Consider the following 72,089-nt stretch of genomic DNA (forward strand, 5'->3'; position numbering starts at 1 on the left):
GAGTAAAGGCGAATATCATTGTATCCTCTGACCTGAGATACATAGTCGGTTCGAATATTTACCAAGTATTGTACCTTGATTCTTTCCTTCGCTATTCTGAAATATGGTAGTTCATAAGGAAGAGCTCAGGTATAATGCAAGGTATATATTTAGGACGTATGTTGTCAAGATGGAATTTGTCCCTCTTATTCGTTGAGAGTCAGATGTCTAAGGCCTGATAAAGTTAAATCTAGAAGAGAGTGATCACTCTATGTCTCTTGGATTTAACATGACATCTAGGATGAAAGGATATAATGAAATATTCACCTATTCATATTCGAGATGGGAACTCGAAAAGGATGATGTTATTGAATGGCATAATGTCATAACATATTGGGGGTGATGGACGGTAGTTAGGTGGTATCAATCACTTGCATTAATTTCTTATGTTTCTCGTGCAAGTGGGAGATTGAAGGTATTTCATATGCCCGAGAGACATATTAAATTAATGTGGCTAACATGTTATGATCCAAGTCGGGTCATACGCAATAACAAGCTTACCGACACCTTATATGTGTTTATCTTATCGATTGATTCGTTAAATAAATACGCGACACTTGGATTTTAGAAAAATTGGTTTTCTAAAATATAATCACTTGTGATAAATTATTTGGATAATTTATATATGATAAGGATTTAATTATTTATAGGTTTAAGTAATTATGTTGTGTTATGTTTTAAAAAAATGGTTTATAAAATGTTAAAAGCTTAACAAGTGCATGGTAATTAATAACAATTTTTATAAATACAAACTTTGTTATTATATTAAGGTGGTGGTGGACGGTTTTATTGACCCAAGAAACACCCCATGCTTCATTATTCTTGTTACTTTTAATGTCACAACTTCACATGTGCATGCAAGCTTCATTAACCAAGGTTTTGACTAAGTATGCACTTATAAGTTAAAGATAATTCTTTCTTCCTTTTGGGGTAGTTGCTGGCCGAAATACTTAGGGTGTTTCTGCCCAATCTGGTCGAACTAATTCAGTAACAAAAGAGAGAGTTTCTTACTTGTGATCATAGTGATTAAGTGTCAAAAATCCTAACCAAACAAGGGTGGTGTTGGTGCATCAATAGCTTGGGGTATTACACACTTGAGGTTTCATAGTTTTGAAGCTTTATTCATCTTTATTCCTTGGAGAGCTGCTGTCCGAATTATTTTGGGTACAAAGGAGAGGTTTCAAGCTTGGTTAACTAGTTCATTAAGCTTTCCAAAACAGCCCTCAAAATCTTTGAGGAGGTATTGGCACTCTTATCCTTTCTTGTTATTTGTAAGTATATATTCACAACTTGATCCTATTGGGATTTAGCTTTAATTGGCTTAAAGTTTAACAAGTAAAATTTGATAATTACACGCTTCCATTTATTAAGATTCTTAAAAGGTTTTAAGACTTCTCAAACTTGTTAAATCTCAACAGTGAGATTTCATAATAAAGGGAATATGTGACGTTGATTAAATGTTAAGTATGGTTATCAAGTGCTCAACCACTTAGAATATTTTTATTAAAACGTTTATGTATATTAAATCTTGTGGTCTATATTTATAATGCTGCTAGCGTTAAACCTATATCTCACCAACTTTATGTTGCCGTTTTAAGCATGTTTATTCTCAGGTGATAATTAAAAGCTTCCGCTGCATTATGCCGAATTTAAGCAAGATTTGGAGTATGCATATTTGTGTCAAAAATAAAACTGCATATCGGAAGATTTGTAATGTGAAATATGTTGGAAATCGTATTGTTATTATCAAATGTAAAGTTTGTAAGACTAAGATTATCGCTAAACGATAATCATTATTATGTTGTTTAAGCCTTTGGTTTTAATAAAGATTATGGTTTGTATCATAAAAACGTACGCATATTTTTAAAAATGTCACATATAAAGGTCAATACCTCGCAATGACACCAATGAGTACGTGACGTTTATATTCGATATGAACGGGACGCTTCATTAGCGGAGCTAATCGCAGAGGCATATGAGCAAAGCAAGTTAGAACATTTAATTGCGCAAGGTGCTGTAACCACCGCAAATGTGATTATCTTGCCTGCAGAATCTAATGCTCCGCAAGTGCCAAACGCTGTTGATCGAAAAGCTCCCGCAGTGAAGAATCTTGGGGTAAAAATGGTCAATAAGAAAGAAAATCAACTCGGAATTCAGGTCATTAATGTGATAGAAGTGCAAGGCGAAATTTCAGTATTTCAAATATTTGAACAAATTACAAGCTGGCAATGTCCTGCTATTACTTTCACTCCTGCAAACTTGAGTGCGGATTTGGATAAACCAGTGGTGGTTTCATGCCGCATTGCGAATACTGGTATTGTGATTATGAAAGTGCACGTTGACACTGGTAGTAGTGTAGACATAATGTATGAGCAATGTTTCAGCAAGTTACCTGCAAACATTAAAGCATTGATGAAACCTACTGCGGTTTCGCTCGCTAGATTTTTAGGAGAATCAACTTGGCCTATTGGTCAGTTAGAATTACATATTGAGATAGTTGATGATCGCGATGAAACGCTAAGACGCCAAACTTTATTGAATCTTTATATAATGTGAAATCAGTCACGATTCAATATGATTCTTGGACGCATTGCTTTGAGCATGTTTGGCGCAATCCCTTCTACAATACATGGCATGGTTAAATTCTCTGCTAATAAGGGAATAGGCACGCTAACTTCTGTGGAAGTAGAGCCATTTTTGTGCCATGAATACGGCGACCGAAAGTAGGGGAGTTGAGGGGCATTCAGTCAACTCTGAATAATGAAAATATCTATAATAGAAAGCTTGTGGCAGAATGCTTAGTAAAATTTAATCAATGATTGATATGCTATTTTTATTTTTCTGCAATTTGTATCGCGAGAAAATAATGAATAAAGCAAAGTTAGTTTTAGTGTTTGTGATTGTTTCTATATAAAGCAAAAACACTGCGTGTGGCCACACGTAGTGCTTATTTTGCAGAACACGATTTCTTGTTTTTCTTAACACTGAAATAATGTTTGTGTAAGCGTGTTTAAAACTCCGCGGATATTTTTAACAAATGACATGGTTTTCGCTAAACAAGGCCTGTTTAAAATTATGGTAATGCGAACATATATTGTGAAATAATGCGTTAAACACCAAGTGATGAAATTGCCCACTTGTGTTAAACAGTGAATGTTGCGAAAGGATAAAATTTCCTAAGTATTTGATCTTGCTAGTACTTAGATTCTTCGCAACGCGAAAATTGCCTAAGGATCGATTTGTCGAACTTAGAAGATTCATAATGAATAAAAGATTATTTCGCATAAGTATGCGTTTGTTATGTGCACAATAGCGAATGTGGAAATTGTAATGGGCAAGTCTGAATTATGGATACATAATAAAGTAAAGCGCTATATAAATACGATAAGTTGCAACTGCGAAACGAAAATATGTTAATAATAATAAGCGCTGAAAGAGCGCGAAGAGTTTCAAAAGCGCAATTTATGATTGCAAAGTAAATATTTACAATCTAACTAAGATAATTTAAAGCTCCAATGCTTTAATATCTGCAAAAGTAACGCCCTCGCATTGATTTAGCTCTTCCAATGCTTGTATGGTGATTTTCTCAGCCTCCTTCTTTGCTCTAGCTAACGCCTCTCGAGCATCGTCCGTGGCACATATTTCATCCGCCATGTCTGAGGGAAGCGGTTTAGAAATATCACCAAGCTCGCACAGCAGATCATACCATTCGCAGCGAGTAGTGAGTTTAGCTACCTGGACATATGTCCCAAACTTCTCAGTAACTGGTTTAGAATCCATCACTTCGTCATCGAATTCCGGCAAATACTTAACAAGCTGAGCAAATTCATTCTCACCATTTTCTGCTCTCTTTTTGAGCTTCGCTTTTTCCTCTGTAGCTTTTTTAAGTTGGGCCTCAAGTTTCTGCACTTTCCTTTGTTGCGCATTGGCGATTTTAACCTGCTTTTCATATTCATTGGATACTTCGTTGAAGCGCTCAACGTTGTAAATGGCTAGGCAAATCGCGTTATAGCAATTGTGGATTCGATGTCGCTCGGCTTGAGGAAAAGTCAATTTGCGATATTCATCTTGTGTGTTTTCGGGGATGAATTTGCAGAGTTTGCGGTATAATCGATTGGCTTGTTCTACTTCTGCGGCTTCATCAGCATCTTCTTCTTCCTCTTCCTCTTGATGGGATGTTTCGGCTTAAGAAGGAAGGCTTAAATCTTCGTTACTAGGCTCTTCAAGAATAACCTCAGGGATATTCTCAGTAATGTTGTATAGCAGTCTGGGCTCACCGGGGGAGTCTGAAAGCACAACTAAAAAGCGATAAGCGAATATAATAAATCAGTGCGAAAATGGTAAAAGCACAATATAAAAATAATGCGAATTGAAAAATCACTTACTCGTTTCTTGTTCAGATATAGTGTGCATACGTCTTTTGCGAGGGGTGGAGGCACTCTCTGATGCTTTTCGGTTACCGCGGTCTTCACCACCAGAAATGGTAAGCGTATTGATGATTGGCTCATTAATAGGAATAATCTCGCTGTCACCATTTTTTAAGCAACGAGCAGGTCTAATCCTGCTAATATTCGCTGACCTCATAACTAGGTCAAGATCAATCACTGCAAAAGCAAAATGCATAAGGTTATAAAAAAAAGGGAAACGTATGTTGCATATTAATTTAATGCGAAAAGTTTAAACGATATACCGTTATTCACTTGGTCAATCAAGAGAGCATTGTAGTCGCTCCAAGGCCACTGGATTGAAACCCTACCAATGTACAGCGGTACATTTGAGTATGCACGTAGGATTAACCCTGCACCCTTGATCCTTTTTAGGATGTCTCATTCAAGGTTGTCTGGAGTGATCTTGTCATTTAGGGTCGCATCGAAATTTGTACACCACTTTCTTTGTATGTCGTTATCAACATGTGCGGTGTAGTTGATAAAAAAGAATGAACTGCGCCAATTGCCAATGGAGTCCTTGGGTGACGTCATCACGCCAAGTTTGCTACGGAATGAGAACCATCCCGCATCGTGTGGCACAAGGCTATTGCCAGAGCGAAACGCATTAAGCAGTGGTTGCGTGTCGATAGAATTGCAGTACATCTCAAACAACATGATCTTATTAACCGCATTGGGATGAAGCTAAGCAATAGCGATCTTTTAATATTCACAGACGCTGCAAAAAAATTTAGTAAGTGGAAGGCATAGATTGCCTTGGGAAATGGCAGACTCATAAATGGTGATCATTCCCTTAGGGGGAACGTTAGCTCTGTCCTCCACTGATGGTGCGATAGGAACAAATTGAGCAAGTGGAGCATACCATTGCTGTAGCCTTGTGGTCATAACGGTTACTTTCCACAAGACCAAGGATGGGAAGTCGTCTTAGTAAAGCCTGAATGCATGACTTGTTTATGGACTACGTGACTTTATTTCATTTGCTGAACAACTTGCGTATTAACTAGAATTGCCTTTATAACTGCTGAATAGTAAAGATATTATGTGCTATATTTCATCCTATATGTATAATAGTGGTATTGTAAGTTTGTAAAATATTGTATAAAAGTTTGAACGCGAAATATTATTATAATAAGTTTTTCATATAGAAGCGTAGTAGTTGAGTTGTATAGTAGCTAGTAAGTATGAACTTAACGGGTAGGTACTACCCGAATTAAAACTATAAAATGCTAATATGAAGAAAAAGCTTTTATAAATAAGTTCATATAATGCTACGAGATACTATTGACTACTCTTAAATTCTATATGATTAACTCAATTCTTTTGGCTATTTTTGAAGGAAATGGCACCGGCGACTCGTCAGAATTTGAACATGAGCGAGGAAGACTTCCGTGTTTTCCTTGCAGCAAACATAGCTGCAGTACAGGCTGCGATGCATAATAACAATAACTCTGGATCTAGCAGTGGAACTAATTCCACAAGAAATTGTGTAGAATGCTCCTACAAAGAATTCACTGCCTGCAAGCCTTTGGAATTTGATGGAACTGAAGGACCAATTAGATTGAAACGGTGGACCGAGAAAGTCGAATCGGTGTTTGCCATAAGTAAGTGTACTAAAGAGGATAAAGTTAAGTACGCTACGCATACCTTCACAGGTACTCCGCTAACGTAGTGGAACACCTATCTTGAACAGGTAGGATAAAATGCTGCTTACGCACTACTGTGGTCGGCATTAAAGCAATTGATGAACGAGCAGTACCGTCCTAGAAACGAAGTCAATAAGCTCAAGGTAGAGCTTAGAGAGTTACGAACACAAGGGTTCGAAATTACCACATATGAACGACGATTCACAGAGTTGTACCTATTATGTCCAGGAACGTTCAAAGATGAAGAAGAGAAGATCGACGCGTTTATCAAAGGGTTACCAGTAAGGATTCAAGAAGATGTGAGTTCACACGAGCCCGCTTCCATACAAAAGGCAAGTCGAATGGCTCATAAACTCATAAATCAGATTGAGGGAAGAATTAAAGAGCAGGCGGCCAAAGAAGCCAACACAAAACAACTCAGAGAAAGTGGGAAGAAACCAGTGACAAGGGTCACAAATACAACAACAACAACAACAATTACAACCACAATCACAACAACTATCCCAACAACCGCAACAACAATCGCAATAATAATCGCAAACCTAACAATAACTACAACAAACGTCTCAACAACAACAACAACTACAACAACCGTTCCAACAACAATAACAATCCCAACAACAACCTCAATAACAACAATGGCAACAAAAACCAAAAATGCCAAAGGTGTGTAGAGTACCACCAGAATGGGTTCTGTACGACATTTTGCACCAAGTGTAAAAGAACTGGCCATGGTGCGAAAAAGTGTGAGGTCTACGGACCAAAGTTTAACAGAACTAAAGGAACAAATAGTGGCGAAACAAGTAATGTCGCCTTTGTTTGTTATGGATGTGGAAAATTGGGCCACATTAGAATTAATTGCCCGAATCAGGGGAATACTAATGGGCAGGGCCGCGGAAGAGTTTTCATTATTAATACGGCAGAAGCGCAGGAAGACTCGGAGCTTGTTACGGGTACGTTTCTTATTGACGATAAATCTGCTTATGTTTTATTTGATTCGGGTGCAGATAGAAGCTATATGAAATGTCCCATTCATATCGATTATAAACGTTCCATATTAATTGATTTCGTTGCGAAGTTTTGACATCTATATGAGACGTTTTTCAAAGACTGCATTCATTTTTAAAACAAACCATAACCTTTATTTTATCGACAAGGTTAAAAAGACACCACCTAGATTATCCAGAAATGATAATCTAAAAATGTCACACTTACACACTACCAATACATATTGGTTTACAATATTAATATGTTACAACAAAATAAATCTCGAATGCAGTTTTAAACAATATTATACAAGCATGCTGACACCAAATCTTGTCCATATATTAGCATGCAATAGCGGAAGCTCTTAATAATCACCTGAGAATAAACATGCTTTAAATGTCAACAAAAAATGTTGGTGAGTTATAGGTTTAACCTATATATTTATCAAATTGTAATAATAGACCACAAGATTTCATATTTCAATATATATCCCATACATAGAGATAAAAATCATTCATATGGTGAACACATGGTAACCAACATTAACAAGATGGATATAAGAATATCCCCTATCATTCCGGGAAATCCATCGGACATGATAAAACAACATCGAAGTACTAAAGCATTCGCAACCATGGATGGGGTTCGTTAGGCCCAATAGATCTATCTTTAGGATTCACATCAATTAGTAGATCGGTTTACTAATTCTTAGGTTACCAAGCAAAAAGGGGCATATTCAGCTTCGATCATTCACCCATATAATGTAGTTTTATTTACTTGTATCTATTTCGTAAAACATTTATAAAACTGCATGTATTCTCATCCCAAAATTTTAGATTTTAAAAGTGGGACTATAACTCACTTTTACAGATTTTTACTTCGTCGGGAAGTAAGACTTGGCCACTGGTCGATTCACGAACCTATAACAAATATGTACATATATATAAAAGTATGTTCAAAATATATTTACAACATTTTTAATACATTTTACTATTTTAAGTTTATTAAGTCAGCTGTCCTCGTTAGTAACCTACAACTAGTTGTCCACAGTTAGATGTACAGAAATAAATCGATATATATTATCTTGAATCAATCCACGACCCAGTGTATACACGTCTCAGGCTAGATCACAACTTAAAGTATATATATTTTTGGAATCAACCTCAACCTTGTATAGCTACCTCCAACATTACTGCATATAGAGTGTCTATGGTTGTTCCAAATAATATATATACATGGGTCGATATGATATGTCAAAACATTTGCATACGTGTCTATGGTATCCCAAGATTACATAATATATTATAATACATGTATAATACAATATAAGTTAGCTAGGATATGATTTGTATAGAATTGTTACAATATTTCCCGTAGCTACAACAATCAAAAAATATCCAATCTTGTTTTATCCATAACTTCTTCGTTTTAAATCCGATTTGAGTGAATCAAATTACTATGGTTTCATATTGATATCTATTTTATGAATCTAAACATATAAAGTATAGGTTTATAGTCGGAAATATAAGTTACAAGTCATTTTTGTAAAGGTAGTCATTTCAGTTGAACGACGTCTAGATGACAATTTTGGAAAACATACTTCCACTTTGAGTTTAACCATGATTTTTGGATATAGTTTCATGTTCATAAGAAAAATCATTTTCCCAGAAGAACAACTTTTAAATCAAAGTTTATCACAGTTTTTAATTAACTAACCCAAAATAGCCCGCGGTGTTACTACGACGGCGTATATCCGGTTTTACGGTGTTTTTCATGTTTTCTGGTTTTAAATCATTAAGTTAGCATATCATATAGATATAGAACATGTGTTTAGTTGATTTTAAAAGTCAAGTTAGAAGGAGTAACTTTTTTTTGCAAACAAGTTTAGAATTAACTAAACTATGTTCTAGTGATTACATGCTCAAATCTTCGAATAAGATAGTTTTATATGTATGAATCGAATGATGTTACGAACATCATTACTACCTCAAGTTTAGTAGGTAAACCTACTGGAAGTGAAAAGAAATGATCTAGCTTCAAAGGATCTTGTATGGCTTGAAAGTTCTTGAAGTAGAATCATGACACGAAAACAAGTTCAAGTAAGATTATCACTCGAATTAAGATAGTTATAGTTATAGGTATTGAATCAAAGTTTGTATATGAGTATTACCTTGATTTAGAATTATATCTTACTGTAAAAAACAAGGATTTCTTGAGGTTGGATGATCACTTTACAAGATTGGAAGTGAGCTAGTAAACTTGGAAGTATTCTTGATTTTATGAAACTAGAACTTGTAGAATTTATGAAGAACACTTAGAACTTGAAGATGGAACTTGAAAGAGATTAATTAGATGAAGAAATTTGAAGAATGAAAGTGTTTGCAGGTGTTTTTGGTCGTTGGTATATGGATTAGATATAAAGGATATGTAATTTTGTTTTCATGTAAATAAGTCATGAATGATTACTAATATTTTTGTAATTTTATGAGTTATTTCATGCTAGTTGCCAAATGATGGTTCCCACATGTGTTAGGTGACTCATATGGGCTGCTAAGAGCTGATCATTGGAGTGTATATACCAATAGTACATACATTTAGAAGCCGTGTATTGTACGAGTACGAATACGGGATGCATACGAGTAGAATTGTTGATGAAACTGAATGAGGATGTAATTGTAAGCATTTTTGTTAAGTAGAAGTATTTTGATAAGTGTCTTGAAGTCTTTGAAAAGTGTATGAATATATATTAAAATACTACATGTATATACATTTTAACTGAGTCGTTAAGTCATCGTTAGTCGTTACATGTAAATGTTGTTTTGAAACCTTTAGGTTAACGATCTTGTTAAATGTTATTAACCCATTGTTTATTATATCTAAAGAGAGGTTAAATTATTACATTATCATGATATTATGATATATTAATATATCTTAGTATGATATATATACAATTAAATGTTGTTACACCGATAATCGTTACATATATGTCTCGTTTCGAAATTCTTAAGTTAGTAGTCTTGTTTTACATATGTAGTTCATTGTTAACACACTTAATGATATTCTTAATTATCATTTTATCATGTTAAACATAGTGTATCAATATCTTAATATGATTCATATGTATTTAGTAAGACGTTGTTATAACGATAATCGTTATATATATCGTTTCGAGTTTCTTAATTCAATAAACTCAATTTTATGTATATAACTCATTGTTAAAATACCTAATGAGATACTTACATATCATAATATCATGTTCACTGTATATATAATCATATATATATCATCATATAGTTTTTACAAGTTTTAACGTTCTTGAATCACTGGTCAACTTGGGTGGTCAATTGTCTATATGAAACCTATTTCAATTAATCAAGCCTTAACAAGTTTGATTGCTTAACATGTTGGAAACATTTAATCATGATAATATAGTTTTCAATTAATATATAATCATGGAAAATTTCGGGTCACTACAGTACCTACCCGTTAAATAAATTTTGTCCCAAAATTTTAAGCTGTTGAAGGTGTTGACGCATCTTCTGGAAATAGGTGAGGGTATTTCAGCTTAATCTAATCTTCACGCTCCCAGGTGAATTCGGGTCCTCTAAAAGCATTCCATCGAACCTTAACAATTGGTATCTTGTTTTTCTTAAGTCTTTTAACCTAACGATCCATTATTTCGACGGGTTCTTCAATGAATTGTAGTTTTTCATTAATTGTAATCTCGTCTAATGGAATGGTAAGATCTTCTTTAGCAAAACATTTCTTCAAATTCGAGACATGAAAAGTATTATGTACCCCGGCGAGTTGTTGCGGTAAGTCAAGTCGGTAAGCTACTGGTCCGACACGATCTATAATCTTGAATGGTCCAATGTACCTTGGATTTAGTTTCCCCCTTTTACCAAATCGAACAACGCCTTTCCAAGCTAAAACCTTAAGCATGACCATCTCTCCAATCTCAAATTCTATATCTTTTCTTTTAATGTCCGCATAGCTCTTTTTTCGACTTTGGGCAGTTTTCAATCGTTGTTGAATTTTGATGATCTTCTTGGTAGTTTCTTGAATTATCATTGGACCCGTAATCTGTCTATCCCCCACTTCACTCCAAAAAATTGAAGACCTGCACTTTCTACCATAAAGTGCTTCAAACGGCGCCATCTCAATGTTTGGATGGTAGCTGTTGTTGTAGAAAAATTCTGCTAACGGTAGATGTCGATCCCAACTGTTTCCAAAATCAATAACACATGCTTGTATCATGTCTTCAAGCGTTTGTATTGTCCTTTCGCTCTGCCCATCAGTTTGTGGATGATAGGCAGTACCCATGTCTAGACGAGTTCCTAATGCTTGCTGTAATGTCTGCCAGAATCTTGAAATAAATCTGCCATCCCTATCAGAGATAATAGAGATTGGTATTTCATGTCTGGAGATGACTTCTTTCAAATATAATCGCGCCAAATTCTCCATTTTATCATCTTCTCTCATTGGCAGAAAGTGTGCTGACTTGGTAAGACGATCGACTATTACCCAAATTGTATCATAACCACTTGCAGTCCCTGACAATTTAGTAATGAAATCTATGGTAATGTTTTCCCATTTCCATTCTGGGATTTCAGGTTTTTGAAGTAGACCTGATGGTTTCTGATGTTCAGCTTTGACCTTAGAACACATCAAACATTCTCCTACGTATTTAGCAATATCAGCTCTCATACCCGGCCACCAAAAGTGTTTCTTGAGATCTTTGTACATCTTCCCCGCTCCGGGATGTATTGGATATCTGGTTTTATGTGCTTCCTTAAGTACCTTTTCTCTCACATCTCTAAACTTTAGTACCCAAATTATTTCAGCCCTATATCGGGTTCTGTCTTCCCGAATAATAAGATGTTTCTCCGATCCTTTGGGTATTTCATTCTTCAACTTTCCTTCTTTTACAACTCCCTGCCGCGCCTCCTTTATTTGAGTAGTAAGGTTAGTACGAATAATTATATTCATAGCTTTTACCCGTATAGGTTCTCTGTCCTTTCTACTCAAAGCGTCGGCTACCACATTCGCCTTCCCCGGGTGGTAACGAATCTCAAAGTCGTAATCATTCAACAATTCAATCTACATATGCTGCCTCATGTTCAGTTGTTTCTGATTAAATATGTGTTGGAGACTTTTGTGATCGGTATATATAATACTTTTGACCCCATATAAGTAGTGCCTCCAAGTTTTTAATGCAAAAACAACGGCGCCCAATTCCAAATTGTGAGTCGTATAATTTTGCTCGTGAATCTTCAATTGTCTGGACGCTTAAGCAATTACCTTCATTCGTTGCATTAATACACAACCGAGGCCTTGCTTTGAGGCATCACAATATATCACAAAATCATCATTCCCTTCAGGCGATGACAATATAGGTGTCGTAGTTAACTTTTTCTTCAACAATTGAAACGCTTTCTCCTGCTCATCCTTCCATTCAAATTTCTTCCCTTTATGCGTTAATGCAGTCAAGGGTTTTGCTATTTTGGAAAAATCTTGGATGAACCTTCTGTAGTAGCCAGCCAGTCCTAAAAATTAGCATATATGCTTCGGAGTTTTTGGGGTTTCCCACTTTTCAACGGTTTCAATCTTTTCCGGATCCACTTGAATACCTTCTTTGTTCACTATGTGATCGAGGAATTGAACTTCTTCCAACCAAAATGCACACTTTGAAAACTTAGCGTACAGTTTTTCTTTCCTCAACAACTCTAGCACTTTTCTCAAATGTTCTTCGTGCTCTTGATCATTCTTTGAGTAAATAAGTATGTCATCGATGAAAACAATGACAAACTTGTCAAGTTATGGTCCACACACTCAGTTCATGAGGTCCATGAACACAGCTGGTGTGTTAGTCAACCCAAATGGCATAACCATAAACTCGTAATGACTTTAACGCGTCCTGAAAGCAGTCTTCGGAATATCATCCTCCTTCACCTGCATTTGATGATACCCGGAACGTAAATCGATCTTCGAATAAACTGACAAGCCTTGTAGTTGATCAAATAAGTCGTCGATTCTCGGTAGTGGGTAACGATTCTTGATGGTAAGTTTGTTCAACTCTCGGTAGTCGATACACAACCTGAATGTACCATCCTTCTTTTTGACAAACAAAACAGGAGCTCCCCATGGTGATGTACTTGGTCGTATAAAACTACGCTCTAAAAGTTCTAGTAATTAGCTTTGGAGTTCCATCATTTCGCTGAGTGCAAGTCTGTATGGAGCACGAGCTATTGGTGCAGCTCCTGGTACAAGATCTATTTGAAATTCAACAGATCGGTGTGGAGGCAGTCCCGGTAATTCTTTTGGAAATGCATCGGGAAATTCTTTTGCGATGGGAACATCATTGATGTTCTTTTCTTCGGTTTGTACTTTCTCGACATGTGCTAGAACAGCATAGCAACCTTTTCTTATTAGTTTTTGAGCCTTTAAATTACTAATAAGATTTAGCTTCGCATTGCTCTTCTCTCCGTACACCATTAAGGGATTTCTTTTTTCTCGTACAATGCGAATTGCATTTTTGTAACATACGATTTCTGCTCACTTGTTTTTCAACCAATCCATGCCGATTATCACATCAAAACTCCCTAACTCTACTGGTATCAAATAAATTTTTAAATGTTTCACTAACCAAATTAATTTCTCGATTCCGATATATATTATCTACTGTAATTAATTTACCTTTTGTTAATTCGAGTAAAAATTTGTTATCCAAAGGCGTCAGTGGACAACTTAGTTTAGCACAAAAATCTCTACTCATATAGCTTCTATCCGCACCCGAATCAAATAAAACATAAGTAGATTTATTGTCAATAAGAAACGTACCCGTAACAAGCTCCGGGTCTTCCTGCGCTTCTGCCGTATTAATATTGAAAACTCTTCCGCGGCCCTGCCCACTAGTATTCCCCTGATTCGGGCAATTTCTGCTAATGTGGACCAGTTTTCCACATGCAAAGCAAACTATGGCGTCATTATCTATTCCGACATTATTTGTTCTTTTAATTCTGTTAAACTTTGGTTCGTAGGCCTCACATTTTGCCGCACTATGACCATTTCTTCTACACCTAGTGCAAAATGTCGTGCAGAACCCCTGGTGATTCTCTTCACACCTTTGGCATGACTGTTTTTGGTTTTTGTTGCCATTGTTGTTATTGAGTTTGTTGTTGGGATTGTTATCGTTGTTATTTTTGTTGTTGTTATTGTTGTTGGGACGGTTATTGTATTTGTTGTTAGGAAGTTTGTTGAAGTTGTTGTTGCGATTGATGTTGCGGTTCTTGGGATAGTTATTGTGATTGTGGTTGTGATTGTTGTTGTTGTATTGGTGACTCTTATCATTGGTTTCTTCCCACTTTCTCTTGACTTGTTTCATGTTAGCCTCTTCAGTTGTCTGCTCTTTAATCCTTCTTTCGATTTGGTTCACTAATTTGTGAGCCATTCGACTTGCCTTTTGTATGGAGGTGGGCTTGTGTGAACTCACATCTTCTTGAATCCTTTCTGGTAACCCTTTTACAAATGCGTCGATCTTCTCTTCTTCGTCTTCGAACATTCTTGGGCACAATAGGCACAATTTGGTGAATCGTCGTTCGTACGTGGTGATATCTAAACCTTGCATTTGTAATCCTCTAAGCTCTACCTTGAGCTTGTTGACCTCGTTTCTGGGACGATTCTGCTCGTTCATCAATTGCTTGAATGCTGACCACGGCAGTGCGTAAGCAGCATCTTGTCCTACCTGCTCGAGATAGGTATTCCACCATGTTAGCGCCGTACCTGTAATGGTATGCGTAGCGTACTTTACTTTTTGTTCTTCAGTACATTTACTTATGGCAAACACCAATTCAACCTTCTCGGTCCACCGTTTCAATCCAATTGGACCCTCAGTTCCATCAAATTCCAAAGGTTTGCAGGCAGTGAATTCTTTGTAGGAGTATCCTACACGATTTCTTGTGAAATTAGTTCCACTGCTAGATTCAGAGTTATTGTTATTTTGCATCGCAGCATGTACTGCGGCTATGTTTGCTGCAAGGAAAACACGGAAGTCTTCCTCACTCATGTTCAAATTCTGACGAGTTGCCGATGCCATTTCCTTCAAAAATAGCCCAAAAGAATTAAGTTAATCATATAGAATTTTAAGAGTAGTTAATAGTATTTCGTAGCATAGTATGAACTCATTTATAAAAGCTTTTTCTTCATATTAGCGTTTTATAGTTTTAATTCGGGTAGTACCTACCCGTTAAGTTCATACTTAGTAGCTAATACACAATTCAACTACTATAATTCTATATGAAAAATTGATTATAATAATCTTTCGCTTTCAAATATTATACAATATATACAAACTTACAATAACGCTATTATACATATAGGATGAAATATAGCACATAATAACTTTGCTACTCGCCAGCTATAAAGGCAATTCTAGTTAATACGCAAGTCGTTCAGCAAAAGAAATAAAGACACGTAATTCATAAGTCCAGAAACAAGTCATGCATTCTGGTTTTACTAAGACGACTTCCTATCCTTGGTCTTGTGGAAAGTAACCATTATGACCATTGGCTAGGCAGCATGTGGTAATGTCATCAAAAGGACAAGGGTTTCGTAATGTCCAACAACCCCGTAATAATCTAAAAACCTTGTTTCTCACCCCAACTATTAAATCCGTCACTTGTGGGAAAGTTTTATTTAAAAGTTGTAATCCGCTGTTCTTTTTCTCACTTTGGTAAGAAGCGAACATCACTAACCCTTAAGTATACCATGCTTCTTTATGTTGCATGTTAGAAGCTCTTTCTAACTCACGAAATCCTATGTTGATATATGTTGAGTCAAAATAGGTTCTTAACCCGTAGCGTAAAATTGCATTTGGGTTCCCCGCATTTAAAGCTTTAAAGAAAACACGGCGTAACTTATGGTCTCCCCAATGTGATATACCCCACCTATCAAAGGAAAGCCTTTTATAAACTAAGGCATTTCTGGAAAGTCTTTCAAATGGTTGACAAGTTAATTTTGCCATAACTAAATGTGCTGATGAATTCTGACTGACTCTAGACAAGATTTCCTCAATCAAATCCTCTGGTAGGTCTTCTAAAATATTCGGTTGTCTACCCTTAACGTCCATTTTGTTTTTATACTGTAAAATAGACAAGGATTAGATTCATAAAAGATAATTAACAAACAATACAAGCAGTTTTTTTTTTTTAAATAGAACATAAAAGTACAAGTACACTACAATACATATAATACACAACATGATTACAACTCCCTAATCTGAATCACTGATTTCTTCTTCTTTGGACTTGGTTCCTTTTCCTAATTTTCTAGGAATATATGGTGTTCCTCTAATACGAGCCGTCATTTTCCACAATGGTTTAGAAAAACCTGATGGTTTAGAGGTTCCCGCATCATTGTTACATTTTAGGAAATACGAATGTTGCCGATACATATAAAGTTCATCGGGGTTGGAATCGGGTTTCTCTATTTTTATACCTTTTCCCTTATTATTTTCTTTCGCTTTATTAAATTGGGTCGAGGTAATTTCTATAACATCACTGGAATCCTCATTGGGATCCGATTCATCAGAAAATTGGTAATCTTCCCAATATTTTGCTTCCTCGGCAGAAACACCATTGACCATTATTAACTTTGGTCCGTTGGTTGAGGATTTTCTTTTATTTAATCGAATTATTGTAGATATCAATATTTCTTCCTCCGGAACCTCTTCTTCTTCCGGTTCCTCCTCTTCCAGTTCCTCCTCTTCCGGTTCCTCTTCTTCCGGTTCCGCCTCTTCCGGTTCCTCCTCTTCCGGTTCTTCTTCGGGAATTTGTGAATCTTCCCAAAATATATTCGACTCTTCATTATTATTAGGTGAATCGATGGGATTTTTACTAGTAGTAGACATCTATCACACAATATCAAACACATTAAGAGGTTAATATATCACATAATATTTACATGTTAATAATATATAGTTTCCAACAAAAGTGTTAAGCAATCGTTTTTAAAGAAAACACGGTCGAAGTCCAGACTCACTAATGTATCCTAGCAAACTCGATAAGACACACTAACACAAATTTCTGGTTCTCTAAGACCAATGCTCTGATACCAACTGAAATGTCCCGTTCATATCGATTATAAACGTTCCATATTAATTGATTTCGTTGCGAGGTTTTGACCTCTATATGAGACGTTTTTCAAAGACTACATTCGTTTTTAAAACAAACCATAACCTTTATTTTATCGACAAGTTTAAAAAGACACCACCTAGATTATCCAAAAATGATAATATAAAAATATCACACTTACACACTACTAATACATATTGGTTTACAATATTAATATGTAACAACTAATTAAATCTCGAATGCAGTTTTAAACAATATTATACAAGCATGCTGACACTAAATCTTGTCCATATATTAGCATGCAATAGCGGAAGCTCTTAATAATCACCTGAGAATAAACATGCTTTAAACGTCAACAAAAAATGTTGGTGAGTTATAGGTTTAACCTATATATTTATCAAATTGTAATAATAGACCACAAGATTTTATATTTCAATATATATCCCATACATAGAGATAAAAATCATTCATATGGTGAACACCTGGCAACCAACATTAACAAGATGCATATAAGAATATCCTCTATCATTCCGGGAAATCAATCGGACATGATAAAACAACATCGAAGTACTAAAGCATCCGCAACCATGGATGGGGTTCGTTAGGCCCAATAGATCTATCTTTAGGATTCGCGTCAATTAGTAGATCGGTTTACTAATTCTTAGGTTACCAAGCAAAAATGGGCATATTCGGCTTCGATCATTTACCCATATAATGTAGTTTCATTTACTTGTGTCTATTTCGTAAAACATTTATAAAACTGCATGTATTCTCATCCCAAAATATTAGATTTTAAAAGTGGGACTATAACTCATTTTCACATATTTTTACTTCATCAGGAAGTAAGACTTGGCCACTGGTCGATTCACGAACCTATAACAAATATGTACATATATATCAAAGTATGTTCAAAATATATTTACAACATTTTTAATACGTTTTACTGTTTTAAGTTTATTAAGTCAGCTGTCCTCGTTAGTATCCTACAACTAGTTGTCCACAGTTAGATGTACAGAAATAAATCGATATATATATTATCTTGAATCAATCCACGACCCAGTGTATACACGTCTCAGGCTAGATCACAACTCAAAGTATATATATATTTGGAATCAATCTCAACCCTGTATAGCTAACTCCAACATTACTGCATATAGAGTGTCTATGGTTGTTCCAAATAATATATATACATGAGTCGATATGATATGTCAAAACATATGCATACTTGTCTATAGTATCCCAAGATTACATAATATATTAGAATACATGTATAATACAATATAAGTTAGCTAGGATATGATTTGTATAGAATTGTTACAATATTTCCCGTACCTACAACAATCAAAAAATATCCAATCTTGTTTTACCCATAACTTCTTCGTTTTAAATCCGATTTGAGTGAATCAAATTTCTATGGTTTCATATTGAACTCTATTTTATGAATCTAAACATAAAAAGTATAGGTTTATAGTCATAAATATAAGTTACAAGTCATTTTTGTAAAGGTAGTCATTTCAGTCGAAAGAACGACGTCTAGATGACCGTTTTGGAAAACATACTTCCACTTTGAGTTTAACCATGATTATTGGATATAGTTTCATGTTCATAAGAAAAATCATTTTCCTAGAAGAACAACTTTTAAATCAAAGTTTATCACAGTTTTTAATTAACTAACCCAAAACAGCCTGCGGTGTTACTACGACGGCGTATATCCGGTTTTACGGTGTTTTCGTGTTTTCCTGTTTTAAATCATTTATTTAGCATATCATATAGATATAGAACATGTGTTTAGTTGATTTTAAAAGTCAATTTAGAAGGATTAACTTTTATTTGCGAACAAGTTTAGAATTAACTAAACTATGTTCTAGTGATTACATGCTCAAATCTTCGAATAAGATAGTTTTATATGTATCAATCGAATGATGTTATGAACATCATTACTACCTCAGGTTTTGTGGATAAACCTACTGGAAATGAGAAAAATAGATCTAGCTTCAAAGGATCCTTGGATGGCTTGAAAGTTCTTGAAACAAAATTTATGACACAAAAACAAGTTCAAGTAAGATTTTCACTCGAAATAAGATTGTTAAAGTTATACAAATTGAATCAAAGTTTGAATATGAGTATTATCTTGTATTAGAAAGATATCTTACTGTAAATAAGAAAGATTTCTTGAGGTTGGATGATCACTTTACAAGATTGGAAGTAAGCTAGCAAACTTGGAAGTATTCTTGATTTTATGAAACTAGAACTTATAGAATTTATGAAGAACACTTAGAACTTGAAGATAGAACTTGAGAGAGATCAATTAGATGAAGAAAATTGAAGAATGAAAGTGTTTGTAGGTATTTTTGGTCGTTCGTATATGGATTAGATATAAAGGATATGTAATTTTGTTTTCATGTAAATAAGTCATGAATGATTACTAATATTTTTGTAATTTTATGAGATATTTCATGCTAGTTGCCAAATGATGGTTCCCACATGTGTTAGGTGACTCACATGGGCTGTTAAGAGCTGATCATTGGAGTGTATATACCAATAGTACATACATTTAGAAGTTGTGTATTGTACGAGTACGAATACGGGTGCATATGAGTAGAATTGTTGATGAAACTGAACGAGGATGTAATTGTAAGCATTTTTGTTAAGTAGAAGTATTTTGATAAGTGTCTTGAAGTCTTTCAAAAGTGTATGAATACATATTAAAACACTACATGTATATACATTTTACCTGAGTCATTAAGTCATCGTTAGTCGTTAAATGTAAATGTTGTTTTGAAACCTTTAGGTTAACGATCTTGTTAAATGTTGTTAACCCATTGTTTATTATATCTAAAGAGATGTTAAATTATTACATTATCATGATATTATGATATACTAATATATCTTAGTATGATATATATACAGTTAAATGTTGTTACAACGATAATCGTTACATATATGTCTCGTTTCAAAATTCTTAAGTTAGTAGTCTTGTTTTACATATGTAGTTCATTGTTAACCCACTTAATGGAAAGTAGCAAGTAATACTCACCGCGGGCTGTTTTGGGTTTGATAATTAAAAACTATCATAAACTTTGATTTAAAAGTTGTTCTTCTGGGAAAATGATTTTTCTTATGAACATGAAACTATATCCAAAAATCATGGTTAAACTCAAAGTGGAAGTATTTTTTTCAAAATGGTCATCAAGACGTCGTTCTTTCGACTGAAATGACAACCTCTTACAAAAATGACTTGTAACTTATATTTCCGACTATAAACCTATACTTTTTCTGTTTAGATTCATAAAATATAGTTCAATATGAAACCATAGCAATTTGATTCACTCAAAACGGATTTAAAACGAAGAAGTTATGGGTAAAACAAGATTGGATATTTTTTTATTGTTGTAGCTACGGGAAATATTGTAACAATTCTATACAAATTATATCCTAGCTAACTTATATTGTATTATACATGTATTCTAATATATTATGTAATTTTGGGATACCATAGACACGTATGCAAATGTTTTGACATATCATATCGACCCATCTATATATATTATTTGGAACAACCATAGACACTCTATATGCAGTAATGTTGGAGTTAGCTATACAGGGTTGAGGTTGATTCTAAAAATATATATACTTTGAGTTGTGATCTAGCCTGAGACATGTATACACTGGGTCGTGGATTGATTCAAGATAATATATATATATATATATTTATTTCTGTACATCTAACTACGGACAACTAGTTGTAGGTTACTAACGAGGACAGCTGACCTAATAAACTTAAAACAGTAAAACGTATTAAAAATATAGTAAATATATTTTGAACATACTTTGATATATATGTACATATTTGTTATAGGTTCGTTAATCGACCAGTGGCCAAGTCTTACTTCCCGACGAAGTAAAAATCTGTGAAAGTGAGTTATAGTCCCACTTTTAAAATCTAATTTTTTTGGGATGAGAATACATGCAGCTTTATAAATGTTTTACAAAATAGACACAAGTACATGAAACTACTTTCTATGGTTGAACGATCGAAGCCGAATATGCCCCTTTTACTTGGTAACCTAAGAATTAGTAAACCAGTCTACTAATTGACGCGAATCCTAAAGATAGATCTATTGGGCCCAACAAACCCCATCCGTTGTAGTGGATGCTTTAGTACTTCGAGTTTTTTATATCATGTCCGATGGATGTCCCAGAATGATGGGGATATTCTTATATGCATCTTGTTAATGTTGGTTACCAGGTGTTCACCGTATGAATGATTTTTATCTCTATGTATGGGATGTATTGAAATATGAAATCTTGTGGTCTATTATTATGATTTGATAATATATAGGTTAAACCTATAACTCACCAACATTTTTGTTGACGTTTTAAGCATGTTTATTCTCAGTTGATTATTAAGAGCTTCTGCTGTTGCATACTAAAATAAGGACAAGATTTGGAGTCCATGCTTGTATGATATTATGTAAAACTGCATTCAAGAAACTTATTTTTGATGTAATATATTCATATTGTAAACCATTATGTAATGGTAGTGTGTAAACGGTATATTTTAGATTATTATTATTTGATAATCTACGTAATGCTTTTTAAACCTTTATCGATAAAATAAAGGTTATGGTTGTTTTAAAAATGAATACAGTCTTTGAAAAACGTCTCATATAGTGGTTAAAACCTCGCAACGAAATCAATTAATATGGAACGTTTATAATCAATATGAACGGGACATTTCACCTTTTACTCTTTACATTTTTGGGATTGAGAATACATGCGCTGTTTTTATAACTGTTTTATTAAATGCTTTTGAAATATATTTTTGAACTGAGAATACATGAACTGCTTTTATAAATGTTTGACGAAATAGACATAAGTATTCAAAACTACATTCTATGATAGAATTATTTGGATTCAGAGGTTCGATTTGAACTAGCTACTATCGGTGAGAAATTTTTGCATTGCATGATGCATTAGCTACCGTTTAGCTACCCTCGATGAAATTTTTTTGCATTGCATGATGCATTAGCTACCGTTGTAAGATTGTTTACGGTGAGAATTTTTTGCATAGCACGATGCATTAGCTACCGTTTTTGAAATTATTTACGGTGAGAAATTTTTGCATTGCACGATCCATTAGCTACCGTTGTTGAGATTATTTACGGTGAGAAATATTTGCATTGCACGATGCATTAGCTACCGTTGGTGAAATAGTATTGTATTAACTACCACGGTGAGAAATTTTTGCATTGCACGACGCATTAGCTACCTTTGGTGAGTTTGTTTTGAAAGGTTCCGGTGTTCTTCATATGAATGATTTTTACAGCAGTGAGCAGACCTGCACAGATTGTTTTCGAAATATGAGTATCTTGTATTCTATTATATTATTGGAAATGATTGTTTACGATAAACTAATGAACTCACCAACCTTTTGGTTGATACTTTAAAGCATGTTTATTCTCAGGTATTAAAGAAATCTTCCGCTGTGCATTTGCTCATTTTAAAGATATTACTTGGAGTCATTCATGGCATATTTCAAATGACGTTGCATTTGAGTCATTGAGTTCATCAAGAATATTATTAAGTCATTTATAGATCGGATATATTATGAAATGGTATGCATGCCTGTCAACTTCCGATGTGATGAAAGTTTGTCTTTTAAAAACGAATGCAATGTTTGTAAAATGTATCATATAGAGGTCAGAAACTCGCGATGTAATCAACTATTGTGAATCGTTTATAATCGATATGAATGGGTCCTTTCAAAATCCACCCTAGGTGTACAACGTAGACCACAACGATGGACAACTCCATTTCGTGCACTAACAATAAACCCTAAATTTTTCAATTTCATTTATTTTTACTATTTTAATTCATATAATGATGTTATAGTGCTTGAATGTGATTGTGGTATTGATTGTTAAATTAAAAATGCGTTAAATCACTTGTTTTCGGCTTGTTCCTGGGCGGGCAGCCGTTTGATTGTTAATTTTATTGGTTGAATGTTGGTCAATGCACTAAACGATAAACTTAAGTATGATTAACCAAAGAATATATTTTGATGATGACACATACATGTGCATAAGTAATGACTGACATCTTAACATAAAACACGCAAGGTCACTAATCCATACTTTATCTTGCAAATGACCAAGTCAAATATAGGTTAAAGAATGAAATTAAAAGTTTAGCTAAACACACGATCGAGGTACGGTCGACCGCATAGTCAACCGTGAAACCCTAAACTGAATTGCAACGCACTTTTGTGAAAACAAGTTGTACGGTCACCACCACGGTCAACCGCAGTGCGATCGCAGTTTTCTCTGTTACCATTTTTGACCAAATAAAGTTTGACTAGTTCCCGACATCTATAATTCATGAAACCTTTCTCAACATGCTTAGAATAGATGCCTTCTCCATACTCAATTGAGTTTTGGTCATAAAAACACTAATTGGGATTAATTACGCCTAATGACACTTTAATGACAAATTAACCAAGATTAGGCATAACACATAAGTGTTAATCAACAACTTGTGATCTTAATTCTTATCTATATATTCTTAGTATGATCATCAAGTACCAACACACTTAAGCCAATTTCACTAGAACAATAATTGCTATTAGAAATGACTTAGTGATTAATTAAGGCTAAATGAGGAACAATGCTCTCAAGGTTAACTAGTAATGACTTGTAATCCTAAAACACACTTAGATATATTTAGGATGGTCACCAAGTCCCAACTAGAGATTGCTCTTTCCTTGTGCATGTGTTGGACATTAATGTGCGCTTACACATTAATCAAGCAATATGTTATATTGCACTTAAACTTGTTAAAGCTTGAATTATAATTTGTGCAAGTATCAATATGATTGATCCTAGAATAACTATCTCTTACTATGTGAGTATTACTTGCTACTTTCCAATATGATTAATACTCATAAACTTGTCAACTTGATTAATATGTTTGCTATGTACTCACTAGTTAGGATTCAAGTAACTAACCTACTCTAATAGATTAAGTGTAAAATGGTTCACAATGAAAGTAGAGTCAATTGTCTATTTGGTCTAGTCTAAGTAACTAAGGAAGATTGCTTATGACTTAATCTTGATGTCTCTACATACTTCATGATTATCTTATAGAGACATTATTCAATTAATCTCTAACCAAACTCAAAAAGAACATGACTTGTGATTAATTGAAACTAGGAAATTAATGACATAATGACTAGTCTTTAGAATTAAACCAAGGGCATTGAAGTGACTAACTAAGTCTTGACCAAACTAAGATTTCTCAAAATATCAATTAAGACACTTCTCCAAGAATTTTGGGTTTGCCACTTTTGGAATGATTAGTCACTTTCATGCATTAAGACCAAATCTCACACACTTAATGCATATAGTACTTGTATAGGATGTTTGGTTTCTTTTGCAGGTGCTAGAAGGAGTAAAGGTGCCAAAAAGTGGTGTTCAAATTTGAGTCAAACGGCTATACAACAGATACCAAATTTAGACTAGAGCACGCACGGTCGTACCACGGTCAACCGTAATGACAACCGTGTATCAACGGCTACTTTTTGAATCCCACTATAAAAGACAAGCATTTAAGAGCATTTGAAGCTGACCCTCTTGCATATTTCAAAGGTTTATTTCCAGTGATCACAAGTGCCTCAATTACTACTCAAATGTGATCAATCAAGCGAAGATTCTATGATCTTATAGATATAGAATTGGGTTGTTGTAAACTTACTAATCAAAATCATTTATCTTGTGAGTTTACTTAATGTAATGTATGTCCTAGTATTGTCTTAGGATCGTCATTGTAAAGTGTTTAAGTCTTGTAACTTCAATTAGTAGAAGCATAGGCTAGCTTAGTCATCTACTTCCTTAAAGGGACTTAGGAAGTTGACTAATCTTATTTAGAGATTAATACTTGTCCAAGGTGAAGACAAGTTGATCTAGGTTGGTGTTGATCCTTCATAGGGATAGAAAGATTAGGTTTGTTGTCTACCAAAGAAGTTGAAGACTTGTAAATCGAATCTCCACCGAGTTTGGAGAAAAGTGCTTAGTGAAGCAACAAATCCCGATTAGTGTAATCGGGGAGTGGATTAAGGTGGATTAGTTAACATCCACTCGAACCACTATAAATCCTTGTGTCTATGTTCTTTACATTACTTCATTTATCATTTTGAACATATACACTACACACATCAAGTTTGAGTTGAGTTGGTTGATCAAAGTTAAATCGAATTTGGTGATCATCGAAAAAGTGTTAAAAACGTATCAATTAACTAATCACCCACCCCCTCTAGTTACTTATAATTGGTATCAGAGCGGTTGCCCAAATCATTGCTCTACAAACGGTTTTGAAAGTGTCAAAATTCGTTTTGTGCAAAAACTTGAGTCAACGATTCTCGGATCAACTCAAACTATGGGATACTTGGAAGAATTGGTGAAAGAAGCACTAATCTTTGATAAGATGAATATTGATGTGTGGCAATTAACATTTGAGTCTTATCTAAAATCCAAGGATTACTACTTGTGGAGAATAATCAAAGTAGGAGACTTTATACCACAAGCTAGTTCAAGACTAGTGAAGTCAACATTTCAAAACAATGATGTTTGAAACAATTTGATGCAATTTCACTACTTCATGGAATTCTTCCTAGTGAAGAAAGATTAAGGATAATCTCATGTGAAAGTGCAAAAGAATGTTGGGATTCACTATGGTCTCAAGAAGATTTAAACTCTAGGAGTTTAAAGGGTAAAGGAATAGAGAAGGATTTGGAAAAGGTTGGTGATTTTCAAGCAAAAGGGTTGAATGGAAATGAAGACTTTTGCCTCATGAGTTCTTGGAATGATTTGAATCAAGATGGTCAAAGTGAAGAAGAGGTTGAATCTCCATTCAAAGAAGATGATGTCTCAAGCATGGATTGCAATGAGGTACATGTATTCTATCCTTCTATTTATGAAGACTTGTTAGATGATTACAAGACTATTAGATTTGTGTATGATTGTAGACGTGACAAAGTAAAACTTTTGGAGAAAGAATTACATAAAGTTAGACAACTTAACAAAGCTTTAATTGATGAAAATAACATCTTGAAAAGAAAACTTGAAATGATAACTATATGTGATTCATCAAGAGGTAAACATGAAATGAATGTATGTCACGACTCTAGCAAACACAAATCTTGTAATCAAAGTCCATTGTCTATTATTAGAAAAATTGAAAATGTGGGAAAAATGGACCAAGCTAGCAATTCCATGGTAGGGATAAGTCCAGGATTGGGTAATCTTAAATCAATCAAAATCAATGATCAAAATGCTAATGAGAATAACCTTCTCAAAAAGACTTTGTATTAATGAATGGTTTTTCTTACAAATGCAAAATTATTTTTGAAAAGTGATTTTAAAAGTTTAATGTAGGAAGCTGATATTGGGCAAAAAGTCACATTTTTATCCCCAATATTAAGCCCTAGAACAATAAAGATTTAAACTTTGTCGGAAAAATTATCATTTTTTTGATTGATTTTGTAGATTAAGTAATTACGAAGGAGATTCAAAAAGAATCAAGTAAAACGGAGCTAAAACAAAGATTCTAGAGCGAAAACGGTGAAAGACAAGAAATCAAGTTACGGTCCAGTGAAATCAGGCTGACCAGGCCAGCAAACGGCCTGCCATACGGCTTTCCAGTATGGAAAATGGCCTGTCAAATGGTCAGAGCAAACAGGCTTGATAAACGGCTTGCCTTAGCAAACGGCCTCCAAAAACGGCCTGCCAAACGGCCTGCCAACCGTTTGCAGGCAAAAATCAAGTCTATTTAAAGGGCTCTCTCCATCCATTCCAACACACACTCAATTTGTAATTCATTTCATATTTTCAAGCTTTTAGTTAGTCTTTAGTAGTAGTTAGCTTAGCTTTTATTTTTCGGAGGATATCCCGGCGAGTTCCTGCGATCTCGGGCAAATTTCTTCGACCTTTTCAGGTTTTTATATGAAATGCTTGTCTTTTGTATTAAACATGTGTTCTTACTTTTTATGTTTAATAATGTGTTCTGATATTACCATGATAGCTTAATTAATCTGTATGTTGCCATGATAGAAGTTTGGGTTAGCGTAATTATGTTAATTTAGTACGATTACTGTTATAATACTGAACTAGGAAGTCTGATAGATTTGTATGCTAGCATCTTAAGGATTGACCAACCTAGGTTGTGATAAGGACTTGTCCACCTATATGAAATTAGCTACTTCATAGGATTAAGACCCCTGGTTATACTGTATCTGAAGATTCTATGAACTCGGTATGGCCGGAGTTCCCGAGAGGCATTTAATGCGCTTTTAGGACACAGAACTTAGGAATTGAGACATGAATGACCTAGTATGCCTATTGACTGTTTCGAAGAGACCTCTTAAAAGCTATTAAGATTTAGTTAGTGCCTTCACTGTGTGACCCAAGCCTATTGCATGTTCTTGTTTGATTGTTGCCTTAGGTCTTAGTCATATCAACTATTTAGGTATTCATTAGGTTTCTATCTGCTTTACTATCAGTATATTGACTGTGATGTTGTATAATGTTTGAATTGAGATGATCTCATTAGTATGATGGAATGGTTGTTAGTTTTCATTTCAGGTTTTGCCAACTTAAACCGACGGCTTCTTTCCGTTTGTGATCAGTGTTCAATCAACACGGCACGTTGTTATTTAGTTACCTAAACTGATAACAAGGGTTAGGATTAGAGCTTAACTCACTAATAAACCTAGTACTTTACTGAGAATAACCTCCGAGGTATTGTTAGCTTTCAATTATACGACCAAGTGACATACTTCTCACTGCTTAGAGAGAACTCTGAGAGTTCAGAGACAAGTAGGTCTGTGTAATTGGCTCATCCAACCAGATCTACATCATTCCAATCATAGTCTTAACATAAGCATAATTACCTTCCCCTAACCCAATACTAATATCTTGGTCAACATTTCCCTGATCTGCATACTCCGGATATCCTTCCACTTTATTTACTTTTTCGCTCTTAGGACTCTTAGCTAAAATCAACTACTATCTTTTATCCAGGTAATTTAACTAAAAGACAATTATCCATTTGATCTTCAATTCGTTAATCAGCAAAAAAAATACGACACTAGGTTAATTTACACCTTCTACACCTTATAAAGTAAAAGTAAATTTAGGCCCCACAAAATATAAATAAACGAAGACACTGTGTGCTACCGAATCGAACATCCTGTGACCTAACAACACCGCACAAATATAACTGTCCGTTAGTAGCATATCACTGCTTTTCTTGGCGCCGCTGCCGGGGATCGAATATTTTGATAGAGTCTAAGAAAGACAATTATACACGGACTTGGTTGTGTCTAAAGTATTGTTTGGTGGTGTCTAAGAAAGACAATTATACACGGACTTGGTTGTTGGATTTTCCGAACAGTCTCCAATTATATTGGAACCAAAAGGATCCTGCCTCTCCGTGATAACCCGGAAATTTCTGACCAAATTTAAACTTAATCTTTATATTATTTTGACACGATAAGCAAAGTTTGTTAAGTTGAATCTCAAGGATTTTAAACTGTGTTCATATACTCATTTACCCTTTGAATGTTCTCGATGATTCACGAACATTTATGTGTATATAGATATGTATATATAAAATATAGTTATATTAATTGAAAAAACATTAAACAAAGTATTAGATGTATAATACTTTACATAAACGTAATTGTTTCAATATATGTTTAATATATTTATCGACGAAATTAAAAGATAATATTAAATGATTGTGTTATCTGTTACTTTGTGTTGATTACGGGTCTCTGTTGTGAGGTCCACTGTGATTTAAGAGATCATTTCATTTTTAACGGTATTCGAAATAAATGGTAAAGTGATTTACAAATGAGAAAAAAATGCCAATTATCGAGTACTAGACAAATATTAGTGGACATTTCTGTTTGATTTCCAATTCATGCTTTACAACATTTTCCTCGTGACTTTTATAAGATAACTATTTTAACTTTCATTTTATTTAAATGTAAAAGTAAGAATGTGTAGGGTAAGTAACTTAGATGTTGGATATTGACAAGATAAGTAAATCAATGTTTTACATTAAATGATTTTTAACCATTGAACCTTATCTTATGCTTCACCAACAAATGACGATTTAGAAACTTGAAACTTGTTATGTGTCATATATGATTTTATTTTTCTAAAACATTTTATGATATAATGATTTCCATTATTCTAACCTTTTGAAATGATTCTTAAATATATTTAGTATTGGGAAAACAAATAATTATATTTATTTAATTTAGTTTTAAATGTACTAAAACGTTTTCTGTATTATAAAACGTTTTATTTAAAATAATACTATTATATATATATATATATATATATATATATATATATATATATATATATATATATATATATATATATATATATATATATATATATATATATAATGAGATATCGATTTATGGAAGCAAATGACCAAAACACTCAAATGAATAAGTTACACTTTGAGTAGGATAGTTTTTCATTGATTTAAGTCTAGTTATTGATAAAGGTACGCGTCGCGAAACGTAAAGTGCCAGTTTTCTAAGCGTACGAAAATGAGTTCGAAAAACCGGAACCGGAACGTAAGTCGAGCGTCAATGTACAATTCATCGGTGCTAAAATTACAAGTCAACTATGCACGTGAATATAATATAATATATAATTAATTATAAAGATTAAATATATATATATAATTATTTATATATATATCAATTGAGTGTCGGCAATCTTTGCGTGCAATTATGAGCTGTAAATAAGGCTTATGCGATCGCATGAGTCTCACCTCACAATCTCATGCGATCTCATGAGGGTTAGGTACCAAAATTGCCTATAAGTTGATCGATTTCTGACACTGGTTTCATTCACTTTCACATACTCCGTAGCAATTTAATTATTTATATTATTATTATTATTATTATTATTATTATTATTATTATTATTATTATTATTATTATATTATTATTATTATTAATATTTTTATTAATCTTATAGTTAGGAGTATTATTATTAGTATTATTATACATAAATAAATACGACGGAATGTTGTCCGAATTATTTCAAAACGGGTTTTATGAGCGGGATAGAGCTAAGGAAATTATGGGTTATAGCTATGGAGGTTATGGGTATTGTTCAGGGGTATGCTCATGAGTCAAATCTAGTGTTTATCATCTCCGTTGCGTCTACGTACTTTCCTGCAATATTGAATCACAATATTAATACGTGAGCACTCATATCTTAACTTTTGTATATTAATAGTGTATCCCTGACTAGTGCTCGAGTAGTTATGATTATGCATGCTTGTATGCTTATTTTTCATCGTTAAATAGTTTATGATAAATCATGAATTTGATACATATGCTACTGAGATAAGGTATATGATATGCATGTCATTGTAAAGCTGGCGAAAAATTAATAACTTTTCATTTAGGAAACATATCGTTTCGATGAACGGATTAAAAGATACGGCCAACTGAATTTTAGTATTATTATTGTTAAAATGATTATTATTACTATCGTCGTTATTATCGTCGTTATTATTATTATCTAATAGTTATTATTATTATTATTGTAATTATTAGTATTATCATTAATATTATTATTATAATACTTATTAATATCATTATCATTAAAACTAATATAAGTATCATCTAATTATTACGATTGCTATTATTATCATTATTATGAATTGCGATATAAAAGAGAACTAAAAGCTATTAAACAAATCGATTAGGAATTAATGAGTATGAGTATCATAATGAAATTAAAATATTGTAAGATATTGATTTAAGAGAAAAATATCGTTTTCATTGTTTTTATCACCATTATTATTATTAAAAGTATCATTTATATTAAAATCATCACTTTTATTAAAAATTATCATTTTCAATAGAAATATCATTGTAATTATAAAATATCACTTTTATTATCATTTTAGTATTATTATTATTAAAAATTATCATTGTGATTAGAATTATTATTTTTATATAAAACATTATTATTATTACAGTTAATATTAACAAGTATCGCTATTATTAAAAATTATCATGATTAGAATTATCATTTAATTAAATTTGATATCATCACTAGTAAAAATAAAAATAATTATTCTTATTATTATTAGTATAATAATAATAATTGTTATTATTACAAAATAATACAATTTTTATTTATTATTATTTTCAATATTATCTTATCAAATAAATATGTGATACAAAGATATTTTTACCACACGTAATATAATAATACATACCACTATATTTATGATGTTAAGTGAACTTTATAAATTTTATCACTTAAGATATATAAAAGTATACTTTTATCATATATAAATTTTAATATAGATTTTTATTAGGAAATGACTTTTATTATTTACTCTAATAAAATCTGATAAATATATTTAAATATATAAAACGACTATATTTAAGTTATATAATAAACATAAACTGATTTTGGAAGTCATTTTTGGATTAGATGACTTTTGTTGACTTTAGCATGATAATCTCGTACATTAAGATTGTGATACACTATGACTTGACTTAAATTGTTAGACAGATATTGACCAGCATATGAATATATATATACTTAATATAGGTTCGTGAATCCGAGGCCAACCTTGCATTGTTCAATGTCGTCATATGTATTTTTACTAAGAAATACAGCATAGTGAGTTTCACTTGCTCCCTTTTTAAATGCTTTTGAAATATATATTTTTGAGACTGAGAATACATGCGCCGCTTTTATAAATGTTTTACGAAATAGACACAAGTAATCGAAATTACATTCTATGGTTGGATTATCGAAATCGAATATCGCCCTTCAAGTCTGGTAACCTAAGAATTAGGGAAATGGCCCCTAATTGACGCGAATCTAAAGATAGATCTATTGGGCCTAACAACCCCCATTCATGTCTATGGATGGCTTTAGTACTTCGAGATTATTATTATACAGACGTCGATGTCTGTGGGGATATTCTATGCATTATGGTTAATGTCGGTTACCAGGTGTTCAATCCATATGAATGATTTTTATGCAGATGGCTATATGCATGCATGATGTTTATGAGAAATGAAAATATGAAATCTTGTGGTCTATTAAAAATGATGAAAATGAATATTGATTATAAACTAATAAACTCACCAACCTTTTGGTAGACACTTTAAAGCATGTTTATTCTCAGGATTGAAAGAAATCTTCCGCTGTACATTTGCTCATTTTAAAGATCTTACTTGGAGTCATTCATGGCATATTTCAAAGACGTTGCATTTAAGTCGTTAAGTTCATTAAATATTATGATTAAGTAAATGACAGATTAGGTCATTTATAGTTGGATATTATAAAATGGTATGCATGCCTATCAACTTTCGATGAAATGAAAGTTTGTCTTTTAAAATGAATGCAATATTTGTAAAATGTAACATATAGAGGTCAAATACCTCACAATGTAATCATATGTTATTGTATTCATCCTTATGGGATAGGACGGGTCATCTCATGTGTTATCAGAGCAGTGGTCTTAGCGAACCAGGTCTTGCATTAGTGTGTCTAACTGATGGATATTAATATGCATTAATGAGTCTGGACTTCGACCGTGTCTGCATATCAAAAAGTTTTGCTTATCATTCTTTGTCAGAAATTACATGCTTATCAATCTTAAGTCTAGACATGTTTTATGTATTTATTGCATACATAGTGTACTGATGAATTCATATCTTAGCATATCTATTACTTTAAACCTTATCTGATATCTTCCGAAAATCCCTCCGTGAATTATGGAATTTTGGTATTATATATACATATGTAAATTATGTATTGAAGAGTACCAATCTAAATTCTATAACCTATTTCAAATCATAAATCATCTCCCTAATTATACAAGATGGATTTCGTATCTAGTTCAAACTCCTTAAACTTCGACAGCTATTCCGATATGGATATTCACCTGAACTCCGAAGACAGTGTAACCGGAATGGATCAACCAATCAGCCATCATCAAATCTAGATAAACTGGGGATGGGTTCATAGTCTACTCGGTCATTGGAGACAAGAAGAAGGTGATCCCTTCCATCCCTCACAATCCCCCCTTGGCGAAGAACCTGAAGCACTTACCGGCGAACCTGTTTGTGATACTATTTTCTCTCTCATTGCCAGGGTATCTCGTCATGACTATATACTATCTCAAATTCTAGATCTTATTCATCTGCTCGTCCGAACCAACAATCATCCCGGTGTAATAGAAGAAGTCAACGAGCTTCGCGCTCGGGTAGTGGCTTTGGAGAATATGGTGCAAAGGTTACAAGCACCAGCAACATCTCCGGCATCAATAGTACCACCATCATCAATGCCAATAGTACCATTACCACCACCAACAACAACATCCACGTCCCATAATTCAACATCACAAACTGCCCCATGAACATCAACGATATACGCACCATAGATACCAAAGAGTACCAACAACAATAACCGATGAAGTATTGATTCATAACTTCATTGGAGAAACATTCTGCAGCGATTATGTAATCTCTAAAGTCGTAGAGATTAACTATTCTAGCCTTAACCATAAATCAGATGTGTGGACTGAAATGATAGAAGGAATAGTAGAAACCCTGATAAGGGATGGTGCATAATTTACAAGCTAGACTTATTTTACTAGCAGCATCGACAGTACCATCAGCATCAACAGCACCTATAACATCACAAGCTCCGCCAGTTCAAGAATCACCATGGACATCATTACAAATAAACAACAAGTATATTGTATCAATGAGTTATGAAGTATTAACTCAATTTCTCTGAAGAATTTATATGTATATCTTATATATATAAATTTTGAAACCATCATAAATCTTTTCGTACTAAGCTATCATGTATGAATTGAAAAAGGGTAGATACTACTCAGTTAAATTCATATTACTGATATGCTATAATTATTCGATTAACGACTTAACCATCGTTAACCACAATCTCTGTTTCAACTCAATGAATTCCGTTTCATAATAAACCAAGTGTATTATACAATTACAAGTTTGATTTTTCACTTTCATTTTCAATGTACTCAAAACTTTCTAAGAAAAACATCATTCGTACCTTGCGAAGTTAGCAAGAGTTCTATGAGCATCAACATGATTCACTGAGAAAATAGCAATAAGAATAAATAATGAAGTATTGATGACAGTAGTGAAATACTCTGTGAAGATTATGTAATCTCTAATGTTAGATATTATTCATTTCTAGTTCCAGCCGAAAATCAAATGAGCTTAATATGATATTAGCTCATTAAATCTATATTACATCTGAAGAAAATATACATATATATATTTTCATAAAGATTGTGATAAAAATTCTCTTGTACAAAATATTACTTGTGAAATTTTTAACGGGTAGGTGATACCTAGGAGATATATAAATTCAAAATTAATATGTTACATTTTTCTAATCTGATTCAGCAATCATCAACTATACTCACTAGTTTCACAACGATATACATTCTTTCACATTTAAATTTGATTACATATTCTGATTTTAACACATCAAAATTCAAGTCAAGATTTAACAGAAGACATCACTCTTAGATCCCTCCAGCTCTCAAAGCTATACTTTGACTTCAAAACTGTGATAGAATATCACTTCTATTCATAAAACTCAGAAAAATATTCGTATCATTCAAAATTCTAGAACATCATATGTATATTAACGATTACAATCTGTGTTCAAACCCTTTGAAATTTCTGAAGACACTTCAAATAATGAGCAATTGAGATGATGATCCAACCACATATTACCCACAGTCTTGCACCTGAAAAACTCTCGAAACCAAAGTCATAGTTTAACACGTATCCGCGTCAGACTTTTGGCATTTATTAGCAAAAATAATTTGCAATTCCTTTCAAAAATAGCCAATTTTGTCACACCTCCAGCAAAATCAATTTCGACTTTTCATCCGGATTAGCCTTATTATAACCGTGATATATACGTTGCCCTGTATGTCATTGTTACCGGGAAATCGTTTATATTCCATCAAATTAGCAGTAAACTTACCAGCAACCGTATTGATCTAGGACTTTTCGAAAAATCATTATATTTATCAAAACCATATCATTTACTCATCTACATCTTGTAACAATAACTACCATACCAACTACCGAGAATTAGCAATCAATCTTTTGAATCTCGCAGCGATTCTACGCCAATAGTTATATATATACATATAACATCTACCTACAAGACTTACATATTTCGAATGTGAAGTTTCTGAAAAACACCCTGAACTGCGAACTAGTTCTCGAAATTTTGAAAAATGTTGATGAAGCAGCAAAAACTGTAAATGACCTTAACAGTCAAAAGTTTGACGATAAAGAATAACGTGTAAAGCTAAGAAAAATAGAACAATTGAAACTGAAAAAGGGATTGAGCAGACCTTGAAGGAGGCTGTAGACAAATCACAAAGGCTAAACCTACCTTCAAAGAATCTAAATGATTCAGTGTCTGCTGAAGTCTTTAGCGAATACATTACTCCTGACTCTAAACCTTTACAGACAAATCTTCATCATCATCCATCGACGTTAGAAATTCTAAAATATCATCATATCTTTCATTATAAATATCCTCGATATTACTGAAGATATTTTCATAACTATTCTTATCTGAAATTATTCATTTCTTCACGCTATATGTGTTATATCATAAAAGAAACTGTTTTAGATTCTAAATTATGAAAAATTCGAATTTAAAATATGAGTGCTTTTGAAGTAGTGTTGGGAACTGTAGCATAAGTTAGTATAATATAGTGACACTTGATCAACGTGATTATATTACAGTAAGTCATGATGAGTTTCTAATGGAACATGACGATTCACAGACCATACTGTCATCATGTGCCATGTTACACGACTCTTATATTCTATTTAACCTCTAAACATATCAAGAAAATATTTTTCTTGATGATTCGGCCTTTTCCGAGATATTCTGGTAATTTGACAAATTAAGATTGTGCCATTACAATTTCGTTCTTAGAACATTAACTATGTTCATTCCGAAATTCATATCTATGAATTCTGGACCATTGCTTGCTGTGCTTAATGGATAGAAGAGAAAACAGAGCATGAAGCTCCGAAATAGAAATTGGAGTATAAATTGTAGCAAATAGGAGAGTGTATTAACTGTGGATGTCAATAATTATAGAAAGACAATAGCAGAGACTCTGAAAAATAAGGAAGGATATAAAGCCCGACGACAGCGCATAAATTACAAACCGTGTATATCAATAAGTATTGCAACATAAAGACACAGGAGAACTAAAAACACTATAAAACTAAGAGTATAATAGAAGTGAATAGATTCCTCCGGTGGCAGATGAAAGAGAAGAATGACAGATATAAAAGTTAGAAGTATATCAAGGATCAGAACGGGATGGAGCATATTGACGAATGTTTTAAAGTATGAATTGAGGGAGGAATAATAGGAGGTTTGAGATATGGAAATAAGGAAACGAAGAGGATGGATATATAGTAAAATATCCGACAGAGCAATCAAAACAGATTATCGCATTTAATCAAAGCGGATCCTAATTTCCTTAATTACCGAAGAATCAAATCTTATCACGAAGATTTTCTCCAAATCCCTTGAACTCTGGAAATCAATCCTACCTACGTCAAAAGATATGACGAATCTACATTTACTCATTTAACTCTTTTACAATAGCTTCGCTCGTACTCTTCACATAATTGAGTTATTTTATCCATATTACTCGCTGATGATAAAACTCTAATTTTCAGCTTATATGTGCCATGACCATCCCAATCAAATTTTGGGACGAAATTTCTTTAACGGGTAGGTACTGTGACAACCCGAAAATTTCCGACCAAATTTAAACTTTATCTTTATACTATTTCGACACGATAAGCAAAGTTTGTTAAGTTGAATCTCAAGGATTTTATACTGTGTTCATATACTCATTTACCCTTTGACTGTTCTCGATGATTCACGAACATTTATGTGTATATAGATATGTATATATAAAATATAGTTATATTAATTGAAAACATTAAACAAAGTATTAGATGTATAATACCTTACTTAAACGTAATTGTTTCAATATATGTATAACGACCCGTCCTAATCCATCTAGACGAATACATTACATTTGGTTACATCGGGAGGTACTTGACCTCTATATGCTACATTTTACAAACATTCCATTCGTTTTTAAAAGACAAACTTTCATTACATCGAAAGTTGACGGCATGCAACCATTTCATAATATATCCAACTATAATTGACTTAATAATAATCTTGATGAACTCAACGACTCGAATGCAACGTCTTTTGAAATATGTCATGAATGACTCCAAATAATATCTTTAAAATGAGCAAATGCACAGCGGAAGATTTCTTTCAAACCTGAGAATAAACATGCTTTCAAGTGTCAACCAAAAGGTTGATGAGTTCATTAGTTTATCATTGATAGTGCGTATAGCACTACCTTGCACTAAGTTTTAGCACAAGTGTGCACGATGATCCACGATGATCCGTAATGATCCGCGATAATCCGCGATGATCCGCAATCATCCGTGATGATCCGCGATGATCCGCAATGATCCGCGATAATCCGCGATGATCCGCAATAATCCACGATAATCCGCTATCCGCACAAATGTATGATAATCCGCGATCTGCGATCCGCACACCGCGAATATTCTGAAACCTATAAATAGGGAGCTTGGCCTCTCATTTATGGAGTTGTTGATTCTCTGCAATTTGCCAAGACCTTTGTAATTTTCATTTGTGACATTGCCCAAGGAACATTTACATTGAGTTAAGGTGAATCATGCTAATTAACAATCAAGACCTGGTGGGGGTGGTTGATCACTTGATTGAAAAGTGAAAGACGATCATCAGGGCCCAAAACAAACAACAACACCCCAATCCTCCCCACTGCACTCGATCCTTGATCCAATTCCGCAAGGAAGACGGATCTAAGCTCGATCAATTGGCGCCATCCGTGGGATGAATTAAGTCACACATCGGTAATCAAATTAAACTACTGATTGGATTCATAAGTCTTTTCCAATTCAGATTTAATTTTTGATTCCGACATAATTTCTGATTCTAAAGGCCGATTTGTGCATGCTAAAGGCTGCACAAAGCAATTTTTGTGCAAATTAAAGGTTTGCACAACGATGATTATGTGCAAATTAAATATTGCATGATGAAGAATTTGTGCAAGCTAAAAGCTGCACAAAGCAATTTTTGTGCAAACTAAAGGTTTGCACAACGATGATTTTGTGCAATCAGAAACGTTTGCACAACGAAGATTTATGCATGCTAAGCGCTGCACATTGCAAGATTATGTGCAAAAAATAAAATTTGCACAAAACGATGATTTTTTGCAAAAATGAAGTTTTTGCGGATTTAAGATTTTGTGCAATCAGAAAAGATTGCACAACGAAGATTTAGTGTATGCTAAGCGCTGCACATTGCAAGATTATGTGCAAAAAATAAAGTTTGCACAAAACGATGATTTTTTGCAAAAATGAAGTTTTTGCGGATTTATGATTTTGTGCAATCAGAAAAGATTGCACAACGAAGATTTAGTGCATGCTAAGCGCTGCACATTGCAAGATTTTGTGCAAAAAATAAAGTTTGTACGAAACGATGATTTTTTGCAAAAATGAAGTTTTTGCGGATTTATGATTTTGTGCAATCAGAAAAGATTGTACAACGAAGATTTAGTGCATGCTAAGCGCTGCACATTGCAAGATTTTGTGCAAAAAATAAAGTTTGCACAAGATGAAGATTTTTTGCAAAAATAAAGTTTTTGCGGATTTAAGATTTTTTGCAATCAGAAAAGATTGCACAACGAAGATTTAGTGCATGCTAAGCTATGCACCTTGCAAGATTTTGTGCAAAAAATAAAGTTTACACAAAATGAAATTTTTTTTCAAAAATGAAGTTTTTGCAGATTTAAGATTTTGTGCAATCAGAAAAGATTGCACAACGAAGATTTAGTGCATGCTAAGCACTGCACATTGCAAGATTTTGTGCAAAAAATAAAGTTTGTACGAAACGATGATTTTTTGCAAAAATGAAGTTTTTGCGAATTTATGATTTTGTGCAATCAGAAAAGATTGCACAATGAAGATTTAGTGCATGCTAAGCACTGCACATTGCAAGATTTTGTGCAAAAAATAAAGTTTGCACAAAACGATGATTTTTTGCAAAAATGAAGTTTTTGCGGATTTATAATTTTGTGCAATCAGGAAAGATTGCACAACGAAGATTTAGTGCATGCTAAGCGCTGCACATTGCAAGATTTTGTGCAAAAAATAAAGTTTGTACGAAACGATGATTTTTTGCAAAAATGAAGTTTTTGCGGATTTATGATTTTGTGCAATCAGAAAAGATTGCACAACGAAGATTTAGTGCATGCTAAGCGCTGCACATTTCAAGATTTTGTGCAAAAAATAAAGTTTGCACAAGATGAAGATTTTTTGCTAAAATGAAGTTTTTGCGGATTTAAGATTTTGTGCAATCAGAAAAGATTGCACAACGAAGATTTAGTGCATGCTAAGCTATGCACCTTGCAAGATTTTGTGCAAACAATAAAGTTTACACAAAATGAAATTTTTTTTCAAAAATGAAGTTTTTTAGATTTAAGATTTTGTGCAATCAGAAAAGATTGCACAACGAAGATTTAGTGCATGCTAAGCGCTGCACATTGCAAGATTTTGTGAAAAAAATAAAGTTTACACAAAACGATGATTTTTTGCAAAAATGAAGTTTTTGCGGATTTAAGATTTTGTGCAATCAGAAAAGATTGTACAACGAAGATTTAGTGCATGCTAGGCGCTGCACATTGCAAGATTTTGTGCAAAAAATAAAGTTTGCACAGAACGATGATTTTTTGCAAAAATGAAGTTTTTGCAGATTTATGATTTTGTGCAATCAGAAAAGATTGCACAACGAAGATTTAGTGCATGCTAAGCGCTGCACATTGCAAGATTTTGTGCAAAAAATAAAATTTACACGAAACGATGTTTTTATGCAAAAATAAAGTTTTTGCGGAATTATGATTTTGTGCAATCAGAAAAGATTGCACAACGAAGATTTAGTGCATGCTAAGCGCTGCACATTGCAAGATTTTGTACAAAAAATAAAGTTTGCACAAGATGAAGATTTTTTGCAAAAATGAAGTTTTTGCGGATTTAAGATTTTGTGCAATCAGAAAAGATTGCACAACGAAGATTTAGTGCATGCTAAGCTAAGATTTTGTGCAAAAAATAAAGTTTACACAAAATGAAATTTTTTTTCAAAAAAGAAGTTTTTTGCAGATTTAAGATTTTGTGCAATCAGAAAAGATTGCACAACGAAGATTTAGTGCATGCTAAGCGCTGCACATTGCAAGATTTTGTGAAAAAAATAAAGTTTACACAAAACGATGATTTTTTGCAAAAATGAAGTTTTTGCGGATTTAAGATTTTGTGCAATCAGAAAAGATTGTACAACGAAGATTTAGTGCATGCTAAGCGCTGCACATTGCAAGATTTTGTGCAAAAAATAAAGTTTGCACAGAACGATGATTTTTTGCAAAAATGAAGTTTTTGTAGATTTATGATTTTGTGCAATCAGAAAAGATTGCACAACGAAGATTTAGTGCATGCTAAGCGCTGCACATTGCAAAATTTTGTGCAAAAAATAAAATTTACACGAAACGATATTTTTATGCAAAAATAAAGTTTTTGCGGAATTAAATGTTGTGCATGCTACGTAGTGCAATAATGATTTTTTGCACATTGGAAGATTTTATGCAAGTTTGCAAGATTTTATACAACATGGCAAAATTTTGTGCAAGGCTGCACATTGCAAGACTTAATGCAAGCTTTGCGCTGCATAATTGAATTTCATGCAATACGTTGCGCAAACTTTTGAGCATTACCTTGAAGGCACTAATTTTTGCGATATTTTTTGTGCAACATTACTTAAGTCCATGAGCATATGGCCATGGCAATATCATCATTTGTGTGATACGCACGTTGCAAAATTGTTTAAGTCTGCGAGTATTTGTCCGTGGCAATACTATTGTTTGTGCTAAAAGCACGTGGTAACATTGCTTAAAAGCATGGCCGAATTATTGATTGATTTTGCACACGATGCATGAGGTCATGAAGGCTAAAATCATATGTTCTTATAATAAAAATGCACATTGGCAAGATAGGCTTAAAATATATCATGTGCTATATGTTATATTAACATAAGCCCCAATTGACTTGCTTCATATATGCTTCGGGCAAATTAAGAATAATATACTATGCAAAAAAGCGTCAAATCGTGATAAAATTTTATCAAGTGCGGACGCATACTTTGATTTTTCAAATGAAAACCACTTGGCGTGTGAAAATACAATAAATGCCTAAGCGCTGAAGAAAGCCCGTTAGGATAAATCATATAAAATTACAAGTGTTTGCGAAAAGTTGGAACTTGTTACAATTTTCCTAAGTATTTGATCTAGCCATGCTTAGATGCTTCGCAAAAAACACATATTTACCTAAGGATCGTTTCGGCGAACTTAGAAGATTCATAATGTGCAGAAAAGCACACGCATACAGGTTGTTTCGCATAAAGCAATTGTTTGTTATGTGCACAATAATAAACAATGAAATTGCAAAGGACAATGCTAGTTATTATGAATATTGATAAAGTACTTAAAGCGCTATATAAATAAATGTTGCAACATGATATTCTCTTCAATAAGGAAGCGCAATGAGTTGCGCATAACTTCACGAACAAAGCATATTGTACACTTAGAGTTCGACATCATATACTTTCAGTTTATAATATCGAACTGGGGGGACTTGATAGTGTATATATTGCTATATTCCCTATGATTGTATACTTACAAGTTCGTCATTATATATCTTCAACATATAATACCGAACTTGGAGGACTTGTTAGTGCGTATAGCACTACCTTTGTAAGACCCTAATAATAATTGTACAGCAGTGTAATTATGGTACATGAAGTGTGGGTGACTTTGTATATTAAAACAGAGGCCAGAGAGTGATCTGGGCTGGGTGCGCTCAACACACACATAGGGGTGCGCGTGGTGCACTCCTCACTGTAGCCGGGTTCTGATTGTTTTAATTAGATATTTTGATGGGCTTTTTGGTAATTTCACTTGTGGATGAGTTGGAGGGCAGTAGGTCAGATCTTGGGGTGTCATTCACTCCATTTCCAACAACCTCATCCTATCCACTTCAATTTTAGAGAGAGCGAGTGAGATTCTTGTGTGAGAAAGCTCAAGCAAAGGAAAAAGGAGCTAGTTTTGAGTCTTAGCTCGAGTTGTAAAGTTGGTCATCTCCTCTCTAGCTACATTTTGGTGGTAGTGGTATGTTCTAACTTTAATTTCCTTACTTTGATTTTGTGTAAGGGTTAGGTTTTGGTTAAATGGTGAACATAAAACCAATGTTTGGCGATTTTAGGTGTTCTTGGGTAAGATTGAGTCATGTGGACTTAATAGTAACTAACCTAGTGTTTTAAAGTATTAATTGGGGTGTATGAACATAAATTGGTTAGCAAATTACTAGCACACCTAAATTTTTAGTAAATGGGTGTTAGGAGGGTTTGTGGAAGACCCGAAATGGGTGTGTTGACATTAAAGTGATTATATGAGTAATTGTTGACCTAGTTGGGAAAGATGGGTGTGAAATGTCATAAGTTTGGGTAAGACGGTGTTGTTAGACCTTAATCACTAGCTTTTAGTGATTGATGATGGGTCTTAACCTTAAATGATGATTTTGGTAAATGGGGCATTTAATGCAATTAAGTCATTGAATGCACATGTGTAAATTGTTGGCATTTAGTCCAACTAGTTTGTGTGTTAATGGAGTACTTATTATATTAGGTACTTTGCTTTGTAGCTTGTAGAGTTATAAAATCGTCACCATATTGTTAAGGTGAGTGGAGTAATTATACATATATGTATATGGCGTATTTATTTGTATGTTATGGTATGACCCACGGAGCCGGGAGTGCCATAGTATGTGTGAGTGTACTATGATGTGAACCACGGAGCCAATAGCATCATGGTGCACGTGTTGAGATGTGAACCACGGAGCCGGTAGCATCAAAGTGTAAACCACGGAGCCGGTAGCACTATAAAAAAATTAGGTGTGAACCACGAAGCCGGTAGCACCGAAATGTGAACCACGGAGCCGATAGCACTATAAAAGAGTATGACTTGAATGCGTAGTTGTAGTGACCCGAACTTTTCAATGTTTATATATATTAATTGAGATTGATATTTACATGATTAAATGTTTCCAACATGTTAAGCAATCAAACTTGTTAAGACTTTATTAATTGAAATATGTTTCATATAGACAATTGACCACCCAAGTTGACCGGTGATTCACGAACGTTAAAACTTGTAAAAACTATATGATGACATATATATGGATATATATATATTTAACATGATACTATGATAAGTAAACATATCATTAAGTATATTAACAATGAACTACATATGTAAAAACAAGACTACTAACTTAATGATTTTTAAACGAGACATATATGTAACGATTATCGTTGTAAAGACATTTAATATATATATATCATATTAAGAGATATTCATACATGATAATATCATGATAAAATAATAATTTAAAATCTCATTTGATATTATAAACATTGGGTTAACAACATTTAACAAGATCTTTAACCTAAAGGTTTCAAAACAACACTTACATGTAACGACTAACGATGACTTAACGACTCAGTTAAAATGTATATACATGTAGTGTTTTAATATGTAATTATACACTTTTGAAAGACTTCAATACACTTATCAAAATACTTCTACTTAACAAAAATGCTTACAATTACATCCTCGTTCAGTTTCATCAACAATTCTACTCGTATGCACCCGTATTCGTACTCGTACAATACACAGCTTTTAGATGTATGTACTATTGGTATATAAACTCCAATGATCAGCTCTTAGCAGCCCATGTGAGTCACCTAACACATGTGGGAACCATCATTTGGCAACTAGCATGAAATATCTCATAAAATTACAAAAATATGAGTAATCATTCATGACTTATTTACATGAAAAAAAATTACATATCCTTTATATCTAATCCATAAACCAACGACCAAAAACACCTACAAACACTTTTATTCTTCAATTTTCTTCATCTAATTGATCTCTCTCAAGTTCTATCTTCAAGTTCTAAGTGTTCTTCATAAATTCCAAAAGTTCTAGTTTCATAAAATCAAGAATACTTTCAAGTTTGCTAGCTCACTTCCAATCTTGTAAGGTGATCATCCAACCTCACGAAATCTTTGTTTCTTATAGTAGGTTATCATTCTAATACAAGGTAATAATCATATTCAAACTTTGGTTCAATTTCTATAACTATAACAATCTTATTTCAAGTGATGATCTTACTTGAACTTGTTTTCGTGACATGATTCTGCTTCAAGAACTTCGAGCCATCCAAGGATCCATTGAAGCTAGATCCATTTTTCTCTTTTCCAGTAGGTTTATCCAAGGAACTTAAGGTAGTAATGATGTTCATAACATCATTCGATTCATACATATAAAGCTATCTTATTCGAAGGTTTAAACTTGTAATCACTAGAACATAGTTTAGTTAATTCTAAACTTGTTCGCAAACAAAAGTTAATCCTTCTAACTTGACTTTTAAAATCAACTAAACACATGTTCTATATCTATATGATATGCTAACTTAATGATTTAAAACCTGGAAACACGAAAAACACCGTAAAACCGGATTTACGCCGTCGTAGTAACACCGCGGGCTGTTTTGGGTTAGTTAATTAAAAACTATGATAAACTTTGATTTAAAAGTTGTTATTCAGAGAAAATGATTTTTATTATGAACATGAAACTATATCCAAAAATTATGGTTAAACTCAAAGTGGAAGTATGTTTTCTAAAATGGTCATCTAGACGTCGTTCTTTCGACTGAAATGACTACCTTTACAAAAACGACTTGTAACTTATTTTTCCGACTATAAACCTATACTTTTCTGTTTAGATTCATAAAATAGAGTTCAATATGAAACCATAGCAATTTGATTCACTCAAAACGGATTTAAAATGAAGAAGTTATGGGTAAAACAAGATTGGATAATTTTTCTCATTTTAGCTACGTGAAAATTGGTAACAAATCTATTCCAACCATAACTTAATCAACTTGTATTGTATATTATGTAATCTTGAGATACCATAGACACGTATACAATGTTTCGACCTATCATGTCGACACATCTATATATATTTCGGAACAACCATAGACACTCTATATGTGAATGTTGGAGTTAGCTATACAGGGTTGAGGTTGATTCCAAAATATATATAGTTTGAGTTGTGATCAATACTGAGATACGTATACACTGGGTCGTGGATTGATTCAAGATAATATTTATCGATTTATTTCTGTGCATCTAACTGTGGACAACTAGTTGTAGGTTACTAACGAGGACAGCTGACTTAATAAACTTAAAACATCAAAATATATTAAGAGTGTTGTAAATATATTTTGAACATACTTTGATATATATGTATATATTGTTATAGGTTCGTGAATCAACCAGTGGCCAAGTCTTACTTCCCGACGAAGTAAAAATCTGTGAAAGTGAGTTATAGTCCCACTTTTAAAATCTAATATTTTTGGGATGAGAATACATGCAGGTTTTATAAATGATTTACAAAATAGACACAAGTACGTGAAACTACATTCTATGGTTGAATTATCGAAATCGAATATGCCCCTTTTTATTAAGTCTGGTAATCTAAGAATTAGGGAACAGACACCCTAATTGACGCGAATCCTAAAGATAGATCTATCGGGCCCAACAAGCCCCATCCAAAGTACCGGATGCTTTAGTACTTCGAAATTTATATCATATCCGAAGGGTGTCCCGGAATGATGGGGATATTCTTATATATGCATCTTGTTAATGTCGGTTACCAGGTGTTCACCATATGAATGATTTTTATCTCTATGTATGGGATGTGTATTGAAATATGAAATCTTGTGGTCTATTATTATGATTTGATATATATAGGTTAAACCTATAACTCACCAACATTTTTGTTGACGTTTTAAGCATGTTTATTCTCAGGTGATTATTAAGAGCTTCCGCTGTCGCATAGTTAAATAAGGACGAGATTTGGAGTCCATGCTTGTATGATATTGTGTAAAAACTGCATTCAAGAAACTTATTTTGTTGTAACATATTTGTATTGTAAACCATTATGTAATGGTCGTGTGTAAACAGGATATTTTAGATTATCATTATTTGATAATCTACGTAAAGCTTTTTAAAACCTTTATCTATGAAATAAAGGTTATGGTTTGTTTTAAAAATGAATGCAGTCTTTGAAAAACGTCTCATATAGAGGTCAAAACCTCGCAACGAAATCAATTAATATGGAACATTTTTAATCAATAAGAACGGGACATTTCAGTTGGTATCCGAGCGTTGGTCTTAGAGAACGAGAAAATTTGCATTAGTGTGTCTTATCGAGTTTGTTAGGATGCATTAGTGATTCTGGACTTCGACCGTGTTTTCTTTAAAAATGATTGCTTAACATTTTTGTTGGAAACTATATATTTTTAACATATGAATATTATGTGATATATTAATCTCTTAACGTGTTTGATATTATGTGATAGATGTCTACCTCTAGAACAAGTCTCATTGACTCACCTAATAATAATGAAGAGTCAAATGTAAATTGGAATGATTCATGGACTGATTCACAAGTTCCCGAAGAGGAACCGGAAGAAGAGTCGGAACCGGAAGAAGAATCGGAACCGGACGAAGAATCGGAACCGGAAGAAGAATCGGAACCGGTGGGGGAAATAATAAAACGGTTAAGTAAAAGAGAATCCTCAACCAACCGACCAAGGTTAATTATGGTCAATGGTGTTTCCGCCAAGGAAGCAAAATATTGGAAGGATTACCAATTCTCCGATGAATCGGATTCCGACGAGAATTCCAATGATGTTATAGAAATTACCCCAACTGAATTTAAAAAGGCAAAAGAAAATAATAAGGGAAAGGGCATAAAAATAGAGAAATCTAATTCCAACCCCGATGAACTTTATACGTATCGTCAACCCCCGAAGTTCTTAAGTTGTAACAATGACCCGGGAACCTCTAAACCACCAGGTTTTTCTAAACCAATGTGGACAACGACGGCTCGTATTAGGGGAACATCATATATCCCTAGAAACTTGGCAAAACGAACCAAAACCGAAGAAGAAGAAACGAGCGAGTCGGAATAAGATAGTTGTATTCGTGTGGTGTAATATATGTAATATAGTGTTCTTATGCTTTATGATATATGTAAAAATTGCTTGTATTAATAAGTATTTTTTTATGAATCTAACTCTTGTCTATTTTACAGTTTAAAAACACAAAATGGATAGACAACCCAATATTTTAAGAGACCTACCCGGAGACATGATTGATGAAATCTTGTATAGAGTCGGCCAGAATTCCTCGGCACAACTATTTAAGGCGAGATCAGTTTGTAAGACATTCGAAGAACGTTCCAAGAATGTCTTGGTTTATAAGAGACTTTCGTTTGAAAGATGGGGGATATCACATTGGGAAACCCATAAGTTACGATGTGTTTACTTTGACGCATATATTGCGGGGAACCCAAATGCTATTTTACGCAACGGGTTAAGAAATTATTTTGACTCAATATATCCGAATATTGAACTTCGTGATTTAGAAAAAGCGGCTAGCATGCAACATAAAGAAGCATGTTATGCTTACGGATTAGTAATGTTCGCTTCTCACCAAAGTGAGAACAAGAACATCGGGCTACAACTATTAAACAAAACGTTTCCACAAGTGACGGAGTCGGTAATTGGGGTAAGAAATGAGGTTTTTAGATTATTACGGGACTGTTGGACATTACGTAACCCTCGTCCCTTTGACGACGTTACAACACGCTGTCTTATCAACGGCCATAACGGTTATGTTGCACAAGACCAAGGATGGGAAGTAGTCCTAGTAAAACCAGAATGCATGACTTGTTTCTGGACGTATGAATTACGTGTCTTTATTGCCTTTGCTGAATGACTTGTGTACTAGCTAGAATTATCTTCACAACTATCTTGTATCAAAGTTATTGTGTGCTATATTTCATGCTTTATGTAAAATAAGCGGTATTGTAAGTTTGTAAAATATTGTATAAAAGTTTGAACGCGAAATATTATTATAATCAGTTTTTCATATAGAATTGTAGTAGTTGAATTGTATATTAGCTACTAAGTATGAACTTAACGGGTAGGTACTACCCGAATTTAAACTTATAAAACGCTAATATGAAGAAAAAGCTTTTATAAATGAGTTCATATTATGCTACGAAATACTATTAACTACTCTTAATATTCTGTATGATTAACTTGTTCCATTTGACTATTTTGAAGGAAATGGCACCGACTACTCGACAAACCGTGAATATGAATGAAGAGGAATTCCGTACTTTTCTAGCTTCAAACATAGCCGCAGTACAGGCTGCGCTACATACCAACAATAACCTTGGATCTAGCAGTACAGGAAATCGTGTAGGATGCACCTACAAAGAATTCACTGCCTGCAAACCTTTGGAATTTGATGGAACCGAAGGACCGATCGGATTGAAACGGTGGACCGAGAAGGTCGAATCGGTGTTTGCCATAAGTAAGTGTACTGAAGAGGGCAAAGTGAAGTACGCTACGCATACCTTCACAGGTTCTGCGTTAACATGGTGGAATACCTATCTAGAGCAAGTGAGACAAGACGATGCGTACGCACTACCGTGGTCAGCATTCAAGCACTTGATGAACGAGAAGTACCGTCCCAGAACCGAGGTCAATAAGCTCAAGACAGAACTTAGAGGGTTATGAACCCAAGGATTTGATATTACCACGTACGAAAGACGATTCACAGAATTGTGCCTATTGTGTCCGGGAGCATTCGAAGATGAGGAAGAGAAGATCGACGCATTTGTGAAAGGATTACCGGAAAGAATCCAAGAAGATATAAGTTCACACGAGCCCGCCTCTATACAACAGGCATGTAGAATGGCTCACAAACTAGTGAACCAGATTGAAGAAAGAATTAAAGAACAGACTGCTGAAGAGGCCAATGTGAAGCAAGTCAAAAGAAAGTGGGAGGAAAACGGTGATAAGAATCACCAATACAACAACAACAGCAATTACAACATTAATCGCAACAATTATCCCAACAATCGCAACATCAATCGCAACTACAACAAACGGCCCAACAATAACAACAACAACAACAGCAACATCAACTACAACAATCATCCCAACAACAATAATAACCGCAACAACAACAACAATCAGAAGCAGCTATGCCAAAGGTGTGAAAAGTATCACTCGGGGTTCTGCACCAAATTTTGCAACAAGTGTAAAAGAAATGGTCATAGCGCGGCGAAGTGTGAGGTCTACGGACCAGGGGTTAATAGAACGAAAGGAACAAATGGTGTCGGAACGAGTAATGGCGGAGCAAGTAGTGTCGGAGCAAGTTATGCCAATGTAGTTTGTTATAAATGTGGAAAACTGGGCCACATTATTAGAAATTGCCCGAACCAGGAGAACACGAATGGACAAGGCCGTGGAAGAGTTTTCAATATTAATGCGGCAGAGGCACAGGAAGACCCGGAGCTTGTTACGGGTACGTTTCTTATTGACAATAAATCTGCTTACGTTTTATTTGATTCGGGTGCGGATAGAAGCTATATGAGTAGAGATTTTTGTGCTAAATTAAGTTGTCCTTTGACGCCTTTGGATAGTAAATTTTTACTCAAATTAGCAAATGGTAAATTAATTTCAGCAGATAATATATGTCGGAATCGAGAAATTAAACTGGTTAGCGAAACATTTAAGATTGATTTGATACCAGTAGAGTTAGGGAGTTTTGATGTGATAATCGGTATTGACTGGTTGAAAGAAGTGAAAGAAGAGATCGTCTGTTACAAAAATGCAATTCGCATTATACGAGAAAAAGGAAAACCCTTAATGGTGTACGGAGAAAAGGGCAACACGAAGCTACATCTTATTAGTAATTTGAAGGCACAAAAACTAATAAGAAAAGGTTGCTATGCTGTTCTAGCACACGTCGAGAAAGTACAAACTGAAGAAAAGAACATCAATGATGTTCCCATTGCAAAAGAATTTCCCGATGTATTTCCGAAAGAATTACCGGGATTACCCCCACATCGATCTGTTGAATTTCAAATAGATCTTGTACCAGGAGCTGCACCAATAGCTCGTGCTCCTTACAGACTCGCACCCAGCGAGATGAAAGAACTGCAAAGCCAATTACAAGAACTTTTAGAGCGTGGTTTCATTCGACCAAGCAGATCACCGTGGGGAGCTCCTGTTTTGTTTGTCAAGAAGAAAGATGGTACATTCAGGTTGTGTATCGACTACCGAGAGTTGAACAAACTTACCATCAAGAACCGCTATCCACTACCGAGAATCGACGACTTATTTGATCAACTACAAGGCTCGTCTACTTATTCAAAGATTGACTTACGTTCCGGGTATCATCAAATGCGGGTGAAAGAAGATGATATTCCAAAGACTGCTTTCAGAACACGTTACGGTCATTACGAGTTTATGGTCATGCCGTTTGGTTTAACTAATGCACCAGCTGTGTTCATGGACCTTATGAACCGAGTGTGTGGACCATACCTTGACAAGTTTGTCATTGTTTTCATTGATGACATACTTATTTACTCAAAGAATGACCAAGAACACGGTGAACATTTGAGAAAGGTGTTAGAAGTATTGAGGAAGGAAGAATTGTACGCTAAGTTTTCAAAGTGTGCATTTTGGTTGGAAGAAGTTCAATTCCTCGGTCACATAGTGAACAAAGAAGGTATTAAGGTGGATCCGGCAAAGATAGAAACTGTTGAAAAGTGGGAAACCCCGAAAACTCCGAAACACATATGCCAGTTTTTAGGACTAGCTGGTTACTACAGAAGGTTCATCCAAGACTTTTCCAGAATAGCAAAACCCTTGACTGCATTAACGCATAAAGGGCAGAAATTTGAATGGAATGATGAACAAGAGAAAGCGTTTCAGTTATTGAAGAAAAAGCTAACTACGGCACCTATATTGTCATTGCCTGAAGGGAATGATGATTTTGTGATTTATTGTGATGCATCAAAGCAAGGTCTCGGTTGTGTATTAATGCAACGAACGAAGGTGATTGCTTATGCGTCTAGACAATTGAAGATTCACGAACAAAATTATACGACGCATGATTTGGAATTAGGCGCGGTTGTTTTTGCATTAAAGACTTGGAGGCACTACTTATATGGGGTCAAAAGTATTATATATACCGACCACAAAAGTCTTCAACACATATTTAACCAGAAACAACTGAATATGAGGCAGCGTAGGTGGATTGAATTATTGAATGATTACGACTTTGAGATTCGTTACCACCCGGGGAAGGCAAATGTGGTAGCCGATGCCTTGAGCAGGAAGGACAGAGAACCCATTCGAGTAAAATCTATGAATATAATGATTCATAATAACCTTACTACTCAAATAAAGGAGGCACAACAAGGAGTTTTAAAAGAGGGAAATTTAAAGGATGAAATACCCAAAGGATCGGAGAAGCATCTTAATATTCGGGAAGACGGAACCCGGTATAGGGCTGAATGGATTTGGGTACCAAAATTTGGAGATATGAGAGAAATGGTACTTAGAGAAGCTCATAAAACCAGATACTCAATACATCCTGGAACGGGGAAGATGTACAAGGATCTCAGGAAATATTTTTGGTGGCCGGGTATGAAAGCCGATGTTGCTAAATACGTAGGAGAATGTTTGACGTGTTCTAAGGTCAAAGCTGAGCATCAGAAACCATCAGGTCTACTTCAACAACCCGAAATCCCAGAATGGAAATGGGAAAACATTACCATGGATTTCATCACTAAATTGCCAAGGACTGCAAGTGGTTTTGATACTATTTGGGTAATAGTTGATCGTCTCACCAAATCAGCACACTTCCTGCCAATAAGAGAAGATGACAAGATGGAGAAGTTAGCACGACTGTATTTGAAGGAAGTCATATCCAGACATGGAATACCAATCTCTATTATCTCTGATAGGGATGGCAGATTTATTTCAAGATTCTGGCAGACATTACAGCAAGCATTAGGAACTCGTCTAGACATGAGTACTGCCTATCATCCACAAACTGATGGGCAGAGTGAAAGGACGATACAAACGCTTGAAGACATGCTACGAGCATGTGTTATTGATTTCGGAAACAGTTGGGATCGACATCTACCGTTAGCAGAATTTTTCTACAACAACAGCTACAATACAAACGTTTGAAGCACTTTATGGTAGAAAGTGCAGGTCTCCGATTTGTTGGAGTGAAGTGGGGGATAGACAGATTACGGGTCCGGAGATTATACAAGAAACTACCGAGAAGATCATCCAAATTCAACAACGGTTGAAAACCGCCCAAAGTCGACAAAAGAGCTACGCTGACATTAAAAGAAAAGATATAGAATTTGAAATTGGAGAGATGGTCATGCTTAAAGTTGCACCTTGGAAAGGCGTTGTTCGATTTGGTAAACAAGGGAAATTAAATCCAAGGTATATTGGACCATTCAAGATTATTGATCGTGTCGGACCAGTAGCTTACCGACTTGAGTTACCTCAACAACTCGCGGCTGTACATAACACTTTCCACGTCTCGAATTTGAAGAAATGTTTTGCTAAAGAAGATCTCACTATTCCGTTAGATGAAATCCAAATCAACGAAAAACTTCAATTCATCGAAGAACCCGTCGAAATAATGGATCGTGAGGTTAAAAGACTTAAGCAAAACAAGATACCAATTGTTAAGGTTCGATGGAATGCTCGTAGAGGACCCGAGTTCACCTGGGAGCATGAAGATCAGATGAAGAAGAAATACCCGCATCTATTTCCAGAAGATTCGTCAACACCTTCAACAGCTTAAAATTTCGGGACGAAATTTATTTAACGGGTAGGTACTGTAGTGACCCGAACTTTTCCATGTTTATATATATTAATTGAGATTGATATTTACATGATTAAATGTTTCCAACATGTTAAGCAATCAAACTTGTTAAGACTTGATTAATTGAAATATGTTTCATATAGACAATTGACCACCCAAGTTGACCGGTGATTCACGAACGTTAAAACTTGTAAAAACTATATGATGACATATATATGGATATATATATAGTTAATATGATACTATGATAAGTAAACATATCATTAAGTATATTAACAATGAACTACATATGTAAAAACAAGACTACTAACTTAATGATTTTTAAACGAGACATATATGTAACGATTATCGTTGTAAAGACATTTAATGTATATATATCATATTAAGAGATATTCATACATGATAATATCATGATAATATAATAATTTAAAATCTCATTTGATATTATAAACATTGGGTTAACAACATTTAACAAGATCGTTAACCTAAAGGTTTCAAAACAACACTTACATGTAACGACTAACGATGACTTAACGACTCAGTTAAAATGTATATACATGTAGTGTTTTAATATGTATTTATACACTTTTGAAAGACTTCAATACACTTATCAAAATACTTCTACTTAACAAAAATGCTTACAATTACATCCTCGTTCAGTTTCATCAACAATTCTACTCGTATGCACCCGTATTCGTACTCGTACAATACACAGCTTTTAGATGTATGTACTATTGGTATATAAACTCCAATGATCAGCTCTTAGCAGCCCATGTGAGTCACCTAACACATATGGAAACCATCATTTGGCAACTAGCATGAAATATCTCATAAAATTACAAAAATATGAGTAATCATTCATGACTTATTTACATGAAAACAAAATTACATATCCTTTATATCTAATCCATACACCAACGACCAAAAACACCTACAAACACTTTTATTCTTCAATTTTCTTCATCTAATTGATCTCTCTCAAGTTCTATCTTCAAGTTCTAAGTGTTCTTCATAAATTCCAAAAGTTCTAGTTTCATAAAATCAAGAATACTTTCAAGTTTGCTAGCTCACTTCCAATCTTGTAAGGTGATCATCCAACCTCAAGAAATCTTTGTTTCTTACAGTAGGTTATCATTCTAATACAAGGTAATAATAATATTCAAACTTTGGTTCAATTTCTATAACTATAACAATCTTATTTCAAGTGATGATCTTACTTGAACTTGTTTTCGTGACATGATTCTGCTTCAAGAACTTCGAGCCATCCAAGGATCCATTGAAGCTAGATCCATTTTTCTCTTTTCCAGTAGGTTTATCCAAGGAACGTAAGGTAGTAATGATGTTCATAACATCATTCGATTCATACATATAAAGCTATCTTATTCGAAGGTTTAAACTTGTAATCACTAGAACATAGTTTAGTTAATTCTAAACTTGTTCGCAAACAAAAGTTAATCCTTCTAACTTGACTTTTAAAATCAACTAAACACATGTTCTATATCTATATGATATGCTAACTTAATGATTTAAAACCTGGAAACACGAAAAACACCGTAAAACCGGATTTACGCCGTCGTAGTAACACCGCGGGCTGTTTTGGGTTAGTTAATTAAAAACTATGATAAACTTTGATTTAAAAGTTGTTATTCAGAGAAAATGATTTTTATTATGAACATGAAACTATATCCAAAAATTATGGTTAAACTCAAAGTGGAAGTATGTTTTCTAAAATGGTCATCTAGACGTCGTTCTTTCGACTGAAATGACTACCTTTACAAAAACGACTTGTAACTTATTTTTCCGACTATAAACCTATACTTTTCTGTTTAGATTCATAAAATAGAGTTCAAATGAAAATTGGTAACAAATCTATTCCAACCATAACTTAACCAACCATAACTTAAAATAGAGTTCAAATGTTTTCTGTTTAAAATGAAGAAGTTATGGGTAAAACAAGATTGGATAATTTTTCTCATTTTAGCTACGTGAAAATTGGTAACAAATCTATTCCAACCATAACTTAATCAACTTGTATTGTATATTATGTAATCTTGAGATACCATAGACACGTATACAATGTTTCGACCTATCATGTCGACACATCTATATATATTTCGGAACAACCATAGACACTATATATGTGAATGTTGGAGTTAGCTATACAGGGTTGAGGTTGATTCCAAAATATATATAGTTTGAGTTGTGATCAATACTGAGATACGTATACACTGGGTCGTGGATTGATTCAAGATAATATTTATCGATTTATTTCTGTACATCTAACTGTGGACAACTAGTTGTAGGTTACTAACGAGGACAGCTGACTTAATAAACTTAAAACATCAAAATATATTAAGAGTGTTGTAAATATATTTTGAACATACTTTGATATATATGTATATATTGTTATAGGTTCGTGAATCAACCAGTGGCCAAGTCTTACTTCCCGACGAAGTAAAAATCTGTGAAAGTGTGTTATAGTCCCACTTTTAAAATCTAATATTTTTGGGATGAGAATACATGCAGGTTTTATAAATGATTTACAAATAGACACAAGTACGTGAAACTACATTCTATGGTTGAATTATCGAAATCGAATATGCCCCTTTTTATTAAGTCTGGTAATCTAAGAATTAGAGAACAGACACCCTAATTGACGCGAATCCTAAAGATAGATCTATCGGGCCCAACAAGCCCCATCCAAAGTACCGGATGCTTTAGTACTTCGAAATTTATATCATATCCGAAGGGTGTCCCGGAATGATGGGGATATTCTTATATATGCATCTTGTTAATGTCGGTTACCAGGTGTTCACCATATGAATGATTTTTATCTCTATGTATGGGATGTGTATTGAAATATGAAATCTTGTGGTCTATTATTATGATTTGATATATATAGGTTAAACCTATAACTCACCAACATTTTTGTTGACGTTTTAAGCATGTTTATTCTCAGGTGATTATTAAGAGCTTCCGCTGTCGCATAGTTAAATAAGGACGAGATTTGGAGTCCATGCTTGTATGATATTGTGTAAAAACTGCATTCAAGAAACTTATTTTGTTGTAACATATTTGTATTGTAAACCATTATGTAATGGTCGTGTGTAAACAGGATATTTTAGATTATCATTATTTGATAATCTACGTAAAGCTTTTTAAAACCTTTATCTATGAAATAAAGGTTATGGTTTGTTTTAAAAATGAATGCAGTCTTTGAAAAATGTCTCATATAGAGGTCAAAACCTCGCAACGAAATAAATTAATATGGAACGTTTTTAATCAATAAGAACGGGACATTTCAGTAGTGACGTGAACCACAGAGCTGGTAGCATCATAGCATTATGTATGTTGTGAACCACGGAGCTGGTAGCACCATGACGTGTGTATGGTTAACCATATAGCTTGTGTATGTGTTGTTGTATAGCATAATATATTATTTTATTGAATATGCTAATGATTATGCTAGTTGCGGTATTTGGAGGTTATTAGCTTATACACCGAGTTTGTATGCTAATTGTTGTTACTAGCGTATGTTACGGTGTATGTAAGTTTATGCAAGTAGGTATATTATATATGTATATGTATAATTATTGCATTCACTAAGCTTTGCTTACCCTCTCGTTGTTTATCTTTTTATAGGCTTCGGCGTTGACAAGGGTAAGAGCATTCGATTGGATTAGAGATCCCGCTTGTTGTTTAGGGGAAAATTTTGGGATGTGATAGCTTTTGGAGTTTGACCGAGACTTGGGTAGTTTAACCCCAAACACCATGCTCATAGTGTCGTTTGGAAATTAAACTAATGTGGTCGAAACTCATGATTTGTACGAAACTCGTAAATCGTATGAGTTTTTCATATTAGAACATGTTTTGGAAAGCGTTTCGTCTAATTATGTCGGGAAGTGGGAGATCTTTATTTGAAAATTTGCAAAACCGGACAGAACTGATTTGGGGCCTGTGTGCGCCGTGCACCCTGTGGTGGTGCGTGTGGCGTACTCCACTATTATAAAAAAAATTTGTTTCGCGTAATCGGTTGGTTATTGGTTTGGGTTGTTACAAGTGGTATCAGAGCATGGTCTAAGGGATTTAGGAGACTTGAGATAGGTGCCTAGACTTAGATTTATTTGTGTATGCGCTTTATGAGGGACTTGTAGGAGACGGGTCGGACCGGGAGTTGATTAGTGCTTAGGTTTATGTGAACTAACCTTGCGCTAATTGTTTTGTGTTGTGTTAACAATCATCAAGCGAGATAGACGTTGTACTAGCAAGTTAATGCGACGTGCTCGCGTAACAATGATTAGCTACCATTGTTACGGGTTCAAATCATGTCAAACAAGCAATGTATGATGATTGTTGAGCAAGATGGGGTAGTGTGGTGTATATACACATGTGTTAAGTCTTTTCGTTTCGTTGCTTAACCTTTTCCGTTTTATAGTATGAAGACGAGAAACGGACCCGAGACCAACGAAAGGGGTTCGAGTGAGGATGTTGAGTTTACGGCCAAGGTTGAGGCCATTATGCAAAGGCGTCATGAGGCCTTCTTAGAGGATGTTAAGAAGATGTTCTTGGATTCGATTGACGAACAACTAGTCAATCTAGTCAAGGAACAAGTTAAGATTGTTCTTAAAGAGGATAACGCGGGAATGCGAGACTTCCACTATAAAAACTTCAAAGATGCTCAACCTCCCACCTTTGAAGGTGAACGAGACCCACTCAAGAGTGCTCGATGGATCTCTGATATGGAGGGGGCTTTCCGTACTAGTGAGTGCCCTCTCAATAAAAAGACGAGGTTTGGTAGTAGCATGATGAGGGGTGATGCCAAGTTGTGGTGGGACGCGAAAATCCGACTTTATGGCGAAGAACAAAGTATGAGTTTGACGTGGGACGAGTTTAAAGAAGAATTTTTCAAGGAGTTCCGAACTTCGGCCGATCTTTCAAAGCTTAAGGACGAGTTACGTACTTTAAGGCAAGGGTCAATGGATTTGAACACTCTCAAGTCCACTTTCTTATCAAAGACGCAATTTTTCCCGGAGTATGACAGGAAAGATCATATGTTGAAAGAGGATTTCTACCGAACCTTGAATGATAACTATCAAGAAAGGGTTAGTAGGAATTCGGTGAAGACTTTTGATGAGCTATTTGATATCGCTAAGGGTTATGAGTCGCTTGCTCCAAGAAAGAGTGACTTCACCTTTGGCAAACGAAAATTTGAAGCTACTAGCCACTCAAACAAGAAGAGCAAGAGTGTGACCGAGAGCGTCAGTAGTGTGAAAAAGGGGGCTTCTAAGGGTTTTGGGCCTACGTGCTACAATTGTGGTTGACAAGGGCACTTAGCCCGTGATTGTATGAACTCATCTTCCAACAAAATCGTTTGTTTTAATTGTAACAAAGAAGGGCACAAGAGGCCGGAGTGTCCCGAGTTGCGCAACGATAATGTTAAGCGGCTAGAGAAGGCGGCGGGTACGGCTAGGGGTCGCAATTTTTTGATGACCAATGAGGAAACCAAACAATCTAACGAAGTTGTCTCAGGTACTTTCATGGTTAATTCTAATCAGGCAAGGATACTCTTTGATAGTGGTGCAAACTTGTCGTTTGTGTCACCAAAATTTAAGCCTAAACTTAATAAACCGCTAGCTAAGTTAAGTCGTCCGGTAGAAGTTGAAATACCGGATGGCAAGACGGTGCTAGTGGTTGATGTGTGTAAAAATTGTAATGTTGTGTTTGGTGCCAAAAACTTTAAAATCGATCTCATCCCGATGACTTTGGGTGATTTTGATATCTTTGTTGGTATGGATTGGCTCGATCATAATAGAGCCGATATTGCATGCCATGAAAAATCTATTCGTGTGAAGACCCCTAGTGGGGGAGAGTTAATTATTCATGGGGATAAATGAAGAAGACTTGTACCGATATGCACTTTTTCACGGGCACGTCGTTTCCTTGTTAGTGGTGGCATGGCTTTTCTTGCCCATGTTGTTGATACTCGTGATGATCCACCACCCATTCGTGAAATTCCAGTGGTTAATTAATTTGAAGATGTTTTTCCGGATGAGTTACCAGGTGTTCCGGCGGAAATACAAGTTGAATTTCGCATTGAGTTGGTTCCGGGGGCTACCCCCATTGCTAAAACTCCTTATCGTTTAGCGCCGACGGAAATACAAGAGTTGTTAAATCAAACCCAAGAGTTACTTGAAAAGGGTTTTATTCGACCGAGTGCTTCGCCATGGGGCACTACGGTTTTATTCGTGAAGAAGAAGGATTGTAGTATACGGATGTACATCGATTATCGGGAGTTGAACAAAGTGACGATCAAGAATCGTTATCCATTACCTTGGATTGACGATTTGTTTTACCAACTCCAAGGTGCAACGTATTTCTCTAAAATCGACCTATGGTCCGGCTATCACCAAATGCGGGTCCGTGAGGAATATATTGAGAAAATGGCTTTTCGAACGCGTTATGGGCATTTTGTGTTTGTGGTAATGCCTTTTGGTCTTACGAATGCACCGGCGGCATTCATGGATCTTAAGATCCGAGTGTGCCAACCTATGTTGGACAAGTCGGTAATTGTGTTCATTGACGACATACTTGTCTATTCGAAGAGTATGAAGGAACAAGAACATCATTTACGGTGCGTGTTAAAGACGTTGCGGAAGGAGAAGTTGTATGCTAAATTCTCCAAATGTGAATTTTGGCTAAGGGAAGTTCAATTCGTTGGTCATATTGTGAATAAGGACGGTATTCAAGTAGATCCGGGGAAGATAGAGACGGTGAAGAGTTGGGGACGACCGACTACGCCCTCAGAAATTCGAAGTTTTCTCGGATTGGCCGGTTATTATCGTCGGTTTATCCAAGACTTTTCCAAGATCGCTTCTCCATTGATGAAATTGATGAGAAAGAACGAAAGATTTAATTGGAAGAACGAGCAAGAAATTGCCTTTCAATTGTTAAAAGAGAAGTTATGTCAAGCTCCGGTGTTAGTATTGCCGGAAGGGGTAGAAGACATGACGGTTTATTGTGACGTGTCTTTAAATGGGCTCGAGTGTGTTCTAATGCAAAGAGGTAAAGTCATCGCGTATGCCTCGACAATTAAAGGAACACGAAACGAGATATCCTACTCATGATCTTGAGTTAGCGGCGGTTGTTCATGCGTTAAAAATTTGGTTCCATTACTTGTATGGTGTCAAGTGTACAATTTATTCGGATCACAAGAGTTTGAAACATCTTTTTGATCAAAGAGATTTGAATTATCGTCAACGTAGATGGATGGATGTGGTGAAAGACTATGATTGTGAAATACTTTATCATCCGGGTAAGGCGAATGTGGTCGCGGATGCATTAACTCGAAAGAGTCAACATCCGACGATACGAGTGGGATCGTTGCGCTTGATTATTACTAACGATTTCCTTGTGAAGCTCTGCGAGACTCAAATCGAAGCTTTTGTTAACAATAAGCATGAGGAACGAATCGTGGGACAAATGAAGTTTATTACCTTAGGTCAGCATGGTTTGTTATCTTTTCAAGGAAGAGTGTGGGTGCCTAAAATTGGTGATCATCGACGAGTGCTACTTGATGAAGACATAAGTCAAAGTATTCCATTCACCCGGGCGCGAAGAAAATGTATCTTGATTTGAGGAAAGAGTATTGGTGGTCGGGCATGAAACGTGATGTTGTTAAGTATGTTGAACAATGCGTCACGTGTTTGCAAGTGAAAGCCGAACACCAAAATCCGTATGGTAAGTTACAACCGTTAGAAATCCCGAAATGGAAATGGGAGCACATTGTAGTGACCCGAACTTTTCCATGTTTATATATATTAATTGAGATTGATGTTTACATGATTAAATGTTTCCAACATGTTAAGCAATCAAACTTGTTAAGACTTGATTAATTGAAATAGGTTTCATATAGACAATTGACCACCCAAGTTGACCGGTGATTCACGAACGTTAAAACTTGTAAAAAAAACTATATGATGACATATATATGGTTATATATATAGTTAACATGATATTATGATAAGTAAACATATCATTAATTATATTAACAATGAACTACATATGTAAAAACAAGACTACTAACTTAATGATTTTGAAACGAGATATATATGTAACGTTTATCGTTGTAACGACATTTAATGTATATATATCATATTAAGAGATATTCGTACATCATAATATCATGATAATATAATAATTTAAAATCTCTTTTGATATTATAAACATTGGGTTAACAACATTTAACAAGATCGTTAACCTAAAGGTTTCAAAACAACACTTACATGTAACGACTAACGATGACTTAACGACTCAGTTAAAATGTATATACATGTAGTGTTTTAATATGTATTTATACACTTTTGAAAGACTTCAATACACTTATCAAAATACTTCTACTTAACAAAAATGCTTACAATTACATTCTCGTTCAGTTTCATCAACAATTCTACTCGTATGCACCCGTATTCGTACTCGTACAATACACAGCTTTTAGATGTATGTACTATTGGTATATACACTCCAATGATCAGCTCTTAGCAGCCCATGTGAGTCACCTAACACATGTGGGAACCATAATTTGGCAACTAGCATGAAATATCTCATAAGATTACAAAAATATGAGTAATCATTCATGACTTATTTACATGAAAACAAAATTACATATCCTTTATATCTAATCCATACACCAACGACCAAAAACACCTACAAACACTTTCATTCTTCAATTTTCTTCATCTAATTGAACTCTCTCAAGTTCTATCTTCAAGTTCTAAGTGTTCTTCATAAATTCCAAAAGTTCTAGTTTCATAAAATCAAGAATACTTTCAAGTTTGCTAGCTCACTTCCAATCTTGTAAGGTGATCATCCAACCTCAAGAAATCTTTGTTTCTTACAGTAGGTTATCATTCTAATACAAGGTAATAATCATATTCAAACTTTGGTTCAATTTCTATAACTATAACAATCTTATTTCAAGTGATGATCTTACTTGAACTTGTTTTCGTGTCATGATTTTGCTTCAAGAACTTTGAGCCATCCAAGGATCCATTGAAGCTAGATCCATTTTTTTCTTTTCCAGTAGGTTCATCCAAGGAACTTAAGGTAGTAATGATGTTCATAACATCATTCGATTCATACATATAAAGCTATCTTATTCGAAGGTTTAAACTTGTAATCACTAGAACATAGTTTAGTTAATTCTAAACTTGTTCTCAAACAAAAGTTAATCCTTCTAACTTGACTTTTAAAATCAAATAAACACATGTTCTATATCTATATGATATGCTAACTTAATGATTTAAAACCTGGAAACACGAAAAACACCGTAAAACCGGATTTACGCCGTCGTAGTAACACCGCGGGCTGTTTTGGGTTAGTTAATTAAAAACTATGATAAACTTTGATTTAAAAGTTGTTATTCTGAGAAAATGATTTTTATTATGAACATGAAACTATATCCAAAAATTATGGTTAAACTCAAAGTGGAAGTATGTTTTCTAAAATGGTCATCTAGACGTCGTTCTTTCGACTGAAATGACTACCTTTACAAAAACGACTTGTAACTTATTTTTCCGACTAGAAACCTATACTTTTTTTGTTTAGATTCATAAAATAGAGTTCAATATGAAACCATAGCAATTTGATTCACTCAAAACGGATTTAAATTGAAGAAGTTATGGGTAAAACAAGATTGGATAATTTTTCTCATTTTAGCTACGTGAAAATTGGTAACAAATTTATTCCAACCATAACTTAATCAACTTGTATTATATATTATGTAATCTTGAGATACCATAGACACGTATACAATGTTTCGACCTATCATGTCGACACATCTATATATATTTCGGAACAACCATAGACACTCTATATGTGAATGTTGGAGTTAGCTATACAGGGTTGAGGTTGATTCCAAAATATATATAGTTTGAGTTGTGATCAATACTGAGATACGTATACACTGAGTCGTGGATTGATTCAAGATAATATTTATCGATTTATTTCTGTACATCTAACTGTGGACAACTAGTTGTAGGTTACTAACGAGGACAGCTGACTTAATAAACTTAAAACATCAAAATATATTAAAAGTGTTGTAAATATATTTTGAACATACTTTGATATATATGTATATATTGTTATAGGTTCGTGAATCAACCAGTGGCCAAGTCTTACTTCCCGACGAAGTAAAAATCTGTGAAAGTGAGTTATAGTCCCACTTTTAAAATCTAATATTTTTGGGATGAGAATACATGCAGGTTTTATAAATGTTTTACAAAATAGACACAAGTACGTGAAACTACATTCTATGGTTGAATTATCTAAATCGAATATGCCCCTTTTTATTAAGTCTGGTAATCTAAGAATTAGGGAACAGACACCCTAATTGACGCGAATCCTAAAGATAGATCTATTGGGCCTAACAAACCCCATCCAAAGTACCGGATGCTTTAGTACTTCGAAATTTATATCATATCCGAAGGGTGTCCCGGAATGATGGGGATATTCTTATATATGCATCTTGTTATTGTCGGTTACCAGGTGTTCACCATATGAATGATTTTTATCTCTATGTATGGGATGTGTATTGAAATATGAAATCTTGTGGTCTATTGATACGATTTGATATATATAGGATAAACCTATAACTCACCAACATTTTTGTTGATGTTTTAAGCATGTTTATTCTCAGGTGATTATTAAGAGCTTCCGCTGTCGCATACTTAAATAAGGACAAGATTTGGAGTCCATGCTTGTATGATATTGTGTAAAAACTGCATTCAAGAAACTTATTTTGTTGTAACATATTTGTATTGTAAACCATTATGTAATGGTCGTGTGTAAACAGGATATTTTAGATTATCATTATTTGATAATCTACGTAAAGCTTTTTAAACCTTTATTGATGAAATAAAGGTTATGGTTTGTTTAAAAATGAATGCAGTCTTTGAAAAACGTCTCATATAGAGGTCAAAACCTCGCAACGAAATCAATTAATATGGAACGTTTTTAATCAATAAGAACGGGACATTTCAGTTGGTATCCGAGCGTTGGTCTTAGAGAACCAGAAAATTTGCATTAGTGTGTCTTATCGAGTTTGTTAGGATGCATTAGTGAGTCTGGACTTCGACCGTGTTTTCTTTAAAAATGATTGCTTAACATTTTTGTTGGAAACTATATATTTTTAACATATGAATATTATGTGATATATTAATCTCTTAACGTGTTTGATATTATGTGATAGATGTCTACCTCTAGAACAAGTCCCATTGACTCACCTAATAATAATGAAGAGTCAAATGTAAATTGGAATGATTTGTGGACTGATTCACAAGTTCCCGAAGAGGAACCGGAAGAAGAGTCGGAACCGGAAGAAGAATCGGAACCGGATGAAGAAATAGAACCGGTGGGGGAAATAATAAAACGGTTAAGTAAAAGAAAATCCTCAACCAACCGACCAAAGTTAATTATGGTCAATGGTGTTTCCGCCAAGGAAGCAAAATATTGGGAGGATTACCAATTCTCCGATGAATCGGATTTCGACGAGAATTCCGATGATGTTATAGAAATTACCCCAACTGAATTTAAAAAGGCAAAAGAAAATAATAAGGGAAAGGGCATAAAAATAGAGAAATCTAATTCCAACCCCGATGAACTTTATATGTATCGTCAACCCCCGAAGTCCTTAAGTTGTAACAATGACCCGGGAACCTCTAAACCACCAGGTTTTTCTAAACCAATGTGGACAACGACGGCTCGTATTAGGGGAACATCATATATCCCTAGAAACTTGGCAAAACGAACCAAAACCTAAGAAGAAGAAACGAGCGAGTCGGAATAAGATAGTTGTATTCGTGTGGTGTAATATATGGAATATAGTGTTCTTATGCTTTATGATATATGTAAAAATTGCTTGTATTAATAAGTATTTTTTTTTATGAATCTAACTCTTGTCTATTTTACAGTTTAAAAACACAAAATGGATAGACAACCCAATATTTTAAGAGACCTACCCGGAGACATGATTGATGAAATCTTGTCTAGAGTCGGCCAGAATTCTTCGGCACAACTATTTAAGGCGAGATCAGTTTGTAAGACATTCGAAGAACGTTCCAAGAATGTCTTGGTTTATAAGAGACTTTCGTTTGAAAGATGGGGGATATCACATTGGGAAACCCATAAGTTACGATGTGTTTACTTTGACGCATATATTGCGGGGAACCCAAATGCTATTTTACGCAACGGGTTAAGAAATTATTTTGACTCAATATATCCGAATATTGGACTTCGTGATTTAGAAAAAGCGGCTAACATGCAACATAAAGAAGCATGTTATGCTTACGGATTAGTAATGTTCGCTTCTCACCAAAGTGAGAACAAGAACATCGGGCTACAACTATTAAACAAAACGTTTCCACAAGTGACGGAGTCGGTAATTGGGGTAAGAAATGAGGTTTTTAGATTATTACGGGACTGTTGGACATTACGTAACCCTCGTCCCTTTGATGACGTTACAACACGCTGTCTTATCAACGGCCATAACGGTTATGTTGCACAAGACCAAGGATGGGAAGTAGTCCTAGTAAAACCAGAATGCATGACTTGTTTCTGGACGTATGAATTACGTGTCTTTATTGCCTTTGCCGAACGACTTGTGTACTAGCTAGAATTGTCTTCACAACTATCTTGTATCAAAGTTATTGTGTGCTATATTTCATGCTTTATGTAAAATAAGCGGTATTGTAAGTTTGTAAAATATTGTATAAAAGTTTGAACGCGAAATATTATTACAATCAGTTTTTCATATAGAATTGTAGTAGTTGAATTGTATATTAGCTACTAAGTATGAACTTAACGGGTAGGTACTACCTGAATTTAAACTTATAAAACGCTAATATGAAGAAAAAGCTTTTATAAATGAGTTCATATTATGCTACGAAATACTATTAACTACTCTTAATATTCTGTATGATTAACTTGTTCCATTTAACTATTTTGAAGGAAATGGCACCGACTACTCGACACACCGTGAATATGAATGAAGAGGAATTCCGTACTTTTCTAGCTTCAAACATAGCCGCAGTACAGGCTGCGCTACATACCAACAATAACCTTGGATCTAGCAGTACAGGAAATCGTGTAGGATGCACCTACAAAGAATTCACTGCCTGCAAACCTTTGGAATTTGATGGAACCGAAGGACCGATCGGATTGAAACGGTGGACCGAGAAGGTTGAATCGGTGTTTGCCATAAGTAAGTGTACTGAAGAGGACAAAGTGAAGTACGCTACGCATACCTTCACAGGTTCTGCGTTAACATGGTGGAATACCAATCTAGAGCAAGTGGGACAAGATGATGCGTACGCACTACCGTGGTCAGCATTCAAGCACTTGATGAACGAGAAGTACCGTCCCAGAACCGAGGTCAATAAGCTCAAGACAGAACTTAGAGGGTTACGAACCCAAGGATTTAATATTACCACGTACGAAAGACGATTCACAGAATTGTGCCTATTGTGTCCGGGAGCATTCGAAGATGAGGAAGAGAAGATCGACGCGTTTGTGAAAGGATTACCGGAAAGAATCCAAGAAGATATAAGTTCACACGAGCCCGCCTCCATACAACAGGCATGTAGAATGGCTCACAAACTAGTGAACTAGATTGAAGAAAGAATTAAAGAACAGACTGCTGAAGAGGCCAATGTGAAGCAAGTCAAAAGAAAGTGGGAGGAAAACGGTGATAAGAATCACCAATACAACAACAACAGCAATTACAACAATAATCGCAACAATTATCCCAACAATCGCAACATCAATCGCAACTACAACAAACGGCCCAACAACAACAACAACAACAACAACAACAACAGCAACTACAACAATCATCCCAACAACAATAATAACCGCAACAACAACAACAATCAGAAGCAACTATGCCAAAGGTGTGAAAAGAATCACTCGGGGTTCTGCACCAAATTTTGCAACAAGTGTAAAAGAAATGGTCATAGCGCGGCGAAGTGTGAGGTCTACGGACCAGGGGTTAATAGAACGAAAGGAACAAATGGTGTCGGAACGAGTAATGGCGGAGCAAGTAGTGTCGGAGCAAGTTATGCCAATGTAGTTTGTTATAAATGTGGAAAACCAGGCCACATTATTAGAAATTGCCCGAACCAGGAGAACACGAATGGACAAGGCCGTGGAAGAGTTTTCAATATTAATGCGGTAGAGGCACAGGAAGACCCGGAGCTTGTTACGGGTACGTTTCTTATTGACAATAAATCTGCTTACGTTTTATTTGATTCGGGTGCGGATAGAAGCTATATGAGTAGAGATTTTTGTGCTAAATTAAGTTGTCCATTGACGCCTTTGGATAGTAAATTTTTACTCGAATTAGCAAATGGTAAATTAATTTCAGCAGATAATATATGTCGGAATCGAGAAATTAAACTGGTTAGCGAAACATTTAAGATTGATTTGATACCAGTAGAGTTAGGGAGTTTTGATGTGATAATCGGTATGGACTGGTTGAAAGAAGTGAAAGCGGAGATCGTTTGTTACAAAAATGCAACTCGCATTATACGAGAAAAAGGAAAACCCTTAATGGTGTACGGAGAAAAGGGCAACACGAAGCTACATCTTATTAGTAATTTGAAGGCACAAAAACTAATAAGAAAAGGTTGCTATGCTGTTCTAGCACACGTCGAGAAAGTACAAACTGAAGAAAAGAGCATCAATGATGTTCCCATTGCAAAAGAATTTCCCGATGTATTTCCGAAAGAATTACCGGGATTACCCCCACATCGATCCGTTGAATTTCAAATAGATCTTGTACCAGGAGCTGCACCAATAGCTCGTGCTCCTTACAGACTCGCACCCAGCGAGATGAAAGAACTGCAAAGCCAATTACAAGAACTTTTAGAGCGTGGTTTCATTCGACCAAGCACATCACCGTGGGGAGCTCCTGTTTTGTTTGTCAAGAAGAAAGATGGTACATTCAGGTTGTGTATCGACTACCGAGAGTTGAACAAACTTACCATCAAGAACCGCTACCCACTACCGAGAATCGACGACTTATTTGATCAACTACAAGGCTCGTCTGTTTATTCAAAGATTGACTTACGTTCCGGGTATCATCAAATGCGGGTGAAAGAAGATGATATTCGAAAGACTGCTTTCAGAACACGTTACGGTCATTACGAGTTTATGGTCATGCCGTTTGGTTTAACTAATGCACCAGCTGTGTTCATGGACCTTATGAACCGAGTGTGTGGACCATACCTTGACAAGTTTGTCATTGTTTTCATTGATGACATACTTATTTACTCAAAGAATGACCAAGAACACGGTGAACATTTGAGAAAGGTGTTAGAAGTATTGAGGAAGGAAGAATTGTACGCTAAATTTTCAAAGTGTGCATTTTGGTTGGAAGAAGTTCAATTCCTCGGTCACATAGTGAACAAAGAAGGTATTAAGGTGGATCCGGCAAAGATAGAAACTGTTGAAAAGTGGGAAACCCCGAAAACTCCGAAACACATACGCCAGTTTTTAGGACTAGCTGGTTACTACAGAAGGTTCATCCAAGACTTTTCCAGAATAGCAAAACCCTTGACTGCATTAACGCATAAAGGGAAGAAATTTGAATGGAATGATGAACAAGAGAAAGCGTTTCAGTTATTGAAGAAAAAGCTAACTACGGCACCTATATTGTCATTGCCTGAAGGGAATGATGATTTTGTGATTTATTGTGACGCATCAAAGCAAGGTCTCGGTTGTGTATTAATGCAACGAACGAAGGTGATTGCTTATGCGTCTAGACAATTGAAGATTCACGAACAAAATTATACGACGCATGATTTGGAATTAGGCGCGGTTGTTTTTGCATTAAAGACTTGGAGGCACTACTTATATGGGGTCAAAAGTATTATATATACCGACCACAAAAGTCTTCAACACATATTTAATCAGAAACAACTGAATATGAGGCAGTGTAGGTGGATTGAATTATTGAATGATTATGATTTTGAGATTCGTTACCACCCGGGGAAGGCAAATGTGGTAGCCGATGCCTTGAGCAGGAAGGATAGAGAACCCATTCGAGTAAAATCTATGAATATAATGATTCATAATAACATTACTACTCAAATAAAGGAGGCGCAACAAGGAGTTTTAAAAGAGGGAAATTTAAAGGATGAAATACCCAAAGGATCGGAGAAGCATCTTAATATTCGGGAAGACGGAACCCGGTATAGGGCTGAAAGGATTTGGGTACCAAAATTTGGAGATATGAGAGAAATGGTACTTAGAGAAGCTCATAAAACCAGATACTCAATACATCCTGGAACGGGGAAGATGTACAAGGATCTCAAGAAACATTTTTGGTGGCCGGGTATGAAAGCCGATGTTGCTAAATACGTAGGAGAATGTTTGACGTGTTCTAAGGTCAAAGCTGAGCATCAGAAACCATCAGGTCTACTTCAACAACCCGAAATCCCGGAATGGAAATGGGAAAACATTACCATGGATTTCATCACTAAATTGCCAAGGACTGCAAGTGGTTTTGATACTATTTGGGTAATAGTTGATCGTCTCACCAAATCAGCACACTTCCTACCAATAAGAGAAGATGACAAGATGGAGAAGTTAGCACGACTGTATTTGAAGGAAGTCGTCTCCAGACATGGAATACCAATCTCTATTATCTCTGATAGGGATGGCAGATTTATTTCAAGATTCTGGCAGACATTACAGCAAGCATTAGGAACTCGTCTAGACATGAGTACTGCCTATCATCCACAAACTGATGGGCAGAGCGAAAGGACGATACAAACGCTTGAAGACATGCTACGAGCATGTGTTATTGATTTCGGAAACAGTTGGGATCGACATCTACCGTTAGCAGAATTTTCCTACAACAACAGCTACCATTCAAGCATTGAGATGGCGCCGTTTGAAGCACTTTATGGTAGAAAGTGCAGGTCTCCGATTTGTTGGAGTGAAGTGGGGGATAGACAGATTACGGGTCCGGAGATTATACAAGAAACTACCGAGAAGATCATCCAAATTCAACAACGGTTGAAAACCGCCCAAAGTCGACAAAAGAGCTACGCTGACATTAAAAGAAAAGATATAGAATTTGAAATTGGAGAGATGGTCATGCTTAAAGTTGCACCTTGGAAAGGCGTTGTTCGATTTGGTAAACGAGGGAAATTAAATCCAAGGTATATTGGACCATTCAAGATTATTGATCGTGTCGGACCAGTAGCTTACCGACTTGAGTTACCTCAACAACTCGCGGCTGTACATAACACTTTCCACGTCTCGAATTTGAAGAAATGTTTTGCTAAAGAAGATCTCACTATTCCGTTAGATGAAATCCAAATCAACGAAAAACTCTAATTCATCGAAGAACCCGTCGAAATAATGGATCGTGAGGTTAAAAGACTTAAGCAAAACAAGATACCAATTGTTAAGGTTCGATGGAATGCTCGTAGAGGACCCGAGTTCACCTGGGAGCGTGAAGATCAGATGAAGAAGAAATACCCGCATCTATTTCCAGAAGATTCGTCAACACCTTCAACAGCTTAAAATTTCGGGACGAAATTTATTTAACGGGTAGGTACTGTAGTGACCCGAACTTTTCCATGTTTATATATATTAATTGAGATTGATGTTTACATGATTAAATGTTTCCAACATGTTAAGCAATCAAACTTGTTAAGACTTGATTAATTGAAATAGGTTTCATATAGACAATTGACCACCCAAGTTGACCGGTGATTCACGAACGTTAAAACTTGTAAAAAAAACTATATGATGACATATATATGGTTATATATATAGTTAACATGATATTATGATAAGTAAACATATCATTAATTATATTAACAATGAACTACATATGTAAAAACAAGACTACTAACTTAATGATTTTGAAACGAGACATATATGTAACGTTTATCGTTGTAACGACATTTAATGTATATATATCATATTAAGAGATATTCGTACATCATAATATCATGATAATATAATAATTTAAAATCTCTTTTGATATTATAAACATTGGGTTAACAACATTTAACAAGATCGTTAACCTAAAGGTTTCAAAACAACACTTACATGTAACGACTAACGATGACTTAACGACTCAGTTAAAATGTATATACATGTAGTGTTTTAATATGTATTTATACACTTTTGAAAGACTTCAATACACTTATCAAAATACTTCTACTTAACAAAAATGCTTACAATTACATTCTCGTTCAGTTTCATCAACAATTCTACTCGTATGCACCCGTATTCGTACTCGTACAATACACAGCTTTTAGATGTATGTACTATTGGTATATACACTCCAATGATCAGCTCTTAGCAGCCCATGTGAGTCACCTAACACATGTGGGAACCATCATTTGGCAACTAGCATGAAATATCTCATAAGATTACAAAAATATGAGTAATCATTCATGACTTATTTACATGAAAACAAAATTACATATCCTTTATATCTAATCCATACACCAACGACCAAAAACACCTACAAACACTTTCATTCTTCAATTTTCTTCATCTAATTGAACTCTCTCAAGTTCTATCTTCAAGTTCTAAGTGTTCTTCATAAATTCCAAAAGTTCTAGTTTCATAAAATCAAGAATACTTTCAAGTTTGCTAGCTCACTTCCAATCTTGTAAGGTGATCATCCAA

Source organism: Rutidosis leptorrhynchoides, chromosome 8 (genome assembly GCF_046630445.1).
Source record: "Rutidosis leptorrhynchoides isolate AG116_Rl617_1_P2 chromosome 8, CSIRO_AGI_Rlap_v1, whole genome shotgun sequence".
Taxonomy (NCBI): domain Eukaryota; kingdom Viridiplantae; phylum Streptophyta; class Magnoliopsida; order Asterales; family Asteraceae; genus Rutidosis; species Rutidosis leptorrhynchoides.